Here is a 60,948-nt window from a genome sequence, read left to right on the forward strand (position 1 = left end):
CGGACTGTTTGTGTGTGTGTGTGTGTGTGTGTGTGTGTGTGTGTGTGTGTGTGTGTGTGTGTGTGTGTGTGTGTGTGTGTGTGTGTGTGTGTGTGTGTGTGTGTGTGTGGAGAGAGAGAGAGAGAGAGAGAGAGAGAGAGAGAGAGAGAGAGAGAGAGAGAGAGAGAGAGAGAGAGAGAGAGAGAGAGAGAGAGAGAGTTGTCTCGTGTGGTATGATTGTTAACAAATGTAACACTTCAGCAGAGGTGTTAATTTCCATTCAGGTTTAGTGGCTTGGCGGTTAACGGTGAAGTAGGTTCGAATTTGATTCGCGGGTTGATTTTGGCGACGGTAATGTTATTAGTGTTGTAAGTTACCAGCTGTGTCTGCCTGGTTCAGCTCTGAGATTTTCTCGCATTGCACAGCGCTGTGAAGGAATAATCTCTGAGATTACGTTATGTTCTGCCTCTGGTTAGAAGTGGTGAATGTAGGCTACAGCTCACAGCAACTTAATACTATATAGTGTCTTGCTATTGTTTGATATTTAGTGTTGGCAAATGGCTTTTTGTTGAGTTTCCTCTTAGCAAAATAATAGACACTGACAGTCGTGATGTTCCTTTCAGCTATCCGCTCGTGCTCCAGGAAAGTGAAGAAAAGTAAGTTTGGTATATCCAGCAATCATGTAGCCTAGTGCCCCCCTCCCTGCTGTTGTAAAGCGTTCTGCATGTGACGTGCAGGTTACCTCCCCCCCCAAACACGGACACACACGCATACATACAGATACGTCTCACTTTATTAGATAGATGCTGTGTGTGCATGGCAACACCTTGTGTTATGTCTTATTTCACATCTGCTATGACCTGGTGACCCCCGATTTTACCACCTCAGAACCGGATAAACTGAATCTATGTCTTAAGTCTATTTCCAGCACTCAAAAGACGATTTCTTTATTATATGATAAACTACAAAGCCTGAACTCTCCCTACACAGAAACAATCAGACAGGCATAGGAAAAAGAACTGGGTGGGGAGATATATAGAGACAGCTGGCATGACAGTCTACATTACGCACATACATGCTCTATAAATGCCAGACAATGCTTAATTCAATTCAAAACTCCACAGCATTTTCCCTGAGGTATCATCACATTTTGATAAGTCCAGTGCTGCAGAAGGCACCTTGTTGTATTGTTTGGCCTGCTGTCTATTTCTTCTTTTCAAATGTACAGTCTTGGTTTTAAAAGTTGATGTAACGTATGAGCCTGGGGGAGGTAGATACTCAATCCCTACCACTTCACTCTCAGACAGCGAGCATTATAACAACACGGTGCGGTCGACAGAGCAGTATAATATCAGAGAACTAGATGTAGTGCTCAGTTTTGCCTTTTGTGCATTTATAAATATGTATATATTGTTGTGAAAAACACTTCACAAAAACACAAGCTTTTGGATGATGAGAAGAGTGAGGTAAACACTGTACTGCTCTGTCGCTAACTCCCACTCACACACACTGTCTCTCTTTGTCTCTCACCGACAGCCCAGTGATCCACAAAACATTGTGACAGCCTAGTTCCACTGATGCTGACACAGACGCACGCATGCACGCACAGATGGATGCACGCACGCACGCATGCAATCACTGTCGCTACTTTACAGCGGGATATAGGGAGTCCCTGTCAAGTAGCTTATGTGTACTTGGAGGTATACAATGATCCTGTTAACTCCATGGTAACCCACGGTAACAGTGTGATTATTTCATTCTTGTGTATGTGGATATTGGTGATCCTGAAAGACAAATGCACATAAAGCTGGTATCCTACATGACACAGTCACTATGATTTTTGTGGGTTTTCCTTTGACACTGCTGATTTTAAAACAAATATTATAAAAGGTTCTCTTTAATGTAATGTAAGCCATAATAGCACAACATCAAGCTTTCTTTTGGCTAAAGGTAGACATGAAAATCTTTTTCATTTTGGTTTGGCTGTCGGCTTATAGGGTTACGATCATCAGAAGGCGGATTTGAATATAACCACAGACGACGCTAACTAGTAGTTCAAAGCAGGAGTCTACAAGTTACGCTTTATCTGGGGCAGACAGAACCACTGATTTCATGTCATTACACTCAATTGAAAATGGATGACATGGTTCCTGTCTTCTAACAGTTTTGCAAAAAGCACCTGGATAACAGACCCTGAAAAAGCCATCACTTTTCCCTCCAATCTAAGCGCACCTTGTTACACTAATGGTCGGCTATTTCAGCAGTAATATGCCATTTTACTGGGAGCAGAGACTCATTAGGTTTTAATATATTTCGGTTACTGTGCAGCCTTAGAAATCAACAATGCATCCTTATCTTCAAAATTCAACCTAGGTCCTGCGGGGGCATGCCTTTTTGAATCATGACAAAGCACTTTAACGATTTAATAATAAACAATGAGTTATGCATCGTTTCCAGACACTTCTCATTAGGAAACCGTAGACATCGCATTTGTTATTCTCACTGCCTATCGATCTTGGCTTACAAGATTCACAAAGCCCCAGCACTTGTTGCATCTCACATCCCTGTGAGCTCTGTTGATTCTGCTGTGGCAAAACTGGATGAGATGCTGTGGAACAAAGAGTGGCTGGCTGCTCAAAATCTGATTCTGACAAATTGATTTATCTGTGGACATACATTAACAAAATCAATCCTCTTTCTTTGAGAGCTAATGTGCTCAGTTAGCTCCAGGTATGCAGTTCAGCCTCCAGCGACATTAGGAGCACATCGATACTGCCAGTCTGACTTCAACCCAAGTCCTACAGTAGTCAACACAGTGCCATCTGGTGTCCATGTGGGGCTAGACATAGTAACAATATCTACTAGATCCACATCAAATTGTAACAAAAAGTTAACAATTCACGCGTCACTTCTACACCTCAGGTAATGCACATCAGAACATAATACATGTTCCCCTCACATTCAATTATTTTAACTAATTACTGCAACATATTCAGGCCAATCAGCATTGCATTCATTCAGCAGCCATTACAGAGCTGCGATTCTACAACGCTGCCAACTTTAGAAAGAACTGGCAGAGTGGTAATGTCTAAACTGGGCAGCCATGACTTAAATGGAAATGAGCTCTTGAGTATCCCCATGGTGTTTGAGAGTCCCATTTGCCTCTTCTGCTAAGCACACATACAGTCTGATGTTGCTACTTTACATAATAAAACAACTGACCTCCCAGTCAAACCACCAGCACTCCCAATTTTGTTAACTGGTATGAAAATAGTTAACCTTTCCAAAGTCATTTTCAAATTTACACAACTTTTAGATCTCTCATCCAACATCACTGGCAGAGATAAAAAAAAACAAAAAAACAATTACAGTAATGTATTACCCCAAAATATTCTAATGTTGCCCCACTGCAACAACTATGTAAACGAGATAAGTGGAGAAACTCATTGCACTGATTGTGAGCAGCGAGCGCCCTCTGGTGGCTTAACATTGCACCTGGTAACCAAAAAAAACAACAGACACAACAAGGCTCCGTTTGTGTGTGCACACGTGCGTACTAACCAAGTTGTAGTGAAGTCTCTGTGTGGTAATATCCGTCTTGTTGCTTCTTTTTCAACATGGAACAAAGATCCAGCCGCTCGACTGTCTGGTCTCCAAAAAACCTGAGTGTTGCAGTGAGAGAGCCAAAGTGACAGTGAGAAAGTGCAAGAGGGTGACGCCTCCAGCAGATAGTAAAGGCCGATGTCAGCCAGCACAGCTGCTTGTCAGCAATGATCACTTAAATTAAAAGTGACAACCAAATTAAGCTCCATGGTTCAATATACTTGGCCAATGTGTCCACGGTCATCAAAAAACACACAACAACAAAAAAAACTGGAAACAAAACATTATGCACTGTGGTCTTGAACAATATATAAATCAAAACACCAGTAAGTCACAGAACTGAGTTAGAACTGGATTTGTGCAAACAGTGTAGTAGTTCTTTCCTGTTATATGTTGCCTAAAAATGTCGTGCTTACATCAACAGTAAGCATGCAGTATCGACACAAAACATTACATTACATACAATGAGCCACTGCACATATCGTGGAGTATTGATCATAAAAAGATAATCCTGTACCGGGTTGGCTGAATACATTGTTGTATGAAAAATGAAAACAAGCCCTTACTTGTTTGTATAGTTGGAGTAGAGGGCTGGGTCCACACGTTTTATACCCTGTGAGGTAAAGAAAGGGAAAATACTGTTTATGACATGTTCATCACGCTTTTTAGGACATTCATCTTGACGCACACACACAGACTGAGGGAGGACAAGGATGTCGCACGGCAGACGCCAGTCAGGATATGATGTCATCAGGTGTCAAAGGGGAGAAAAAGATAGATGCTGTCCTTCCTCTGTCTCTCCCCTCCTGACTACCGCTCACCTCTGCTTATCTTTCCATCCTCTCCCCCTTCACCCTCTTATTTATATCTTTATTTATTTCATACCCATTCCATCAATCACTCCACCATTTTCTTTTCTTGTCTTTAATTCCTGGTTAACTTCTCCCCCTAGTCAATCCTAATATAATAGTTCATAAACTTTAAGATCATATACATTAAGTTGTCTTTTTAAAATACCACAGCAGGTAGGGTTTCCCCACTAGTAGTTTTGGCTGAAGCAATAATTTGGCAATTAGCAACTATTGGATGACATTTTACAGCCACTAAGAGGAAGGTGAGGGAAATAAAAAGAGTAACACTGCGGCTGTTAGGCAGTTCTGTCAAAGTCAGTTGTTACAAGAAAGCAAGCTACTTGGGACTGTTTATTAAAGCATAATTACAGTGAGTAATACAATGCAAATCTATGTTGACATTATCCATTAAAAACAAAACCATGCTGTGCCAGTACAACATTATGTTTTTTTTATTTTATTCATTAAAATGTTATTTATTATGCAACTACAACAATTGTTGAAGTTAACATTTCATTTGTATGGTGACTTAATCACCACTTGGTCTTATAGTTAGAAAATCAATTACTTAAAAAGTGGACATGTGTGTATACCTGGGATCGTAGTTTTGATACTCTGGATAGCTTCATAATGGTGAGGTGGGGCTCAAACCCACGATTTCCTTCTTGCAGAAGACCCTGCTCCTCAAAACGGCTCCGCAACAACTCTGCAACACACATACACAATACCAAAAGTTATAGAAGCATGAACATGATACTACCTAATGATTAGGCCAAAGACGAATGTCAGTTATTTTGTCAGTTGACATAATGCAAAACGTTACCATAAACAGACGGCAGAGAGATGGACTGAAGCCCACAACATCATGAGTATACTGTATATCATCTACTTCTTTCTAATTAACCCTTTCCAATCTCTTTAATGGTCTTTGGAAAAGCCAATTATAAAAAGGAAAAAAGTGATGCAAACACACACAAAAAGCGTTTTTCCTATCGTATATCATTTGAACATATAACATGAATAAGCGCACGAACACATACAGTAGACATTCTGCAAGGACAGATGGACAAAGGCACACACACACACACACACACACACACACACACACACACACACACACACACACACACACACACACACACACACACACACACACACACACACACACACACACACACACACACACACACACACACACACACACACACACACACACACACACACACACACACACACACACACACACACACACACACACACACGACTGATTGGTTTGGAGGGAAACCATAGAAGTATTTTTAGAAGAGGAGCTCTACAGAGAGAGAAAGGTTAGTATATAATCAATAACAGTGTTGGAGGGAGCAGACGAGAGGACAGGAGAGTCCGACTTCCATCCTTATCCTGCGATTCCAAGAACTACAATATGGACTTTCTAATTGTGATCTTGTGATCAGAATACACAAACGTGTTGCTGTGTTCTTGCGTATTTCTTTTTTTTTTTTTTTAAATCCTAACTACTGCCATACTTCACCTGAGGCAGTAAAGGCAAAATGTCAATACCCAAACGCCAAGATGAAACGAGAAATTGAGCAAAACGGTTCCTATTAATACTTTCTCAACACGCTTAACATTTGCTGCAGCACACACAACCAGCCGCTTAACTGTTAGGATGGGGTCAACTGTGGAGGGTCTGATCTATTTATGTCTGCTTAGAGGCTCAGATTGATTGAGCCGATCCAAATTTTTACATTTTGACGCTGCACATTATAGGCAAGAAGACACGCCCTCCATCATCACTACCACATCCTTCTCTGGTCTTTTGGTATAAAAAGCTCATCACTACTTCCTTATCTAATGATGAAGATTACACACAAAACCTGATAGCCGAGGTCATTTTGTACAACCTAGGCCCTTGTAGCTCTCTCTCTTTAAAGGATTCATTTACTGCATTTCCTGTTTATATCAAGCGCCCAGATGAAATGCCTTTTGGGATTTGTCTCTGCTTGGCCATCAGTAATATGCCAAATTTAGTATTTGCTCTGATGTGAGCAGTTAATACACAAGCGGCTAGGAAATCCACACGAAAGAATAAGCACCTTGTGGCTCATACACAAATTAATGAGCAAAAAGTCCATAATTTCCTGTCGTGTGAGTGTGCAAACATGCATGTGTCTACTTTTACCAATCACTGTATATTTATTATTAACCAATTATTACTTTGTGTATGTGTGAGTGTCGCAAGGCAAATGGAGCGAGAATCCTCTTAGGAATGTTGGCCTAGTGTTGTTGCCAAAGGCACAACACAAAAACATACACGCAAATGCTTCTGCATACACCCCCACACTTGTACACAGATGCAAAATGACAAATGTAAGATAAATGACGACGCATCACATGCACAACTCCAGATGCTTGCGTGAATACAATATGCAGCTACACACACAGAGAAAAATCAAACAAATACCATACTGTTCAACCAAATCCACTTACACCGTTTTAAGAAAAAGGATGTGGTTGCACTGAATATTAAATCAGTGCAAAGTAGTTGACTATTCAGAACTAGAACTTACATCCATCGACACACAATGTGTTCTTACTGTGTTTTATTTTTAATCAAAACCACATTTTTAAACGCTACATTTGGTGCCCCACTGCAGGGCCTAATGGCAGGTTAGAGAAGTCTACTGTTAAAGCTGCTCCCCAGGTCACTCCACAACAAAAGTCAGGCTTAGATCGCCTATGAACTTTGAATGGGAGAGTTAGCCCACTTAGTTTACCAATAACAATCCCTGGATTATACCCTACGTTCCCAAAAGCTGTCTAACCTCTGATCTCCCATAGCAAAGCCCCCACGACAGCAAGCATCGACCCTGTTAAAGTGTCCTTATGAAAGACAACAAATCCTCCAATCAGCTGCAGGGACCCCAAGTTCAGACATCCCTCCACAGGGACACAAAGGCCACAGAGAAAGTACTGTATCACATTAACACACTGTAATGAAATGTATCTCCTTGTAAAAAAACACAGCACGAGACGCATTTTGGATAAACTACATGATAAAGACAGACAGAAGTGTTGAAGGAGGACAGAAGAAGAAAAGATGACAAAGAGAATGAAAAGCTAAATGTTTGTCACCGACCTGCCAGACTGTCCAGTGTGTGTCTGTGTTGTCCGGGGGTCAGCGCAACAAACACCACCTCCTTCCTGAAATGACTGATCCCTGAGAAGGGCAGCACCAGATCCCTCCCACCCAGCAGCTCAGCCAATGACGGCTCGACCTGAGCCAGAACGGTTGCCGCCCTATAAGGAAATATACACATGAGTAACACACACACACACACACACACACACACACACACACACACCTCTCTTAATCCTCTCTCTCCCTCTCATATTACATAACGAGAGAATCTAGTGATTACTAATGACACAATCTTTTACTTGATGTAGATTATGCATAAGTATCATCACATAACATGATTGGCACGTTCCAGAGCTGCATGAAGTTGGGTCACTTAAAAGCCCTGGTCATGAAATGTTAGAATGAGAACTTCAGAATATGAAATGTACTTATCTGAACCACATATTCAATGTGAGAAATAGTTGTTTTTTGTTTTGTTTATTTTAGTCAACCTAAAATACTCCAAAATGGAGGCATTTTTCCACTCATTGATGACATTGGTTTAGCAATGTCGGCTGTTATATGGGCCATTTGAACAATGTGATGCTTAACTTAAATGGGACCATTCACATGACACATATTTTTGATATTGCAATGGAAAGCGTGTTTAAACGAAACATTTTATTCTGATTAACATCTTATTCTGATTATTAATTGGAATAAAAAGTGCCAGACTTTATTCCACTTTCCTTCTACAGCGTTTTAAGGCTCATATTGGAATCTAAACCTTAAAAAAGTTATATGCTTATCAACAAGTTTTCCTGGAAGTGCTGAGAGGAAGAGATAAGAAGGAAGCAGCATCTAACGTGACGTGCTGGTAATTAGTCATTTCAGAACCCTGCATCCCAAGCAGTAACTTCTGCCTGAAAATGTATTACTATAACAAACATGAAGGAGACCTTGTTTGGTTATCTGATGTTGTGATAATGAATAGCATCACAGAGAATGAATGGGAGATCTTTTGAAAAAATGGTTGTGGCAGTAAACTAATTTGAGGGGTGCTCTGTATGATTGAAGTGCAGTATTTTAGCTTTAGCGCGTGTTAAATCCTGGGAGAGCAATATGGAAAATTGAAAAAAAAGAGATTTTATTTAATTCTATCCTAAATCACATTTTACACATAACGAACAGTGACTGCTGAAATATATAATGTGCAGCACAGGTCTGTGTGTGTACATCAAAAAAGCTGATCAGTATCCATCCGTATTTGTGTGTACATTAGGGGAGGAACAAATCCATATTGCGATATATATGGTCTTCTGCAATTCTTTTTATTGATGCACTAGCACCGGTATTGGAATAGATTTTGTATGAATATTTAAACTTTGAACTGTTCTGCTTTATGGCGGCTCAGCCTTTACCAGTAATTGAGCATTTTTCGTGTCTTGTGTGTTAGGAACAAATTCTATGCAGTGTGGTACACGCCGTTTCATCTCAGCTGGCTTGAAAAATCAGTTTACACTGAAAGCTCTTCATCATGCATGATTTATGCAAATGACAGGAGACATTTTCCTCTTCAGTTAGACAAGTTCAACATACTGTGTGTATGCTGGTTTTGTTTGTATGTTTGTGTTTACGTGTGCATGTGCATCCACTCACAGGTCTACTTGCTCCTGACTGGCGAGATGAGTGACTAATAGCGTGATGTGGAGAGTTGGGACAGGGATCATGGCTTTGGCCAATCGGCTCTCCTGCTGAAGCACCGCCTCTTGGACCGCAATCACAGCTGAACTGATCTGTCATTGGATAAATTCACGGTCAATCAGCAGCAGCCGGCAGATGCCGTCACATACAGTCACTGCTTGTTCTCTCTCGTCCTTCACCACCACTCCTCTCTTTCCGAGAACTAGCTTGGTATGCATGGGGGAAGATTAGAAGGATGAGACGCTGGGGAAACGTCCGCAGTTCAAAATGACACAGATGAGGCGTCAACACATGATGACCATGGGGTAAATCAATGTTTATTCAGAGGAGCTTTTTGGTCAATACTCATTAAGATTTCAGTGTCATCATCCGTCAGGTAATTAAATCTTGAACTTTGTATCTGTCTCCCGGTATAGAGTGAGCTACACTGACCATGACCAAGTGTCAAAGACTACATTTATTATTAATCTGGAAAGAACAGAATAAAGTCTTCTCTACAATCAGAGAGTTAAAAGGGTTTCTGAAATAGTTAAATTTTACTATGTACTATTACTATAGTTAACCCACAAAAGGATCATGCCAGTGGTTTTTGTATTTCTTAAGTCAATGGACTACAAATCTTTATCAATTTACTGCCTACTGTCCAAAGCATATCATAGCTTTAGTCTTTTAAATGCCATTTACAACCTTCCATGAAGCCACAAATGTCCATCTACTTTAGCAGCGTGGAGATGAACTTGCACAGACTTGAAACCTACTGAAGACAATCCATCACATTAAAATTTGATGATAGGTTGAATTTGTTTTGCAACGATTTTGTTATGGAGATCGAAGCACAGATTGTTTTCAGAAGTCTCCTGAGCAGTTGACTGAATTGCAAACAAACATGAATGTTGCAAAAATGATAGTGTGAATTCAGTACCTAATTAGAGATGAAACACTTGAGCATTTAATCGATAACACTGATTGAATGAAAATTAGTTGGCAAAAATCTTGATAGAGAATCTGCAATTTTGTTATAAATGGGATTCAATGTGCACAAACTCCAGCATGATTCCTAAAGTACACAAGTAAGTGAATAGTTCTACAATGTTTTACCTGTGAGTTAGTGATGGGGATGGAGATAAAGTAGTTGGGTCGCTTGGTCTCTTTCTTTTTCTTCTTGTTCTCTGCATCCTCTTCACTGTCCACTCGCCCTTCAATGTCTCCTCTCTTCCTCTTCCTCTTCTGGATTGACTCTGGGCTGGAGACTAGAGAGAAAGGGCAAGCATACGTTACATTACAAAAAGAAGTGAAAGTTATAATTCAAAAAAATCATTCAAAGATTCAATCATTCAAAGATTCAAAAATGTACACACATCCTAGCTCTTTCCATGTAGAGGGGCTGGTCAGAGAAAATGGAAGCTCTGACATGAAATTGTCCGAAGTATCAGCAGAGTTGAGCTGTTTCTTCATCAGTTTCCTCTTCTCCCTCCTCATCTTCCTCTTGTTCTTCTTCTCACTCGATCCTGCTGGAGCTGCCAAGAAAATAAAAAAATTACGATACAGCACGGCGCAAATTGTAAATGTATGAACATGAATACAAAAACACACTCAGGAGAACAGTCATACATAACAGTACATGGTTCAGAAACACAGTAAACCTCCTTACTCGCCACATGTGTCTATTCCTTAAAATATTGATTCACTTAGTTCATTATTTTAATGTAACATATTGCATAAAAACATACATATATAAGTTTAAAACCATTAAAAACAGAGAGTTGTTGTAGTGCTCCGGGCCCAGTCTTGGCGCTGCTATAAGTTTTGCAAGCCACCAGATGTCACTGTATTCGTTTTATTTGAAGGCCTGAACTATTTTTTTTTTAAAGATTTTTTTTGGGGGGCTTTTCCGCCTTTAATTTGACAGGACAAAATAGGTGAGAAAGGGGAGAGAGAGGGGGAAGACATGCAGGAAATCGTCACAGGTCGGATTTGAAAGCTGGACCTCTGCGTCAAGGCATAAACCTCTCAGTATATGTGCGCCTGCTCTACCACTGAACCAAGCTGGCCACGAATCACTTGTTTAACAATGTGGCACTGTGTCTCTCTCAGGCAGTCAGTTGTACTCACCTGACACTGTGGAGGCTCCAGGGTCTTGTTGGACCTCCATGGTGACTGCATCCACCTGACCTGGAATCATCATCTGATTCTTCAACTCCTTATTTTCTGCCCCCACACATTCACCATCACCCTCCTCCTCATCGTCATCATCTGAGGCATTAGCAGTGGTCTCTTTGCCTGATGAGATATCGGCTTGCTGCATATCACAAACGTATAGCTGATAACAGGACTGTTCCTAAAACAGAGAAGAATGATATAAACGGGTCACAGCCATCATCATATTGCACTTTCTGTAAACGTGGTGAGTATAGCATGAGTTCCTTTTCTTTTCAAGACATTCTTTTCATTACCTTAAGTCTGGACCGGTGTGCGGATTGCTTCAGCGCGCTTACGTTACAACAGTGACTGGTTGATTTGGCATGCAGCCTGCGAAATGATAGTTCAGTGAAGGCAACAACCCTCTGTAAACACACGATTTTTGAACACGTCGATCTGATCGGGCTCAACAGGACACGACCGATGAGCATGACACACAGTTAGCTCATCTCACAACTAAGTTTGACTAACTTTAGCTAACGTACAACTGACGTTAATAGCTACCCAGTTGAACCATAGTCGATGAGTTGAACAGACATTTCAGTTAACTATAGCTAAACTAGCCGCAACAGAGAATATTAGTTTACAACTCTCCTCGGGATAGTTACCGATGAGAAACCTCTTGAGAAAGACTTTGCCTTCCTGTAGCTACCTGTTGAAATGAATCAAACAGCCATACTGCAGAACATCTGTTGAGCTAGCTAGCTAACTGTTAGCTAACTGTTGTACAGCTAATTGACAAAAATAACCGGAATGTCATTTATGATAACTTATCATTATGTCGTTGGTGCAAAATTCTCATCGCTGGCAGTCCTTGTCAGAAAAAAATCCAAAAGAATAATTAAAATAACATTTAGCTCCACAGAACGCGCTAACAAGGACTGCAGACTGGAAGCAGCTACTATTTGTAAACAATGTCAATTTTCCGGCATGGTTTTTCAGAGCAAAAGTATTTTTCTCTTTCCAGAATAAAAGCATATCGGTCACTTAATATATTAAAACATTAGCACACAAGTAATTATTAATTAGAGGAATTCAATTAAGTTTTGGTAAATGTGTCTAATAAATTTAACCCACTAGGTTGGACGTTATTTACACAAATTACACACATTTTAACTGTCATTTCTACTGCATATGAAATACTGTCCGTCAAAACATTCCTATTTCACCTTTTTTGACATCTTCAAGCCAAGTTGAATAAGATTGTAGGCCCTCGTCAGCCAAATAGCAAAACAGTCTTATTTACTCATTTCATAATGCATGGTGGTTCTAAAAATCTTTTGGTCCAAATGCTGTGTACAAAAGTGTTTTGACATAAAATCTTCAGTGTAGTGCTGTGAAAATAGGTCTTGCAATACGAGACACTATAGTGAGATGAACTGTGCCTTGATGAACTAAACTTTAGTTTAGTATAAATAATAATAAAAAAGTAAATTTGGAACCAAACTATTACTATATATTACAGTATGTACGTTGAAAAGATACAGGAGCCAAGTTTATGTTGTTTAGTCATATTTATGCCATCCAAAAAAAATATATTGAAAGACTATTAATAAAGGACCACTGACAATATGATAACACCCATACTTGCAGTTTATTGTTACATGTAAGTGTTGGGTATAGTAATCATCACATCTTACATACGCTTCCTGCAACATGATTTTGCAATAAGGTAAAGCAAAAATGCACATTCATGCTTTAATACAAAACAATATCTTAATGTTTATTCTTTATTTTTACATAAATTGTTTAATATCTGTCCTACAGTAGATAAACACAAAGATAATTTGTAAGTTACCTACTTTGTGGCCTTTGCACTCTTTCATCACTTAATGTACATTCAAGTCTTACTAATATACACAAACAACAGTCGCAGCTGTAGAACTGACCACGACATTTGATTATAGAAATCCTGTTTTAAGGTCACATTTTAACTTAGCTACTTTAAACCAAAACTCTCCCTAAAGTCTGATGGTTAACAGCAGCTCAAATACTCGTCAACATTTTTCTTTTCTTTGATCTACAGTATAAAGTCTGACTCATATTTTAAATAAGTCAAAGTTTTTTTAAGTGTTGACTGTTTGCATCAACAGTTACCAAACCACAAGTCACATGATGTAGCTTTAGAAACACAATAGCAGGAAATGGACAGAGAACTCTGTGTTTAGCTACAGTATTTACACCCATGATTAACATGAATACATGACACCATTAGACCACAATCAGTAGCTGATCTTATTTTACCAAGGAGGATAAAATGTTTTCTGCAAACAGTAAATGGTCTAAATCAATATGTTTTTATTGATTTATTTTTGCTGTTGATGTAATCCATTACATATTGTTTTACTTGGGATGTGAACTTCAATATTAACATCATGGATACCGCCCAACACAGCCTATTGCCACAGAGATGTAACACCTTTTAGTCTACTAAAAACACCGCTATTACCATCAGCTTCAGAAGACCTGTTGTTACCACCACCTCTAACAGAAGTACTACAAGCCAAACCACTTGCAGCATCCCCACCCTGAGCATTTCCACTGAAATGTTAACTTTTTGGAACAAAACACTCCAGTAATTTGTTTTGTATCTGGGTAACAGCGGCATCATTTTGTTGATCCTTCAGTAATCCACGCATTGTCTCATGATAGAAAACGTTGACATGCAACACAACGTTAGCGTAGGCTGGCCATGTTCTCATAGATGTTGTGTACTTGACCTCTCGTGTGTGGTGCATCAACACCAGAATGACAGGTGTATCATCTGAGGACACCAAAAGGGAGGAAGGACAATGAGATAGTTAGGATGGAATATTGTAGCTTGGAGCTTAAACAGTAAGGTTCAGTGTGGAAGGCAACTGAGACGACACAAATGTTATATTAATTTCTTTCTTTTTTTTTTACATTGATTACTGAAGATTTTAGATTCTTCAAAGTAGCCACCCTTTGCTTTTTTTATTAATAAGGGGAAAAATTTCCACTAATTAACCCTGACAAAGCACACCTGTGAAGTGAAAACCATTTCAGGTGACTACCTCATGAAGCTCATTGAGAGAACACCAAGAGTTTGCAGAGTTATCAAAAAAGCAATGGGTGGCTACTTGGAAGAATCTAAAATATAAGACATGTTTTCAGTTATTTCACACTTTTTTGTTAAGTACATAATTCCATATGTGTTCATTCATAGTTTTGATGCCTTCAGTGAGAATCTACAATGTAAATAGTCATGAAAATAAAGAAACACATTGAATGAGAAGGTGTGTCCAAACTTTTGGCCTGTACTGTATATTTGTTGTTTAATTGTATGAATACCAAAATGTTCTCTTTTCCCAACATATTGGTGTGTCTTAACTTTGATTATATATGTCAGAAAGAAACTTGTATCTCACAAATTTGTTTCCCTTACCTCTAACATCAGTCATGGCTGCCTCAACATCTGATGCAACGCGTGAACTGATCGGGCAGAAGACAAAAGTGAGCTTGTAATCCTGACTGCTTTCAATGAGCTGAACTTGATCCTGAACTTGATCCCGAACTTTCTCCATCAGCTGTTGATGTGCACCAAAGGTTTTACTGCCAACAATCATCTTGTACTCCAATGTGGCTATAGAGTGAAAAATGGATGTGCAAAATCAGATTTATACATTTACAAGAATTGAGTGAACCTAACAGTTGAATAAAATGATTCTTAAAAAAGAAAAACTCTTGCTATGAGGTTCCTAAAAATCCTGATGAAAAAACTTGATAGAGCTTGATAGATCCGGCAGAGTTTTAAATTTTTTGAGTTATAATAGAATATAAAAGTGAATGACACCGTGTGCACCATTTGACCACGGGGGCCTGACATACCTTTACCAGGCAAAGAGTCTGTAACATAAAATGGCATAAATGTTCTTACTGACTCCAAATCTTTTAGTAAATCATTTCAAAATCAACTTCAAAAGAGACCTTCCTTTTGAGATATAATATAATCTCAAAGTGAATACTACTCATTAAACATGTCATGAGAGTGTGGAGTGGAAGAGAGTGAAATTCAACTTGTCTTCTTTGTAGTCTGACATTAGTTGGGCTATTGTAGTGCTCCACTGGGACATTGGTATCTGAAGTACTTGAACCTGCAAAAGACCCTGTTAGGTGCAATGGCATAATGCAATCACTGACTTTAAATATTATTTAAAAAAAAACATAAAATTGATTAACCAACACCTATATGTGTGAGGGTGGACAGAGGTTTACCCTGCAACCAGAAGGCCACAGTCTGTAATGAGATATTCTAAACTCAAGATTCGCTGACTAGCTTTTTCCAGAGCTTTTGACTGTATCAAACAGCCTTCTTCAGCCAGAAGTACAGGATCTCAGTCTTGTGATGATAACAGCTGGTTGTATGTGTTGAATGGTTAGTGGTGAGTGCTTATTGGCTAGATGTTCTCACTGCAGTGAGTTTTTAGATGGCAACTGAGCAAGTTACATACTGTATGCTGGATAAGGCAATGGGATATGGTTTAAAGCTCCAGAACAAAAAGCTGGTAAGTGAACTCTGAGTTTTGAATATTTTGAAAAAGATGTGGGTTTCCACAGAAGGAATCTCTGGGCTCAAGTTTGATCTCTGCATTTGACACTGTCCTGTTAGTAGTGTCTTGAGGACAGTCAGACACTGTCCTATACACTGTCCTGTTAGTAGTGTTACTATGTGTACATTAAACAACACAAGTGTCCAGATTAAAAATATGTCAAGGCTTTGAGTTTGCTTTGAGTGTGAAGAGAAAAATAAAGTTAGATTTACTTTGAGGACCTTGTGGATGGCCACCAGTTTGGCCAGTATGGAGCATCATTCGACCACTGGTGTCCGAGGTACCTGTACCTGGCAAGTCACATGAAATGGCATCAATGCACTTACTGACTCCAAATCCTACAGTATGTCATTTAAACAATCAACTCCAAAAGTGACATTTTAAGTTATAACTCAACGGCAAACTGAATACTCCTCATTAACATGTCATGAGAGTGTTAAATGGAAAAGAGTGAGATTCACCTTGTGCTCCTTGTGAACGGCCATCAGGCTGGCCACTGGGGAGCTTCACTGGATTACAGGAGACTGGCTCCTGATCTGGCGGATTTTTGCTGAATTCTTCCAGCATATCGATGTGAGCATCAAGGAAACTCTGGACATTGTTTATTTGGGTCTTAATGTCCTTCAGGATATGGAGGTAATCAACCAAGACCCCGTTGTTGGATAGAGCAGCTGGAGAGAGATAGAGAGAGATAGAGAGAGAGAGAGAGAGAGAGAGAGAGAGAGAGAGAGAGAGAGAGAGAGAGAATCAGGTTGGGCATGTGTTAGAATTTACTTCCAAGACCAAATAGCTGTCACATGTGAAAGTGAAAGTAATGCTAGCAAGGCTGTACATACTCCTGAAAGATTCATGTGGGATGAAATCTTTCAGTTCTCTTAGGATCACATCAATTGGCTTCTGAAACAAACATATTATATAACAGCATTATTTCAATTTTGACTTTCCCAATGATATGGTTTGATCCGTGCTATTTATCTCTATTTAAATCTCTCTCCAGTCACATTTCCACCTGTTACAGTAGCTCACCTGTTTTTGTATTATGTCAAAGATGGCCCTTCTCAGTTTGAAATTCTCATGTTTAGGAAACAGTTCGTGCAGTTCCTCTCGAGTCAGTGACTGGATGTCAGCGTCAGTGCGTAAACCTGCCTCTGCAACAACAGACGTGGTGTTGGGTAAGCACTGGGAACATTTTCGGTTTGACACATTTTTAGACAGTTGTTTTTTTAAGTTCCCAGCGCCAATATGACAGCTTAACAGTGACCTGCTTATAAACCTGGAGCCAGGGCTGGACTGGCCATCTGGCATACCGGGCATTTTCCCGGTGGGCCGACGGACTTTTGGGCCGAATCGCCGATATAAATAGGTCTTTTTTTAATTTTTGGCCGGGCCGGCCCATAAAGAACTCACAGCGGCCCATTGGTTAATTTTCTTTATTGGCACTGGCCTGACCCAATGAAATCCAGGAACCCCCTTCCCCACTCCGGGCCGCAAATTTACGAATCCCACTATGGCCACGCCTCCCGGCCCTGAGACGTGAGCTGTAATAGTTAGGCTGGAAGTTTAGCATTCACGTTATAATGGACAAACGACCACCAAGTGCAAGGGAGGTGCAGAGAAATTAGAGGAGAAAAAGATTAATAATCTACAGGCGGATTCCTCAAAAATTTCGGACATGTTTGGGTCTGTAGTAGCTGCTTCAACATCAGCATTACCTGAAGTAGAGGAGGAGAGGTGGCTGGCTATAGAAGCAGAAACAACATCATGACAGGGAAGAAGGCGAGGAGGAGGCGAGTGAGGAAAAGATGGAAGAGAGAGTAGATGACGATGTGGTAAGGAGTAAGCAAATTAACACAGACTCTCAGGAAGGGAGGGAGGCTGTGTGTGCGCGTGTGTGTGTGTGTGTGTTCGTGCGCGCGAGTGTGTCACGTCATAACGACAACAAGCAGTTTGGCTGTAACATTAAAGTTAGTGGCTGTCAGGTAACCTAACAGCTTAAGCTTACATTGAAAATGCTAGCGGTTGGCCTGTTGGGTAGCTGAAAAGTCTGTGGATCTATAAAATCAGTGATGATACAAGCATCAGTGTTCCTTGAATAGCTTAATTAGCTTCTCTTGTATTGGTGCTCTTTTCCAGGGCATATACTACTCTCAGCTTTACTGTAGCTTTTAGGAAGGGTTATAGTTATGGTTATTGTATTTAGCAGACACTTGTGTCCAAAGCGACAAAATATGAATCTTACAATAGTTAAAATTAACAGTAAACTGTTTTTAAAGTTGCTAAGCCAATATTAAGCAAAATAGTAATAATAAAAATAATGACAATACAATATCAAATATCAATAATAAAAAATTATAAAAATACCATAAATATACAAATCATAACTCTAAGAATGAATGAATTATTTAAGTGTAAGATCAACAGATAAGTCTTGAGTCCCCTCTTGAAGGATCCAAAATGAACGCTGAACACTAGGCAACTCATTTAATGGAACGCACGCATATTTTAAGAGGACTGTCTGCAGGGAATTTGTCTGACCAATCACGGTGGGTGTGGGCCGCCTGGCCCAAAAATGCCAGGGCCGATTTTTTGTCCCAGTCCAGCCCTGCCTGGAGCCACATACTGTAACGGTGTTGATGGCTTAATCACCCTCTCCAAAACTGCTTACTTACTTTCCAACACTTGAGCGGCTGCTTTGTTGCTGCGCCTTATTTCAGCCAATAATCGTGACATGACTTCTCCTGTAGAAAAAGGCACAGTTATGGACATTAACATGGACAGATGGACTTCAATATATATACTGCACTGTGTATATCTCGTTGTTGTTGGCTTGACCTGCCGTGTGAAAGATTTGGAACAAACCTGCTGTGTGGACAAGCTGAGCTCGAAGATGGAGGAAGGAAAGAGAAAGAGATCTTTGATCTGATCGAACACAAGATAGATGATTGAAGTCAATAATTTGGTAAATTAGTGTCCGCCGTTGCTGCAGTTATAGCTGTCAAGTACCTAACCGAAATAAAACAAAAACCTTCGAGACCGTATTTCCGCTTTACTTTCGTAAATCCAGTAGTCTACGTTTACAGACAACAGAAAGTGAAACTTAAAGAAAGAGTTGTTTAATCACGAGGTGACGTAAAGGGCTCTTCAAACGATCATTGGTCGCTGGAGCAGATCTGGTTGTGACACATCTGTCTCTTAGATAAAAAAAAAAGAAAAGAAAAAAAATGTATTTATTTATCTATTACATAGGCCTATATAAACTACATTTTCCATCACATATCTTAGATTAAAAAAAAGAAAAGAAAAAAAAGAAGAAAACGCTTTTTATTATGTATTTATTTATCTATTAGATAGGCCTATATAAACTATATTTTCCATCATATAGCTTATGCATGTGCTTGCAGGTCCATAAACACAGACTCATGACAAACCATGAACTATAATGCTTATCATCTATGTCAAACTTTATTTATAGCAGAATAAGTGTTTATTTTGGCTGCCAGATGCGACCAAGTTTTAGTTTAGTTCAGTTCCTTTGACCTCCAGGATGCTGCTAAATGGAGCATGCGGTTTGTCATTATAGATCCTTCCAGCTGTGCGTCACATCCTAAAAAGTCAAGACTGTGGCGTCATGTTTCAGTACCACAGCATGTTCAAGCCAGCAGGGAGCAGCACTGTACAGCTTTTATCACCACACTGCAACATCTTACTGTAACTTACTGTAATTCATACCACTTCAGTTACATGAACACATTCTACATTTGGTAACATGATCTTCTCTGTTCTGTATCTATCAATAGTTTGGATGCCACAGGATATCAGCAGTAAGACGTTATCTGAAGTTAGAATCAGAGGACAAAACTCAGTTTCATTTAATTCAATTAAATCCGGCAGCTGTGTATTATGGATATAGATACTCTCAGCTCATTAAACATTACTCTGCTTTTAAAGGGTTAATGAGGACGAGAGGATGTGGTTGGGTATCAGGCCTATTAAAGCTCACCACAACTCCAACTGCTGCTATGCACAATATCATTATGATTTGAATTTAAAAAAATCAAATTCAAAATCAAGAACTTTCTTTTGCTGCATAGTCACGAATAAAGCAGACAGGTATTTGGTATGTGGAACAAAAGTTACAATCTAAGCATGTTGCCTTCTCCACAATCTGTGTGTGTGTGTGTGTGTGTGTGTGTGTGTGTGTGTGTGTGTGTGTGTGTGTGTGTGTGTGTGTGTGTGTGTGTGTGTGTGTGTGTGTGTGTGTGTGTGTGTGTGTGACACAAACACAAAGAACACGGTAGTTCAGTTTGGCTTTACACAACGTTCTCCCCTCAGACAAGCTGAAATATAGAGAAAAGTATACTGTGTGTTTGCCTGTGGTGTCCAGTGTCATTCAGCAGTTTGTCTGCAGGTGTTGGAAGCTGAGTCTAGTCTGGGAGCAGAAACTGTTGGCAGACACTGACAGTAGGTGAAGTGCTTTTCTTTGCCGTGTGCCTTTTTGCAGAGGGCGAGACAGCTCCTGGTGGATCTGCTTAGTCTCCTTCATGTATGATGATGGAAGAAAAGACAGTTTTGTGCGGCTCTGACTGTGTAACATAGCACTCTCTGTGTAATGACATGCAAAGTCGGTTGGAGACAGTGAACATGTGCGACTTATCCTTCAACAGCTTAAGAGAGGCAGCCGAGATGGGTTTGATATGACAGTCGTGTTGCAATCGTTTGAAGCCAGTTCAGTGGAATCTTTGAACATTAATCATGTCAATAGAGGGATTAAAGCTTTATTTGCAATGTTTACAGCTAAAGTGTTTCAATATTTTCAGGCTTTTTGGCTTTAATAAATAAATACAAAGTTACATAACCGTAACTTATAACTGTTGGTTTAGTGGTCTTCACCATTTTTTTTACAAGCAGTGACTAACATCAGCCAGAAGATGGTAATCACATATCAGAAGTCCATCTGTTTGATTTGGAAAATGCAGGGATCTTAATAAAGGAGTTTCAGGAAGTGATTTGGCCTCCAGCCTGATCTTTAGATCATGCCAGCTCTGCAGTGCAGCGTTAAGGACAGAGCCAACAGTTACCACAAGCAGATGTCTCCGTCCTACTTGCTGATCTCATTTTATCAAGATTATATTTAACATGGTTGATTCTGAGTAAGAGGCTAAAGATTTATTCATGGAGCAAAGTCCTTCACAATAAAAGCATTCAGAACAAAATATCAAGCCGGCAGGATAGTTACAAACATTATAGCAACAAAATTATACAAAGCTAAGAGTCATCTGAATAGGATAATATAACAGTGAGAAGTAAACTATTGCAAGATTTATAATAACAGAGCACTTTTCCAAACCCAAGTTACAAAGTGCTTCACACATTACAATCAACAAATAATAAAACAAAAATCATAAGTAAAGACAGTAACCCAATTCCAGCAAGATAAAAGAAATAAAAAGACAAATTGGGTCAACTAAAAAAACTTCAAAGTCAGTATAAGTTCCTTGATAAAAGTTTGATTTAAGAAGAAAAGAGTGTCTGCAACAAAAGACGTCTGTCTGAGAATCTCAATGTAGAGATGTGAATAGTTCTAAAAGGTCAGAAATAAAGGTGAGGCCACGAAGAGCTTTAACAGCAATAAATAAGATCTTAAAATCAATTCTTCTTGACAACATTGAAAGCCAGTGCAAGGAGGCTACAACAGGTGTGATGTGGTCACGTTTTGCATCTGGATGGGTTTCGATTCAGACCGTTAAAAAGTCAGTTGCCATAATCAAAGTGTGAGGAGAAAAAAGCATTAGGATGGTCTCTGGGTCTTTAAAACTTCAGATGGATTGGATATTTTTATATAAATATAAGATGATAAAAACAAGATTGAACAAGCTTTGTCGTACGCTGCTCAAAACTTAAATTACCATCAACAAAACACCAAGATGTGGGGCAAAGATAGTAACGTACGATCATCATTTTAACTATTCAGAAATGCACTCAGTGACCTCACCATATAGTGCCTGATTAACATTGTACAGACTCGTATTCTGTCAAATCTGCCATGACTCTCATGAGGTGACATAAACAGTGACATACAGAGAGCAGATTCGCTGGCAAAACTCTGTTTGTTCAGTTAATATCAAAACCTCTGCTTGCATCATCTGTTCTACTGTGCAGAGTTGGTTTTGGATGCTGGAACACAAATGTAAATACCAAGCAAAATTGACATTGGCAGAAATGTTTGTGGATGAGCTTAGAATCCGACAGTATGATCAGAGGACTCCTGTGTAGTTTGGATTGAGTCATGATAACAAGATGATATACATTTTGAAGCCCCTTGTGTGCACTTCAGTAACTCTACTCGGCAGCAGTGAAGTGAAAACAGCAGTATGGAGGCAAACAATGTAACAGGTGTGGGTGTTTGTCCGTAGCATTCCCTGAGATGACAAAGTAGAGTAGTCAAATGTTTATAATATTCCTTCAGGGAGGTGGAAACAAGTTGCAGGATAGCAAAACAACAAACAACTAAAGAAATACAAGTCCAAAAGATAATTAAAAATGTGAATAACGTTGCCATTCCTCTACAGTTATGCAAATTAGAGATTACCTTGCGATTTCACCACCCAGCTGCCAAAACAAGATGAAATACTATCAACAATTACAGAAATCAATTCCTCTTCCTGTGTGTGCATACTGGAAATGTTGACCTTTGGATGTTTTACCCAAGGAATGGAAAGACAAAGTCAAGTGGAGAAGAAGAAAAAGAAGAAGAAGAAATGGGAACAAATTAGGTCCTTTGATATGAACGGCAGTGAGATAAGGAAAGATGAGACGCTGCTGCTGTAAAACAGGGAACCAATGATGCAACGCATGCTCCTTCACACCAGGAGTCTCATCTTTCCCTCTTAACTCGCTCAATTATCGCAAAATGTGATTTTCTCTCATCGAGGCACAAGCAACATGTTAGATTAAAAGTCAGGGCTTTGTAGACACAAATTCACTCACAAACACACACACACACACACATACTTGCTCACAGTTACAGACATTGCCCTCAGTTATTATGCATTCATAAATCAAAAGGTTGTGACGGGAATTAATCTAAAACGATGGCGAGTGTAAGTCACCGGATGCAAATATGACAGCTTTATTAGAAAACTAGATTGCTTGAATTTGTCTGAATTAATGTGACACTTTTTTTGATTAAATAGCAACCCCCTCCCCTCGCTAACTGAGTAGGGGCTGAAGGATGGATCAGGCAACAGCATAGAAACAGTGGGCTTTCAATCTCATTTCATTTTTTTGTTTACACACTACACAATGCAGCAATACCTTTTTAAGTATGTTTAATTATGCATTCTTTATGTGATCCTAACACATTGAGAATAAGTGCTTTGAGCTTATTGCTAACATCAGAATGTCATTGTGACCATTTTACTGTAGCATGTTACAGTAGCCTGCTAACATTTGCTAATTAGCACCAGACACAAAAGCCTACAGCAGAGGCTGACGGGAATTTCACTAGTTCTGCAGGTATTTAGTCATAAACCAAAGTATTGGACACATTGAAAATATAATATAATATAAAATATAAAGTAGACCTGATGACAGCGCTAGAGGAAACATCAAAGGGTCACTAACCTTTTCCTTAAAGATAAGTTTTGTTTTATTTCCGTATAAATCACTTACATTTTGAACAATTTGTAAAATGGAAATTTCACACTGAAAGCCTGCTGACAGTAAATGCAGGCTTTGCGGTTTTTATTTTCTTCTATTTGAAGCACTTCTGCACCTGGTTGGTTGAACAGAAAACATCAAACTGCTCAGTCTGTAGCTCTGCCAACAGTATTTCTCGCTCGCCCTGCAGCATTCGTCACCTGCTCTCATGAGGAGTTAGGAGAAACAGTCACACACATTTCTCTTGATTGAAGTCACCAGGAAAGGAAGGGAAGGAGGGGAAGAAGAGTTAAATGACTTCAGTCTTACCCAAGGGGGTAAACGAACCTCCACAAAGCGTACCTCCTATGGAGCCATTTTGATGCTATCAAGCCATCACCTGCCATTAGCATTCCATTGACTGCCATCCATTTTTGCGTCACTTTGACAGCGAATAACTTTACATCTGATGCGTTTAAAGACTCTATTTGTCCATTGTTTATTTCTAAAGAAACACGACAATGTATAAAAGGCTCCATTACCTTGTATCTCACGTTATGGCTCCGTAGCTGACATTGTTGTAAAAATAGGCTAACGATTGTGTCATAACCGCACGACCTTCTGTTGCATAATAGACACATTACCGTACAGTACAGGAGAAGCTTGCAGGCAGTTTCAACTTATTCATTAGCTGTTTAAGTTTAATTACTAATGTTAACTAGCATTTTAGTTAGCAATAATTAGCCTGTGCCTATGTTATCTCCTTACATATACATATATGCTCTCCGTCTCTGCAAGATTGGGAATGATTGAGATTTCTCTTGGCACAACTACCAGAACACCTCCAACTTTCAGACAGGTTGTTCACGTGACATATACGTCTTCAAGCTCAGTTGGAGGCTGCGCAGTAACGCTCAGCCATCACTGAAAAATGCTTCTAATAGACTTCACTGCTCTCGCTTTGTCCATTAATTGTACTGTCTAGGTCTTACCTCCTTTCAGTGCACAATCCCCTCATGCCAATGCACTTGGGTAAAATATAAGAGGGAGGTAGCAGAGAGGATAAAAATATATATATTTAAGGAGATGTAAGTCAAAGGTGTTATATGATATATGTAAGTCAAAGGTGTTATATAATATGTATTGAAGACACATGCAGGTTTGGTTTGGTTTGGTTTGGTTTATGATGGAAAATAGGGAGTCACTCTGCTGATCTGACCGGAGTAAAGTTATAGTTCCACCTTTAAGAGGAGGAGGAGGAGGTAGAGGGGAGTGGAGGGTGAGCGATAACCAGCCTGCCGCAGGGAGAGAAAAGCTAAGTGGCAGCTAACGACAGAATGCAGATCACAGGCCGACGTGCGCTACTACACTGTGGCCTGGAGGTTTGAGCAACAGAGTTTTGTATTCAATGCAAACAGCCTTGTGAAGCCAGTGAAGAGACTGCAGGATGTGTGTGTGTGTGTGTGTGTGTGTGTGTGTGTGTGTGTGTGTGTGTGTGTGTGTGTGTGTGTGTGTGTGTGTGTGTGTGTGTGTGTGTGTGTGTGTGTGTGTGTTGTGTGTGGAGTGCGTGTGTGTGTTGTGTTGTGTGTGTGTCGGGAATTCTGGATGTAAGGGCTAAAGAGTGCTTTGGGAGTCGAGCCAGGAGGGATGTTGCAGCAGCCCAGGCGGGATGACTAAAGCATGAAAGGAGCGTTGGGTAGAGTCCCTTGCGATGGGAAAGGGTGGGGGTGTGATACAGTGGATGGTGTAGACTGCAAACCTGCAGCCGCACATCTACGATAAACTATGGTACGTACATCTTTAGAACAAAAATCAGTCTGTGTGCTGGTCGAAAACATCCATGAAACAACCACCAACATACAACCGCCTTCTGTATTTGTCTCATATTTTCTATGGCTTAGCTGCAGCCTTCAGAACATTGAAATGCCTCGCTGGTGAATAAAATCCTTCTGCTTTGGAAAAATCCAGCGTTTGTGGAAATACTGAATATTTCAGCTGTGCACTTTTTGACGCCATATTGGAGCCACAGCATGAGCCACATCTTCATTTATTTCAATTAAAGGAAAATTAAAAGCAGCATTAGAGTTACAAGTCTATGTGTGGCTGCCACTTATCGTACTGTAGTAGATGTAGGATGGTTACAAAAACATCTAAAATGTTAATAAAAATTAAATAATGTCTCTCTCTTTGCAGTCTCAAATGGTGTGGGAGCTTCTATTGCTTTGAGTATTGGTGCTGTGAGAGAGTGTGTTTGTGTGTGTGTGTGTGTGTGTGTGTGTGTGTGTGTGTGTGTGTGTGTGTGTGTGTGTGTGTGTGTGTGTGTGTGTGTCCATTCCCACACTGCCATCTTCACAGCACAAGACATGCTTCTTAAAGAAAATACACAACATCAAGCGGTAGTGAGATTTGCTTTGTGTGTGTGAATGTAAGTCGCTGTGTTTGTGTTTGTGCTCATGCGTTTGAATTCAGTGTGTGCCTTTACATGTCTGTAGGGGTGTTTGTTGGTGCATGCACATATGTGTCGGGGTGTATCCATATTGTGTCTTTGCACGTGTCTGTGTGGGTTGTTGTGTGTGATAGTCATGGGAGTGTGATCCTTTTGATCATGACAGCGGCATGGAGAAACAGATTACCTTTCACAGCTGCTGTGGCTGAAAAAGCGCTCTCTCAGGTTGACAAACCTCACCAGTAAATTTAATATCCTTCTCATTTCACAGACAAACACTGGGAGTTGTATGGGGAGCTGAATTGAATTTGTTTGTGACTATAATGCTAAATAATTTGACAATATCTGTCTTATTATTCCATTTTTTGAAAATAGAGAATACAGTGCTGTGGGCTTTGTTGTGTTCTGAAGAAAAAAAATTGCCACTACGTTAAATTCAGCTGAGAGAAGATTAAAATGGATCCCCAAACTATTGACATAGCACAAGGATTTCTGGCAGCGAAAAATAAACTACAAGGATGCTGATTATATGATACTACCAGGCAATGTCAATCCCTTCAAATTAAAATAACCACAGAAACATATGGAACAAACACTTTTTTGAAAATGCTTTATTTTGCATAATATGCAGCAGAGTCTGTGGTTTGATAGATTGTTGTACTGAGTAATATTCAGTTTAGCTCATTGTATTAAGTGATTTAGAGTTATATTCAATGCTTTCCCATTCTGTGCTGTGATTTACTAGAACGTTGTTTCTGATGGTGGAATATATGACCCTTCCTCTCTTGTGTCACAGCATGGGCAAAATCAATTGCACAAAAGAACCATGGGAATTTACACTTACATTAATATTAAAATTGAATTTGGGATTTCAAGAATGATATATACGGTTTTAATATGTTTGTGCAATAATCTGGTAAAGGCCATATCCAATTCTGGAAAGCTCTTAGATTCCTGCTGGGTAAGAAATAACAGTAGCAGAGGTGTGCTACTGTAACATTGGCCAGCTTGTAGGCTCCTGCAAACTCATGATCCAGTCAAATGTTGGCTTTTGTGCTTGGTGTTTGATTTCTGTGTTATATTACGGTTTCAGGAATGATTAATGATGGGGATCTGAAGATGCGTGTACAGCACAGTAAACAGCTTATTGTGATTATGATTATTAGTCAGCGGGATCATGAGAGACATGGAGTGCTGTAAACACCGTCTGTAAACACACTCTGGACTTTTGGCAACATGAAACTCATCATGGAGTGAGTGTAATCAAAGGTTGGTGGCACTGCTGATCCTGAAATCTGTTTTGGATTTATGGCACGCCCGGGATGGAAGATATCAGACGTTAAAAAGGCTGCTGTCTCAAAACATAACTAGAGACCTGTGTGGTTTCATATGTCCTGTATGTAAAATTGTTTAGTTTTTTTCAAGAATGAAAAAGGAGGAGGTATGCTGCTGATGCTGTTTAAGATGTTCCCCTTACTGACAAATACTGACACTTTTTGAGTGACAGCTGCATTTTGCCAATATGCACTGCACACTATTAATATGGCTTTTACTGTAGCTGCAGTCTCATCAGCTTGTGTGATCTTCTAATCAGAACGCTGGTTCTTATCCTCAGATGTTTTGGATCAACTCATGTTGTACTTGAGCATGGTGTGTGTGTGTGTGTGTGTGTGTGTGTGTGTGTGTGTGTGTGTGTGTGTGTGTGTGTGTGTGTGTGTGTGTGTGTGTGTGTGTGTGTGTGTGTGTGTGCGCGCGTGTGCGCATGTGCCATACCCCTCCTGAGGTAGTTCAGTTGTATGTAATGCACCTAGCCTGAAGGCCAGGGTTGCCAGGTTGTGTAAATAAATTAAAGCAACAAATTATGTTTAAAAGCTTCTCCCTCAGGCCAGGGAAAACTAAGATCCATTATTCATGGCTTTTACTGCCGGGAATCTAAAGGCAGGTGTGTGTGTTTGTGTGTGTGTGTGTGTGTGTGTGTGTGTGTGTGTGTGTGTGTGTGTGTGTGTGTGTGTGTGTGTGTGTGTGTGTGTGTGTGTGTGTGTGTGTGTGTGTGTGTGTGTGTGTGTGTGTGTGTATATATATATATGTGTGTGCCAGTATTTTTTTTCAATTATTCAAAGATTAACCACCCTTACCCCATCACATTATCTTGTTTAAGGAAACTGAATACCAATTACATTTTGATACCACTAATGGAAACCATAACAAGTTTCTTCGTGGCATAAGTGGAGAGATTCTCGTGCGAGAAACATTTGAAAGCTGACACAGCAGTTTTCCCTTTCATCAGCAATCACCTTTCAGTAAACAAAGGAAGACAGCATGCGGGGGGGGAGAGTAGAAATTATTTCTAGCAGAATATCTTTTAAAGCTTCGAGAAACCAATAATTTCTGTTAAATCTTATTTTAAGATTTTTCTTAAGGTTAAATGCTATTTGAGATGAAACGCTCTGCAGAGGAGAGCTGCAGCAATCTTTTCTAGGTCAGCTGAGTTATAATTCTGGCAGCAAGTCAGTACGAGGATCTCGCCCAGCATGTAGTTAGTACATCTCCAACAGGAACCTTCTTTACACATGACCACACCATCCTGGCTCTCCTCTTCTCCACTGTGAGTCACTCTACTGCTGTAGATTCAATATTGAAATGAAAATATTCATATGTAAACCATCTCGTGCTCACAAGAAACCAATCTGAGTACCAGTTGGAATGGCTGCCGAGGAGAAGGTATTCATCTTCCTCAAACAGCAACGAAATGTACCTGATAGTGTCTTCAACAAACTTAAAGCTTTAGGGCGTAACTTTTTGATATTAATGAACGTCCGTTACATTCAAGCCATTGCCAAATGAGTTGCTACAAAGGTAATTAAGACTATCAGCTCCACACAACTCCGTCTGTATTTCTCAGTTTGTCTTTGTTCAGAAGATTGTGTCGTCCGGTGTCTTTCCCGCGCAGAAACTCGAGTGAAGATAATTACCTCTCCTGAAGAGTCCATCATGTTTTTTAATCCTCCGTGTCCTCCTTAGCTGCTAGCAACTGCATCGAGAAGGGGTTGGGGGCGTGTGCGCGATCACGTAAGGCTTGTATCATGTGGAGGCGCCGACAGTGTTGTTGTCAGTACTTATAATTCCTCATGGGGGCAACAGACACTGCGCACTCTAGCTTTAAGATGATGAGGCAGCTATCGGCTGCTAACCGATTTATGCTGTGAACGTGAAATATTAGCCACATAACGTTAACAGTACTTTGTTAGTATCATTTTGCTAGCCTTAGATTGGTTTCTCGTGAGCATGAGATACCTTCGCATGCTCACAAGTATGTTGTGCGCAACAGAAAATTAAAAACAATTCCCCATGTCTCTTCAGGGGCTCCGTAGTAGGCTATATTTCCTAAGCTTCTACTCGAAAAGAATACTTCTACATTTTGGGAAACATGTTTATTTGCATTTTTTGCCAAGAGTAAGTTGAGGAGATCAATTCCACTCTTGTGTCTATCAGGTACATATGAAGCTAACTGTTACACAGGAAGTCTGGCTCTCTCTGCAGGTGACAAAATCTGCGGTCCAGCACCTCCAAACACATTACAACCTATTTGTTTAATCTGTGTGAAGTGTAAAAAGGCTGCAAGACTCCAGGAAGTTAATAGGCTAGCTGTTTCTCACTGCCCACAGTGTTTGTGCTAAACTAAGCTAAGCTAAGCGGCAGCTGGCAGTGGCTTCATACAGTAGCTACACGAGAGTGCTGTCAAGTGGTATCATTCTTCTCATTTAACTGTCTGCAAGCTATTCTTAGTGATAGAATAGTGATTATTGCAGTAGTCTCAACAAATGCAATATGGTTCCCCATGTTACATCCTTTGTTTAATTTTGTTTATGGTATCAAACCACACAATTTAATTAAAAATAATTCATAGTTTTGTGCTAAATCATCTCCTGGATGCTGCTCAGCTCCCAAACAACCCATTACCTGGTGAAAGCGGCGTTCATTTGCCGTTCATTTACTTAAACATTGATGAGACGGTGTGTATTGGAGAGGATGCTCTTTGGTTTGACAAATCTTGGCCCTTCACTAACATCTCCACTGAGAAGCATAACCTGAACAGTCATGGAGATTTTCTGCTACACTGATATGTTCACTAAAATGTGGTTAAAATCCATTCAAGCTGTGATAAAGTTATGATTTCATTATGATTTCATTACACCTGAAACACATTCCCAGAATAGTGATTGCAAGCCGCCTCATTTTAATTGAACGTGAAGGTTTCCTATTTACATTTTGTAAATTATACAAATGTTTGCATTTAAGGCTGCAGACAAAGATAAGGATGATCAGGAATGAAGAGGCTGATGCAGAAATATATTTGTTTAGGAAATTACGACAATTTGCTACGGTTATCATCCCTTTTTATTCCAGTACAATCATACTGTCTGCGTGGATATAAAACATATGACCAGTTGACTAGCATTAAACAAACTACCCAAAAGATGTAGAATTACAACAGTGAAGTACTGCTTGCATGCTAATACATCAATAATAATGATTCAATAATATAATAATATAACATCAAGATGGAGCATTCTGAGGTTACAGTATGTGAGGTTATCCAGTGGTGTTGATGTATCTTGGTGGTGATCTCATGCTCAGGCTTAAAGTCCATTTTTATATGTTCTCACCTCCTTTATTTAGTTCTGTTTTCTTTAAACTACATTTCACTGTCCTCTTTATCTCAAAAGGAATTATGAATTTGCAGTTCTGTGTTTTTTCTCTGTCGCCCACCGTCCTCTTCTTCTAATGTTCTAGCTCCCTGCTCTCTGAGGCCGGAGGGGGTCACTGCAGGGGAGTTGATCCTCATCTCCTCCTGGCATAACCGTTTTTTTTGTTCTTTATCTATGCATTTGTCTTTCTTCCCAGAAGGTTCTTGCTGTTGCTGTACCTCATCACTTGCCTGGTGTCAACTTGGGAGCTTGTTATTCATTGGTCATCTCCAATTCAGACCACCTCGTGTGCAGACAGATAGAAAGACTGGAACGGGACAGAGGGAGGACGGGAAATGAAGGGATGCCGCAGTGTGTGCTAAAGGGCCCGCATGGAAAAGCCTAGCTCAAAAATGATGTGTCATGTGTATGTACGTATGTGTCTTATTCAGGGACAAACATGTATTAACAATTGACATTTTAGGGTGAAGACTTGTTTAATTTATGATTATGGTTTAGGGTTTGGTTAAGGTTAGAGTTAAGTCTCAAGGGGATGAATTTAGTCTTTTAAAGGAAGAATAACAATGTGTGTGTGTGTGTGTGTGTGTGTATTTGTGATTTTATGTGTTTGTATGTTTGGTAGTTTACAGTATATGCAAATGCATATGCATAAAAAAACAAAAAAATCCATTCACTCTTACTGTTAAGCTGAATGTTCAATGCAGTGTATGTACTGGCAAAATGTAGTGAAAGGACCAGACAAGACAAAAAGTGTAACTGTGTACAAAGTGTTACATTAATGAATAATATTGTTATTAAAATAATTAAAAATGGTGTGTAAAAAGAAAAAAATTATTATTACTGATTCTAAATAATTCAATTCAATTTTATTCATAGTATCAAATCATAACAAGAGTTATCTTGAGACACTTTACAGATAGAGTAGGTCTAGACCATACTAGAATTTAATAATAATACAAATAATGATTATGTTTCTTTTGAACTAATTTACCATTGGGAAAATCAGAAACTAGGTGGGGAAAATGGAGCATGGGGAGAATATAGAATTAAATGTGTGAAGAAAATGAGTGTAAAAATAAAATGAGCCTGGGAAAGATTAAAAAAATACAAAAAATAAGACTGAAATCAATCAAGCTTCAATTTATTTTCTTAACTGATTAGTAAAGAAAGAAAGATAAACATAAAGATGTATCTTTATTTTTTTAATCATCTAACTAACAATAGAATTTACTTATCTTTTACATTTCTTTTGATATTGTGTTAGTTTCAGGGCTCCGCAGTAGTGCAGGATGCAGCTCGTTAACAGTATATAGAACGATGAGGAACATTGTAATGTGCATTATTATCACACTGTTGATTTAAAAGATAAGTACTCTTTTTTTTTTTTTTTAAGAAAATCCCGAAACCGTGTGCAGAAAACAGATATGATTAAAGACCATAATGGTGTTACACTCAGATAGAAACCAAAGCTACGTTTTTAAATGGTCAGTTTTTATTGATCACATTCCAGTTAGCAACGACAGACATAAAGAAACATAACTGTGACAAACTGTACATTCTCTTCCTCCTCCAGTTCTTTACATCCTCCCTTCCACTTAAGTCAGACACTCCTCTCTTTTGGCTCTCTCTTCCTTTTTCCGGCTCTTCATACAGTACTCGTCAATTATTGTCCTTCCTCCACGCTCCTCTTGTTCAGAGCTCCTCGGAGTGGAAAGCTGAAGTTCAGAAAAGAGAACGACGTGTGCATCAGGCCCAGTTATTGCAGGTGTGAATATTAAACCCCAAACCTGTAGGAAGCAATAACTATTAAGCTGCCCGCGTAACATAATTATCTTTTCTTCTGTCTTTCTGCTGTTGTTTTGACCTTGTACCTCTGTAAGTTTCTTCTGTTTAAAATAACTGTGGCTAACATATATTTCTGCTACTCAATCTGAATAAGAGCTATTAGGTGTTGTTGAAGTATTGTGAACTACATTAGCGCTCCAGTTCAAGTTTTCACTACAGTTAATTAGCAGTATTTTTAATGGGCCGTTGGTTCTGATAATTGAATGAAGAAGATGAGACTGGAAGTTTATTTTTATGCCTAATATATTTCCACAATTAAGCGGGTTAAAAGGGCGTCACATTCATTATAACTGTTAGTCAGTGAGTGATTACGTTCTGACAGCTCCATCATCTATCTGCACGGCCTGGATTATAATGATGGGCATATCATTTGCTTTTCAATACATTTCCATGCTGTTTAACAGTCCTAATTCAGAATATTAAAGTGTTTCATGCATTATTTGTCTCGAATAAGATGTCAGGGAGATAAGCGTCTTATTCACAATGAATCGTCTTTGTCATGAAATGGTTAATTAGTATGAGGGGATGTTTTCTTACATGTGATGGTTTCAGTTAGCTGGTGAATACCTTCCTCCTCCTCATCAGGAGCTACCAAACTGGCTGCAAAAGTCCATATCATCTCCAACCAATCGGTGCTCTCCTGAGCCGTGACATCAACTGGGACTCCAGCAGGGCTTGATTTTATTGGACGAAAACCACCTTAAATGAATAAAGAAATAGAACAATATATCAGAAAACAAAAAACAAATATATTGTAAAGCAGATGATAGTGGGATATAATGAAATATTTAGATAGAAGATATTTTAATGAGTAAAATTGAACTCGAGAAAGTAAACGTGAACTATGTGCTTGCCTTTAACCTTCAAACCTCTCTTAGCGATGGCAGACGGAGGAGGGAGACCTGAGGGCGAGAGACACATGACGTTTTCAGAGACATCATGATGGGAAGTGTAGAGTACAGCTTGAAGAGAGACAAAGAAAAAGATGCAAAGAGGGAAAAGACACACAGGCGAGAGAATCCATAAAGATAGATACAGTCACACAGAAGAACAATCTTTATATTTTCAATCATTCGCACTCACCTACAGCTTTAGATGTATTGTTTTGCTGCTATGAGCAAACATGATAAAAAAAGGAATAAAAAAACATCACACACAAAACACACTCCAATTTACAGAACATGTTAGAACTTACTGTATCTCTCGATGAGGCGGAGGACATGCTGGATGAGAACACGGCAAGAAACGGCAACAACTCAACCAAGTTTTCAGCAGCATTTATATATAACTTCAGTAGTCTGAAATTGCAACCTATTTCTAATAACACACACCCTTTGTAAAGGTTTATAAGTTGGAAATAATACCTTTATTAATGATTAATTAAAAAATGCAAATGCTTTATAAATCAGTTATAAGACAGTATTAAGAATGGATTTGGGGTTGCCAGGTTCGTGTTCTTCCTCCCCCAGCAGCTATACCAATTATTACAATTTAAAATTCAGACTTAATGGCTAATCATACAAATGTATTCATTAACTTAATAACTTTTATAATTACAAATGCTTTGTTGTTGAAACCTGTAATGCTGATTGATGACTTAGAACACCATTAACAACTGCAGACTCAATGCTGTCTTCAAAAGTTAACCTTAACAATTAAATAATAACTTGACAATGAATGTCTAACCAGGCATGGAGATTTTTAAAACAAACCCAAACATTCTTCCTTTTTAATGGTTTATGACCGATCTTTACAGCATTAATAAATGCTTTATTAATTAGTAATACAGCTGTCAACTACAACTTGTGAATCCTTTATAAAGGGAAACAGTGGGTAAGGTCAGGGTTCAACGGTTAAAGGTTCTGTAGGTAGGATTGCGAAGATCCAGGACTTAGCCAAAGAATTCGAACATCAACAACTTCTCAGTCCCTCCCCCCTTTCCACTAAAGCCCAAAACGGTCTCCTAAGCCCCCCCCCTACAAGGGAGAATGAATGCGTGTGCATGAGCAGTGATTGACACGCAGTTAGACACCCCCCCCCCCGGCCCTAATTGGTGCATCTGAACAGGGAGCTGTGGATTTTTGCAAATCGCACTACAGGCTATAAGTTAGTAATAGTAAATTACCTATTTCACGTAGTTCTACTGGAACATAGGGGCAGTTTTAGCAAATAGGACAGAAAGTTAGTTTTATAAGTCTTACCTACTGCACCTTTAAGGAGGCATTTCAAAGCCAAGCTCCACAATTATATCTAAAACTATTATGATTATTTAATTTTTCTACATGGACACTTCTTTGCTATTCACATCGGCTTTGTCCCAGCGGCTGCTCTCATTAATCTATCTTTTTTATATTCCCTCTCCCAGGTGGAAGACACTTTGTGCCTGTTTGTTGCCCAATGTGGAGGAGTCGTATAAATGATCCTCATAAACAGCTGATTAATGCACTGACATTTCTTTTGATTGGCACTCCAGACAGAGACACCAGGAATAGAAGGCCAGCATTTCCCCCCCTGCTAACTCTCTGTTGTCCTTTCATTGCCGTTACTTATTCATTCAGTCTCTCTTCCGCTTTACCTTTCTACCTTCTGTCCTCTTTTGTTTATCCCTCTTATTCATGTATCTTCTTCTCTCTTCTTTCTAAAAAAATCTATTTTCTGTCTCAGTCTTATTCCATGATTTCATCCTGTGTCTCTTTTTCGTCTGCCTACTTCTCTCTACCTTTTATTTTTGTGCAGTTTAGCAGCCACATCAAAATGATAAAACACAAAGAAAATAAATTAAATATACACATTGTGCCACAGAGATAAAAACAAAAAAACCCAGGGGGCTTCTGAAAAACCTCTCAGAAGAAAAGAGCATAAAGTAGCTGGAAGAGATGCATCTGAGCTGGATAAGAAAAGCTAAATGATGCAGAGTTTTGTTTGATTGTTTTGGAGTAAATAAAAACTGGATGGTTGTAACATTTCCATCTGTCTCAATCTAAGTAAGTTCCCATTTTAGAATAATCACATACATTATGTAAGAAGTTGCCTCATGCCTCTCTGTCAGATAAAGAAGGAACAGGAGTTTGATGAGATGACCGATTAAACTGATTTAATTGGCCTAGTGTGTGTGTCTCTGTCTCACCATTTCTATTCTTTTCTGATGCTATGTTGTCTATTCTCTTTCCCTCTCCACACACACACACACACACACACACACACACACACACACACACACACACACACACACACGCACACACACAAGCTCTTTCACAACAGGGAGAATTGTACTTCTTCTTTATTGTCCAAGAATGTCTCCTTGCTGTTTCATTTACACACACTGGCCTTTATTGAAATGTCATGATGGGAGTAAAGCCTTGTGATTAAAAATGCAGCCCAGCATTTTGTCATTGTCAACTTGCATATTTGCTTCAGAAAATGGAAGATAACTACAATGTATAGGGGACGCGTTGCTTTTTGTGGGCATTTACTCCTCAGCTCAGCACTATCCTTAGCCCTGGGAGAAACGTTTCTTACTCTTACGGTTGATATCTCTGCATGAAATAAATAATGTCATTGAGGGTCTCAATCCCAACAGGCCAACAGATTTATGTCGTCATTAGACACAATAGTCGTAACCCACTACCTATGTCTATTTCAAGCCTGTGTATCACACAGCTTCTTAGTCATGTAGAAGGTAGAGGAAACACAGATGTAGCCTATACATGCAATTTCCCACTAGTAACGCAGACACACGTTTTGAGTTGTCATGCACCTAAAGACAGGGATGGAGAATACACAGACTGCTGACAAATTAAAGGAAAACCTGAATAAATGAGTGCAACGGAACAGTCACACAGATGCCAATTTACCTATGGGAGATTTTTGAGGAATATGATGTCAGACAGCACTCTCTTTTTTCCTTTAATATGCCATCCATCTGTAGCTGAGAGGCTTATAAACAGTTTGCATTTCAACAGCAGGCAAGAACAAACATGTCACTAACTAAGTTAACAAAAGTTTTACATCAGGAAACAATGCTCAAAGGGTAAATCATCTCTGAACACTTAAGCTAGCACAGCGGGTAAGCTAGCCACATATATTCCTAAAATCAAGCCGTCTTGACAGTGCTAACCTTTGACAGAACGGAGAGCTGGAGAGTCCAAAATCGAGAAAGCTATCGTAGCTTATTAACTGTGTTGCACCACTGAGTTTAATTAAACCCTCCTTTATCGTAGCATTGCTCCACAAAAGGGAAAAGGTTTGCAGATGGTTATGAGACAGCAGTCAAAAGGTACAAAATACATCTACTGAGCTAATGAGCTAGCTACTCGGGGTGGGAATCTCATGGCACCTCACGATTCGATTCTGATTCAGAGGCTAACGATTTGATTCTAAACTGATTATCGATGCATCTCGATGCAACAATTTCCATGTATGATTTTTAAAAATATACATATAAATCTGAGTTTGCTACTCAGTTTGCTAATCACTTCCTAGACAAAGCAGCTAGACAAAGTTTAGATTTTGACATATATTTGTCACACACAAGTTTGAATGAAGTTTTAATGAAATGTCTACTGAGGTTTTTGTTTTGTAGTCATTCCATGCTTAAGCCTTAAACATGCTTGTGAAAGTCCCCTTCTCTCCCAGTAATCTTCCATGTCAGAGGCTCAGTCATGTTTAAAGGTGGAGAATTGGCTTCTCAGAACATGAAGGTGTCAGATGTAATGTGATAAAGTAGATGAACAGCCTATATGTGTTTTGCCTAAAATCATTATGTATGTCTTATTAGATCATGTGTATATATACAAAATTAAATTTATTTTTTATTTTGGCCATTTTTGTGTGTTTTTTTTCTGCACTCTTGCCTACAATCTAAGTTGTTGTCCATTACCCCATCCTCTTTCAGTCACTCTGTTTTATTATTTGTACTTGTCTGGAGACAGTAACTTTTAAATAAAAGTCAACACATTCAAAATATATATATTTTTAAATCGATTATTAACTTATCTGAATCAAGAATCGAATCGTTCTAGAGAGAATCGCGATGCATCTAAGAATCGATTATTTTTCCCACCCCTACTTGTAAGTAACGGGACAGTAGTGTAAGGTAGCAAGTTGACAGCTGGTGGAAAACATGTGCTGATGATACGTTTCAACCAATAGAGAGCGCCAGGCTATATGTGCTGCTTTAGTGTTGATTTACCCTTTAAAATGTTACAAACAGAGGCTCGTGTTTGAAATACTGGACACATACTAGACAAGGATCATGTATAACTTTATCATCCCTGGTCTGGGGCAAGCAACGCTGTAGTACAAGCAAGCAGTCAAACTGTTAGTGGTTTTGCTGTTGTTGTTTTTACCAGAAGATAAACACACGGGGTCGTCACAGTATGATGTGTACTCTTTGGATGGGATGGCAGGTGATGGACAGCATGAGGATGGAGAAGAGGTGAAGGGTGGGGTTGAAGAAAGGAGGAGAGTGAGGAGAGGAGTTAAAGATGGATGTGTTGGATGTGTGAGGCAGGACTATCCTTACACGGTAGGATAGTCCAAATAGCCTACATGTTGATGTGTAGTAGTGGTGGGGGTGATAAGGAGCAGTAGAATTGATAGAGAGGTCATTATCACAGTAAATTAACCACACACTGGAATTCACAAAAATCATCAATGATTTCCTGTTGTGTGGTTGGAAGATCGGAGGCAGTTTGACCTTTGTGTGTTCGGTCTGTTAAGATCACTACATGTTAATGCTTTACTATTATGCTTATGTGACTATAAGCTAATGCTTTATTTTACAAGTCGATTTTTCTGAAACATTTTCCTATCATTTCCAACAAACAAAGCAATAGAATTTGTTACTAAGTATAGAGAAAGTAGGGATGTCCCTGAAAAAAGCTTAATTTATATAACAATATACTGTATATTCATTCATTATTGAAAACCTCTTTTTCCCCATACTTTAAATGTTCAATGCTTGCCTGTAGACAAATTTCACATTTTCTATCTGACACGCCAGCAAATAATTGTGTCTATAGCGATTGAACGCTGTCTAGATTCTTCTAGATTTATTGCCGAATAGTCTACATCAACGACATTTTATGTACGGTTATTGTTCCGGTGCCGCCGGAGGTTCCTCCCAGGGGTGTCACACACTGGGGGTGGAAATAGGTACCCAGGGCTCTCATGTGAGGAGAGAACCTTTCTAGAGGGCCCAGAATTGTGTGCTACGCCCCAGGTTTTGCCAGATGTCCCTCATTTTAGGTCGGATGTCCCTCACCTTCCGCTTTCTTTATTTTGGCATTCTAAACTCCGGTTGATTTGGGAAACATCCTCTGAGCTAGAACTGACAATCAACTTTTGCTTTAGGTGTAAAGTCGCCTAAATAAAAAAAATAGTTAGGTTTCATTTCTTTGGCTAATTAGCGTCCCAGATTTTGTGCTGCTGAACAAAATGCATGCTGAAGAGTGCGGCACGTTTGTTCTCTCTTGATTTCTCCTGTTGTGCTGCAATCAGACGTTTCTCTTTATCTCAAGATATAAATGAATGGGTGAGCAGAGCCTTGTAAGCCTGATCACAATGCCAGCGAGTAGGCAGTCTTAAGCAGAACGGAAAATGTTTGAAGGAGATCTTGACTGCTGCATTTACTTTAATCAATCAGTAACATAGTTGCGTTCTCAGGGAAATGTATCTTCTGTTATCTCATGACAACGAAGGAATTAAGTGTGATCACAGAAAACGAAACTTGATCACTCAAGACAATTAACTTATGGGCTGGAGATAAGATTAGAAATATATGACGAAACAAAGCTGCTCTCATTTTTGTAGTGCAGCAGGCAATGTATGTCATTTTAAAGTAGTACATGTCAACCAGAGAAATCATAACTTTAAATTAGATAACTACATTTTTTTATTAAATGATGACTGATAACTCCCTGTGACTGTGTTATTAGTATGCATGTTAACAACAGGAAGTGCCCTTTCAATCCATTCTACCAGTGATGACATTGAAAATGGGAGTGAGGGAGTGGATAGACCTCAGTATGTACACAGCTGTATTTCTACACTTGTACATAAACTATCAACTGGTGGGCTAATTTTAGAGTCTAGGTGAAGATGTGAGTGTGATAACTCTAAAAACAGTGTGTCATTTTTAATTCATCCGTCTGTCAAGTGAAGGAAAACACACAACACACCACTTTAAATACAACCAGCACCACCATGTTATTATTAACATGTGCTGAAAGGAAAAATAAGATGCCGTGTGTTTCCCCTAACTCGACACACGTACGTTGAAAATGACGACCTTCATTAGAGCACGTCCACTTTTGAAGTCTGCTTCAAAAATGCCTGAAAGGTTGTTGAAAAATGCTCAGATGCAATATGGATGTTTAATATATGATACTTGAAGAATGGGTATAAATGAGTTGAAGGAAAGTGTCATTAGGTATAATAAAACATAACAAGCACATTACAATCACATTATGATGGAATTATAATCATCGTTGAATGGTAAAATTGATAGCAAACCTTCATTTGAAATGTAAAGAATCTATAAAAAGATTAAAAAGACAATAAAAACTGAAATAATCAACAATGAGTCGTTACCTGTCAGAGTTTTATAGTCGAGCAAATCAAAAAGAACAATGGCGACTCCCGACCATGTGATGACCAGAGCCACAACCAGCAGCCAGGCCATCGGTGAACTAAAGGTCAAAATGACATCATCCAAAAATGTCTTCTGATTGGTCTGAGCTGGAGGGACCGCCTCCCTGCCGTTGGCTTGACTGCTCATTGGTGAAGAGAGCTGAGGACAGGAAGAGGGGTCGGGGCAGAGAGAGAGAGGGAGACAGAGGGAGAGAAAGAGAGAAGAGAGAGAGAGAGAGAGAGAGAGAGAGGGAGAGAGAGAGAGAGAGAGAGGGAAGTTTGAAACAGCAGGACTCGACTACGAAAAAGAAAGGAAGATAATGAAGAGAGCAAGGAAGAGGGACATAAAGAAAAGTGGGTTACACTTTACTTGAAGGTATCTACATAAGAGTGACATGACACTGTCATGAACGTGTCATAAATATTATAAACAAGTCATAAACGTTTATGACATAACGCTTATGTCATTAAAGGTCCCATGGCATGAAAAATGTCACTTTATGAGTTTTTTTAACATTAATATGGGTTCCCCCAGCCTCCCCCAGTGGCTAGAAATGGTGATAGGTGTAAACCGAGCCCTGGGTATCCTGCTCTGCCTTTGAGAAAATGAAAGCTCAGATGGGCCGATCTGGAAGTGTTTTATAGTCGAGCAAATCAAAAAGAACAATGTCGACTCCCGACCATGTGATGACCAGAGCCACAACCAGCAGCCAGGCCATCGGTGAACTAAAGGTCAAAGGTTACCTCCCCTTTCTCTGCTTTGCCCGCCCAGAGATTTTGGCCCGCCCATGAGAGCGAGACATCATGGCTTTCAAACGAGCAAAGTGGCAGTTGGTCAAGACCACACCCCCACCCTCTACCTTGCCCCCCCCTCTCTCCTCCTCAATAGCTACAGACACAGAAATGGCACATACTAAGGAAAGCTCATTGTGGGACTGGCTCTAGTGGCTGTAATTCTGCTCCAAGGCTGAATTTTGGGAAAGAGACTTAGTCAGATACAGTATTAGGGGACCACTAAGGTCTATATAAAAGCATCCAAAGAGCACCATCTCATGGGACCTTTAAGTGTCATTCGGTTTTTGTCATGACAAGTTAGGGTTAGGGTCATGACAGTGTCATGTCACTCTTATGTAGATACCTTCAAGTAAAGTGTTACCGAAAATTGTCTGCTTTCCAACCACATTAAAAAATGCCAAAAGAAAATGCAAGAATAGATTGAGTTGAAACCCCAAAATAGTCTGTGTCTGCTAATAAAGTGAGATGACATAACACAAATATTAGCTAATAACATAGCTAAAAGCTAATTTAAGCAAATTAGAGTAATGGGATTCGAATTATAAATTGCTGTTTTGATTAACATTTTTGAAGTCACAATTTAGTATTTCACTAAAGTGTGATTTGAAAGAGAATAACAAAAAGCCCAAACCTCTGTGCCCAGAATGCTTCTTTTGATCACCATTTTTTTTTTCAGTTAGGCTCTCTGTTATAAACTTCTAGTCTCCAAGTCCAAAATTGGGGGAGCACCCCTTTAAACATGCATTCACAGATTTTTTGGGTCATCAGGGGGCAGCAACAAAAAAGCTGGAAACACAACTTTGACATATTATCACCTTTAAACTTGATATGGCGAACTTAGACATCTAGCACATGAAGAGCAACCAATCAGCATTCAGTTTTTTGCTGAAAGCAGCTGCCTGCTGCGGTGGGAGCTAACCAAAACAGTTATGTTGCCAACCTGAAAACCAAAGCAATGATTGGAGCGACACTAAAAAGGCTACATAGAGCTGACAGGAAATGTACAGTCGGTGGATCATTTTCTGTTTTTTTGTCACTATGACTGTTCTCTGAGTTCTGTAATGTCTCTAAGTTTTCCAAGTTCTCTAAAAAATTGCCAATCTCACTATTAAAATTGTCTTTAGCATTAAAACAAACCTGAAAAAAAAATTCAAAATAAATGAGAGAAATTGTGGGGTTGGAAGGTCTACTTTGCCGTGAGGTCTTTGGTATGAAAACACAAGGTTACAGCCAATGGTGGTATTGATACTAATGTCCTGATATTGATATCTTCCCACCAGATTCACCACTAAACCCAATTTGTGTAACTGTAATCTGTGCTTAATATGAGTAGCATCTACAGTATAAATGTAGTACAACAGTACAACATGCCTGTCTGTTGCACTCATCTTAGCATGTCTTTTTGATTAATGCACACAGCAGCAGCTGTGCTCAGTGAATAATTCAAGTATATTTTTATTTATGTGAGGATGAGGATGAGAGAGAGAGAGACAGACAGAGATACCCGAGGTGATGAGGAGATTAATTTCCATCTCACTTTGAAAAATCTGCTCCACAAGACAAATTACTTCTCCAAAGAAAGTTTTCATCATTGTATGGCGACGGGGCCGTGTGCCATAACATGATTATGTGCCTGCGTTAGGTTGTTTGTGTTCATTATACGGCCTGAGATGATTTATTTTTCCTTCTGTTTCTCTGCCTGCCTCACACACAGCGTATCTGCAACTACAAAGTGATAGCTACACTGTTGTGGAGATTTGAATTCAAATAGGAACTGATATATATGCCCTTCTCCATATTATTAATGAGGCCCTGAAGGATGCAGAGCCACGTGAGTCCTGTGTGCTCTGTGCTGGTCCAGCTGAGGCATTTAACACCAGTCATTATGACAATCTCGTTGACACAATTAGGTGGCGGTTTGGCCTCTAATGGTTCTCATCTTCACTGTCAATTAATAGCCGAGTGTAGATTGGTGACAATGTCCCCCTCGTTCCTCATTATACTTATACAGACTTACTCTCAATGCTTCAATGAGTAAATTGCCCATATTATAGCCTATTATGTAGCCTGTGCACTCAAACCCAGGCGGTGTACTCGACTGCACAAGACTATTAAACCGTGAATGCAGCAAGTATAAGAGCTAGATGCAAAAAGCAAGAGTACTTTGGCTTGGCTGGACTAACCCGTTAGAGGGCCCGATGGCAAAACGTCGATGTTGGGCCCCTATTAACCCTTGTATTGTCCTTGGGTCAAATTTGACCCGTTTTCAAAGTTTTTTTAATACAGAAATATGGGTTTCCTTTGAACCAAATTGCCCCAAAATAACATGGATGGTTCTGTAAGTTCTTCAGGTAAAATCAATGATTACCTTCATAAAATGTTTGGTCTTCTATTAAATTTTGTAGCGTTTGAAAAAAAAAAATGTTTTAATGGTTTCAAAACAATATCCTGGCAAAACTTTGACATATACCAGTCAGTGATTAGCCATTGAACATTTTCTGATTTTAACTATTAGTCCAAATCATTTATAATTTAGGTTTATAAAATTAGGTATAATTTCATATAAATGAGTTTTGTTGACCATAAATTTCAAGAATAAGTGTAAAACTTGTGGTAAGAAGTTAGTCTTAGTGTTGCATTTAAGTGACAAAAAGGTTTAAAAAAGGTCTCAAAAGCATCTGGAAACAAACAACAAAAACGTCAAAAAACTGTGTTAATTTTCAATTTTGGAGGGTTAACAAGGGTTAAACCCTCCATCAACCCACAACCAGTCCTCTGTGCATGTATACCTCCAAGTTCCCATCAATGATGGAGCATGGATCAGACTAAACATGGCAGCTAAATTATATGCCCTGAGACTAGTACTGTACTCCAGAATAGTCGACTATTCAAATATTTGACCATCAAAACTATTATTCGACACGGGCGCATTATTGTTGCATGATGGTTCATCTGTGGTTTTAATTTGGTGCAGTAATGATGTACTGGCAATGTCTCAGATATGCATGTAATTACATCAGATATGCAGCAGTGGACGGTGTGGGTAAACAAGTCATAGTTGTTCTGTGTGACTGAAGACACTGCAGTGCAGGCGGTAAAGCAGCGGACATTTTCTTGAGCGCTAATCAGGAGTGCAAATTGGGGTTAGCTGTAGCGACAGTGAGTAACTGTCAGTTTATCAGGGACACACAGACGTTGGATTTTTTCTCTTTTTGCACTTTCATTATGGCATTTCATTGTGGTGAATAGTCTAACTTTTCTAATTTTTTTATAGCCTATTTTCTTATATGATGTGTCCTTATGACAGCTTGTTCCACTGTGTGTCAGCCACTATTGATGTTTTTCAATAAACAAATAACATTCATAAACTTCATGAAATCTGTGGACTTTTGGGGAGTAGTGGATGACTACTAAACTACCCTATTCGTTAATGGCCTAATGAGCACAATATAAACTAAAATAATAAAGTCTTACAACAAGATTTTGACATAGGGCCCCCTGACAAGACAGAAACACAAGATTAGTTAATAAATTGAAATTATCAGATTGAGTTGATAGCTGATACATTTTTGGCATCACTCTGCCTTCTTCAGATCGCAAGTAATATTAAGTGATATAGCTGATATTCAGTAATGGATGCCTCTAAACTTTTCTCTGCTCATTTTTGACAAGACTTCACTGTTACAATACTTTCATAAAGTTGGGGGGAGGTGAGAGAGAGAGAGAGAGAGAGAGAGAGAGAGAGGAGAGAGAGAGAGAGAGAGAGAGAGAAAGAATGGTCAAAATGAATGCAGCGATGTTTGAAATATGTAAACATTTAGTCCTCTAGTGTCCCACAATGCAATGCAAAGAGTAAACTCACTCAAAAAAAGTGCCTCTTATTTGTAGAGTTTGCTTAATTGGCAGAAGCCTTCCAGTTTGATTGATGGCACATGTATTGCATCACTTTCTGTTAGTTTTTGATTTCTTGTATACGAACTGCAAAAAATCTATCCATCGACTGTACAATGTGATCCAGGATGGTTGTATATTGAGAACAATTGATGTCTTTTGATTCAGCAGGTTGTCTCAGGCTGACCTTTCTATTGCTGCATTCAGATAAACTACAAAATCAATTTAACATAATTCTGCCCACGCACACTCGAATGTGCATTCGAGTCAAGAAAGCTAACCATTGATCTGGTGAACAACAGCAGGCGAGTGTCATTTCAGAAGTAGAGCTGAGTGAGTGTGTGTGTGTGTGTGTGTGTGTGTGTGTGTGTGTGTGTGTGTGTGTGTGTGTGTGTGTGTGTGTGTGTGTGTGTGTGTGTGTGTGTGTGTGTGTGTGTGTGTGCTGAGCATTGATCTAGTGAAGGCCTGGCAACGGCTGGTCAGGCCGACACATTGATCCACAGCAGGTAAAACAGTCACGATGTTCCAATGACAGAAGGTCGGAGCACAGTCTGAATGTCATACAGCAGAGCGAAGAGGAAAAAGCTGCTATCATCCACTTCGCCACTATTCTCCAAAGCATCAAATTACAGTATAGTTCTCTTCCATAGCCCATGTTTTATAGTAACTGTCGTAGCTTGAGTCACAGTCTGCAAACATTTCCCCTTCGCAGTACGTATTTATTTGTCCTGATGACCCAAACCACCTGTTGTTAAGTGCTTAGCTGATCTTCACACACACACACACACACACACACACACACACAAAAAAACACACACACACACACACACACACACACACACACACACACACACACACACACACACACACACACACACACACACACACACACACACACACACACCACAAGGACACCAACTGCTGCTGCTGCCTCCTCCACACCAAAGGAATGAACAGAATTAGAACGATGTGGGCGCAGGCTACTATCTGGTGTTTAAGGGCAAATGAATGGCGACAAAAGCAGTGTGGAGCGTGTGAGTCATTCAACACATCCTTATACCTAAACGACATCACAGGTTGATTCCCAAAAACGCCACATATGACTGTTCTATTTACTGCCGCACATCTTTTTTCTTCTTCTTTCGTTTCCTGTTACGACCCTTTAGATTTATCTTGAGACCCTGTTAAGGGCCCTGACCCCTAGGTTGGGAACCACTGTGAACTACAAACTGTATATACTGTAGAGTAATGAAAGGAGCTCCACCTCGAGCAGCTACAACAGTGAAATACTTTTGATACTTTTAAGGTCCCATGGCATGAAAATTTCCCTTTATGAAGTTTTTTAACATTAATATGAGTTCCCCCAGCCTGCCTATGGTCCCCCAGTGGCTAGAAATGGCGATAGGTGTAAACCGAGCCCTGGGTATCCTGCTCTGCCTTTGAGAAAATGAAAACTCAGATGGGCCGATCTGGAATCTTGCTCCTTATGAGGTCATAAGGAGCAAGGTTACCTCCCCTTTCTCTGCTTTGCCCGGCCACAGAATTTGGCCCACCCATGAGAGAGAGACATCATGGCTTTCAAACGAGCAAAGTGGCAGTTGGTCAAGGCCACACCCCGACCCTCCACCTTGCCCCCCCTCTTCCTCCTCAATAGCTACAGACACAGAAATGGCACATCCTAAGGAAAGCTCATTGTGGGACTGGCTCTAGTGGCTGTAATTCTGCACCAAGGCTGAATTTCGTGAAAGAGACTTCAGATACAGTATTAGGGGACCACTAAGGTCTATATAAAAGCATCCAAAGAGCACCATGTCATGGGACCTTTAAGTACATTTTGCTTACAGTACCTATATACTTCTCCCAAAGTAGAATTCTGACTGCAAGATTTTTTACTTTTTTTTGTATTTTTGCATTGTTGTATTGGTACTTTTTCTTGATGATAAAAATACTTCATTACTTGAGATTACAATATCAGCTGGCATTAAATTAAAAGCAATGAAGCAGGTTTTTTTGTAACAGAATAAGCGGATAAAAGAAATCTTAGCTTATGCGCACAGATAATGAAAGCAGGGAATTACATGCCAACCATGTCTCTTCCTTACATTTGAAAAATTACATATGGCCCTGTCAGAAGAGTAAAAAAAGAGAGAAAACAGGTAATCGATCATCAAAAGATCACATCAAAGCGAGTTTTTTTTTCAAATGCAATTGTTCCCAACCTGGGGGATCCCAAGACACACCTGAGAGATCCGAGGATGATACAAGGGAAAAGAAAGAAAAAATATAACATTTCTTTCTCATGAAATACTGAATACTTTCAACTCTTCAAGCCTCTACAAATCCCTCACTTGAAACAATTAGGCTAGTGTTTGATTGGACGGCTCATAAATCATGCCCACGTGCCCTAATCTGTGTTAAGGAAGCACAAGTACTGCACAGGTCAGGTTGGAAGCCACCGGTTTAACAGGTGCGTACGAGAATGAAGAGTGAGTTCCAGACAAGAGTCTATGAGCAAAAATGTTCAACTGATCATTTAAAAATGTTTTATCTCATGTGCACACTTGATATGCTTGTAGTCATAACAAAAAATACATATCTGCAAGTGGCAATATAAGGATACAGTGTGGCATTTAATGGATTAATATGTTGTTTAACATGGTTTTCCCACATAAAAGTTTTTAAAAACTCTGAAAAGGGGCTGGAAGCACTATTACTACTTATAATAGAAACATTGGAGAGATTCAGCCATACCTGTTTGAGTCTCACGGCAGGTTCAGAGAGGAGGCGGAAGCACTGAGAAGCTTTCTGGACCTATGTTAACCATGTTAACCAATTGGGCCTTTCATCGTGATCTGCAGCGATAGTTTCAGCATCCTGTCTGAACCCGCTGAAACAGCTACAATAACACTGTGTTGCCAGTTTATTTATTCTACAAAGTAAAAAAAAAAAAATCACAACGTAAGGATACATTAATGAGACTTAAAGGGGAACTCTGCAGAGTTTTTTAGCTTAATTTACCTTAACTGAACAGCTTCGGAGTCACTGGAATGGTTATATGACATTTTTCGAGTTGAATGGTGGTCGTCTCGCTCCCCCCTAGCGCCTGTGAGCGGAAAAACCGCGATGTAACGAATTGCTTCACGACACTGCACACATACGCCCATTCAGGAACCGGCTAACAAAGTAGCGATGGAGTTTTTCACACTATCTTCGTGGCTGAGCCGGCAAAAATGAAAGCATTGTCGGAGGAACAAAGAAAGAGGAAACGGCAGACTGACCGAGCAAGGAGTCAGACACAAGTAAACATAGGAGCTGCCAAATATCTATTCCGAAGCTGTAGGGGGAGCTCTATAGAGAAACTTGCACGCTAACAGCGAAGAAATGGCCTAAACTGCATAGCGCCCCTTTAAGTAATGTGTACAGCAAACCCAAGGGAGATAAAGCAAGACATTGTAGCTAACATGTAGATTATAACACAAATGTTCATTAGTTTTGATTTATTTGACCATAACATTAAAAGTCCTTAAACACCATTAAAGTTTTCCACCTTATAAAGTTTGGCAGTATATCCTTAGCAGCTAACCTTTAGTAGATATTTTAAATGGGAATAAGAAGGAATAACTATGTAGACCTCCAGCATGCAGTATCAGATCATTATTAGAAAGTTCAGCCAGAGCGACATGGATTTTTACAGTACCTTGGGCTTTGAGTTTGCTGGATGTTTAGTGATAACCTTCAGTCCTTCAAAGACTCTGGAAATGCACCGTTACCATAGAAACGTGCATGTAACTCCTTCGTTAAATCCTCTTTGGCCCCAGTTGATTGTGAGAAAAAGACGATTGAGGGAAAACGCTCAAACCCGCCAGCAGAAAGCATACAGCGATTGTAGTTAAGCTGGATCACAGCAGGTCTAAAAATACACTAAAACCTTCCCCACAGGAGAAAACGGAAGGAAAGCCAGAAAACAGCTCTTTGGATTGTTTATTGTTCTTGTTAATTTCAAAGTTCTTCTTGAAGGAATCAGTTTGTGTCCAAGAGTCAAAGTTTCTGATCAGTTTCTAGCTGGTTAACTGCTAGACAGTAAAACAGAAAGAGAGAGAGACAGAGAAGGGGTTGACATACTGAGAGTCACCCTGCCCCCTCTGAAAGTCCAAAATAGAGAGATAGTGGAAGTGAAAAGAGGGGGGAAGACAGTGGAGCGGAAGAAAACAGGGGGTATAGGAGCAAAAGGATCAAGGAAAAGGAGGAAGCGAAAAGAACAAAGTGAAGAGGAAAGGGTCTAAAAGTCTCCTGTGCCGTGTGTATGTGTGTCTCGGAAACACAGAGTTTATTAATCATGTGTTTAATGATGGAGGCAGCCAGAGGCAGCTAACAGCTGATGTTACATCAGTGTTCCTCCTCTGAGAGGCCCATTATTGCCTTCCTGACCTCACCTATACCGGACCTGTCCACTGCAAAGATATCAAGTTAATTCCCTTACACCTCTAAAGTGACTGAAGAAGTGCTATCATTGATTTAGTTTCATTGATTATATGCTTTAGTATGATGGTGGGTCCTCCAACAACAACAACAGCACCAGTTACACAACGGGAGACCAAACTTATTCACTTTGTGCCTTCGACAACAACTTTAAAAATGAAGTACTCAGAACATTAGACTTTTGAATCTCCCAACCATCCTTCCAACTATTCACTTTCTCCAGGGGAAACATATTTCCTCCTAATATTTACACCTTTTCAAACAGAGGTCAAAGTGAAGAGTAAATAAAGCAATAAATATCTAGTCGAGCCCCATTCGAGTTCTTAAGTCCTGTCAAAACCTGTTTTTGATGCCCAGTTTAAACGAGGGTTTGTGTGCAGTGGGAAGAAGTAACCTGACCCCCAGTCTTGCCCTGGGAGCCTGCGCTGCAGAGGCTATAATTAGAGATACAGATAGCAGCTGGTGTTAACATTAGACTGGACTGCTTTATATGTAGGGCGCACAGAGGGGGCTGAGGGCTGGAGGACATAACGCAACACAAATTAACACACACACCCACGCGCGCACACACGCAAGCACACACACACGCAGATGCAACACATAAAATTCAGGTCCTAAATTCTGTAAGACCATATACAATTAAAAGTTAGGGACTGTTGGAAAATTACTGGGTTGGGGAGGGGGCTGAACTTCACATTTCACTTTTTTTTTAAACCAAGACCCGACCAAGCATTATTAGTGTAATATTTTCTTTGGATCCTCTCCAGAAAAGTTTTGACTACCTCGCCTTTAGCCAAATATATCTGTCACATGTGTCCCACATTTCTGTCTCCTTTCTTTTCTTGGCTCAGCCACCCAATAAATGTTTACTGTTAGACACATTTAGATTTTTAGTTATTTATCTGTCATTTCATTTTTTTTTTGTCAGATAGACACACACACACACACAAACACACACACACACACACACAATGTGTATACCCAAGAGATATGTTCTAATGAAGCAAACCATCCAAAGTAACTGATGAAACTAACAGCAATCAACAAGAACACTCATGTCTCTGTGTGTGTGTGTGTGTGTGTGTGTGTGTGTGTGTGTGTGTGTGTGTGTGTGTGTGTGTGTGTGTGTGTGTGTGTGTGTGTGTGTGTGTGTGTGTGTGTAAAAATAATGTTTTTTTAAAAGTAAACGACAGCAGTCTTCCCCATAACGACAGATTGGGTTGTCTATTCTCCAAAAGTATGAGTAAAGTACAAGAACCTTGAATTTGTACTTAAAGACAGTACTTGTAAATGTACTTAGTTACATTCCACTGTTGTTTACAGCTTACTCTATAATCTACAAGAGAAGACAAAAACGATCTCATTACTGTAAGTGAGACTTTGTCGTGTTCCTGTAGACCATTATATTATTATTATCACATATCGTTGAACAATCGTCACCAGATAATTAATCGTATGCCATATTTATTCTTTACTGTAAAAAATACACATCTATAGTGCCTCTTCTGTCTTCATGCATTTAGGTCTTAGAAAAGCACAGGTGTAACTAATGATATTAACAATGGCTCTGCTCCATTTAAAGGCTCTGCTCAGGTGTTTTCACTTATTCTGGTTTATTAGAGCTCCGCTCAGCTTGAAGTTTAGAATGGTATAATTTCACTTGCACTTCAATTGCTTTCAACTATTACATGTCAACTGACATGATGCATTGTGATCTCATGGTAACCTAACAGCAGTTGTGGAAGAAGTATTCATATCCTTTACTTAAGTAAAAGTACAAATACCACACTGTAAAAAATACTCTGTTACAAGTAAAAGTACTCGAATCGATCAAAACAGTTCTGTCAATCAACTAAATGCTTAATCATCTAATCATTTCAGCTGGACTTGTAGGCCGTTATATTGTTGGGTAGTTTAATTTATAATAAAAAATTGTATTTAATAAACTATATGTGTTTTGTGTGCAAAAATCTAAATTTTTAAGTAACTAGTAACTAAAGCTGTCAGATGAATGTAGTGGAGTAAAATGTACAATATTTCTCTCTGAAATGTAGTGGAGTAGAAGTAGAAAGTGGCATGAAAAGAAAAGACTCTTATACTAATTACTGTACTTATGTACCTTAAATTTGTTCTTAAGTACAGTACTTGAGTAAATGTACGCATTGTTATATCCCACCACTGCCTAACAGGTAAGCTGTTGCACAGAGACTCCAAGTTCATACAGTGAAATCATCAGAATGCGTCCAAGCTGAACATGTTTAACATCAGCAAAAGTCCAAATCTTGTTTCTTCTGGATGATCACTTTTTTAGGGTGTGTCAAGTAGATTATTACAGGCAGTTTTCAGTTTTGCTGCTTGAATGCAATGCCATCTGCATGATCTGCTAATCACCTAAGTAAATGAAACAAAAGGCAACAGATAGGCCTAAGCCTATTACAGTAAGTTACCATAGATACTGTAGTTGCCTCACTGCAAAGAAATGTCTATTTTTATGCATGGACAGGAATTTCAGTGTTTCGTGAACCAACACTTTAACACACGCACACACTCACACACATACACACACACACATAAATAAAAAGTTTTTGGGTATAGGTATAGGAACTACTTTCTAGTAGTTTCTAAACTGTACAAGTGTGGTATGTGTAAACCATCGGTACCCCATAAATCCCAATTTAACTCCTGTATGCACCATAATCACTTGGTTGCAATGACACCCCAAGGTACTAGCTTAGTGACAAAATGCAACTTCCTGGTGTTTTCTAATGAAGCTCAGCGCAAATTCTTTCAGGAAGACTTCTATGACTGCAATAACCACTATCTCTCCCTAATTCTATTCAGCTGTTAAGAGGCGTGCACTCTTCAGTAAACAAATCAGAATTGGCAACGAAATCATGATCCAATCACAGAATGACATGTTGCTTTAAATGTCCCTCATTTCATGTATTCATGTTATTCATTGTTCATATTATGCTCATCTATAATAAATATTTGTATATCTGCAACAAAGTCTTTCCTGATTGAATGAACCCTACAGTCTGCGGACACAAGTCAGAAGGCATACTTGTTCTAGAGGGTTCCACACCACATGGCAGGTTTGTAGAAAAGTAGAAAAATCGATTATCTGACTTACTGGTAACTAATAAAAAAGCTTTTAGTGGACATAACACTAATTGGAGTCTTAAAGGTGTGACTTAAGGCCCAGACACACTGACCAGACGGCCGACCCTCAGCAGAAAAGGCAGTTGGACTGATCATTCTCCCCGAGTTGGTCAAAAAAGTGCCTCGGAACACACCAAAGCGACGTCTCCATAACAGCAGGCGGCGCTAATCTGTTTTGTCGCCCAAAAATGAAAACCGGCAGCTGATTGGACGAATGCGTCACGTGGGTCTGGTTTCTCCGGAAATTCAAAAACAGACTGTCATGGTGGCTTGTTCAGAATACAATCTCATATTGTACTAAAATAGTTCACCGAAACGTGTTTCTGAAAACATTTTAAGCGAGAAATAGGCCATGCAGTTGCTGAATCTGTCTTCATTTCAGTTCGACAAAGGTCAGTTTAAAAGATTTTCGTCAGATTTTGAGAGACTCTAGTCACGCTCATTATGCTCCCCGTTTCCGGGTTAGCACTCTACCAATCAGATGGATCATGTGAGTCCGACTGCCGGCAGTGATCGCCCCGCCGATTATACATGTCAAATCGGCTAAAATGAAGGCCAACGGCCCCTCGGACGGACGACGGCACGGAACACACGGAACAGACTCGAGTCACTGACCTCGCCAGACTGTCCAACAGCCGATTATCGGCTCGGTGTGTCTCGGCTTTTAAGGTCATGCCAGTAGTGACATACTAGAATTTGTAAAGTTAACATGAAAACCTTTACGTTTGCTGAAAGGCATGAAGGAAGTCAGAAGTTGCGGCTACACAATGCAGAGCCTTACGTGTTTGGGTCTACATGTGAATTGAAGCGCTGCTGGAAGTGCAGCAGTTCTTGTTGTTGGAGCAACGTTTTGGTCCTGATCAGATCCAGCTGTGTCTCCCAGCTGCCACAGGTGTGTGCCTGTGCTTGTTCACTGTCCATGGTGCTGAACAGGCGGGCACGGATAGCTCTGCCGCTGTCTGAGGTTCTGAACCTTAGCCAGGGCCCGAGGAGCTGTGAAGTTCTCTGGGCTGAGGATTTCAAAGAGCCAAATATATCCTTTCATTTTGAAAGTGATGCTCTGAAGTTGAGTCTCATGCAACCGTTAAAAATCTCACAGCAGGAGGTTTTTGTGTGTTAACTCTTCAAAATGTATCTCTCTGTAAAAACAACACCCACAAACACACACACACAAACACACACACACTCATGGCGTAGCATCGATGCTACGCTGGGCTTTTAAGGAGTATACAGACAGAACAGTTTTCACACATTTTGAGGTTTCTGGCAGGCCCAAATCTAAAAAGCCTATTTTACATTTGTGTTGGCACTTCATGCTGTTTCTAATGCCAGATTTAACAAACATATTTGGCTGTGACCAACTCCACCACTGACTGCAAAAGACTAAAAAAAAAAAAAAAAAAAATGTCTGCGTAGCTTTCAATTAGAAATGTATTTTGGGTCCACAGGCTGGCTCATGCTCTGTGTGCTCCGTGTTAGTAATGCTGCCACAGGGCCACAGCAACCTGTTTTGGACGTGCAGACAACTACAGGCCTTGAACCAGCAGAGAACGGCGATAATGGCACAGAGTCTATGATTTAAACAGAAGTGAAGAACACAACAGTCACACATCTACCATACATTTCTGTCTCTCTCTCTCTGCTTCGTAATTACTGTCTGACTCCTTCACCTGCCTCCTGTTTTGTCTCCCTTTTTTCTCTCACCTTGTAGCTTTCCCCCTCCTCCACACTTCTCTTTGCTTCTCTTACTTTATGTCCTCCTTTCACCCTCACCTCTTGGTCCACTCTATTTCCCTCTTTCTTTCCCTTAACCTCCTTTACTTTCTTTATCCAACCTGTTCTAGTTTCACTTCCTCCCTCTCCTTCCCTTCTGCTCCAGAAATTGCTTTCTTTACGTCTCCCTTCCTTTTCTCTTTTCACCTCCCGCACTTACCTATCTCTATCGCTGTGTCTCAATTTGCGTACTTCTGTACTCACACTTGCTATTTTAAGTGGAGAATGCTTGTCACACTGACAAGTATGGCAATATAATGGCAATGGTATGGAGTATGGAATGCTGGACACTTCTCACCCTCTGTGGTCGCCATCTTTGCTACGTAGATTAAGGGAAAGGACCACTGAAATTGTGGTGGTGGCTGAGGAATACTTTGGCAGACAACAATAGGTGGCGGTAATGCCCCGCCCAGAAGAGGGTCAAGATGAGGTTTATGGCCATGTACAGTTTAAAGCAACACTATGCTGTCAAAATTCAAAAGTGTACTACATGGAAGTGTACTAACAGAAATATCCGGATTGTGACACAGCATATCTCTCTATACCACACACTGTCCCACTGTGTTTCTTTCCCTCTCTAAACACACACATACGTGCGCATGCACGCACGCACGAGCGCACGCACACACACACACACACACACACACACACACACACACACACACACACACACACACACACACACACAGCTCTTCTTATTAAATTAGTAATAATGTCACCATCCTCCCTCCCAGGAGGCCAGTGTTATTGACTTCATTATGCAAATGTAAACCAGCCCACAGCTATACTACTGATGGGATAAGACACACACACATACACACACACACACACACACACACACACACACTGTGCTGGCCAGGAAAGATTTCTTGCTGTTTCAGATAATTATGTCAACCAGTGGAGTTGATGTGTGTATTAGCATGAAATCTGCTAAATCCAATGGGCCTGGGGCTTTTTATATCTGTCATTGAGTGACAATGTGTTAGTATAGAATACAATACAATAGAACAGTACAGAAAATGAAAGCCCACAATGTAAAATTTGTATCTGAATCTGTCACACATTTGTACTGCTCAAGGTATAAAAAAAAAGAAGAAATTTATAGTAGATTTTTTGAAAACTCTCTGTACCTCAGCATCCTGTAATCGAAGACTTAGTGGTTTGATATGTCTTAGTGTCCTTGAGCAAGACACTGAACTTGGAATTGCTCCCGATGTGTGTATGCGGGGGGAAAAGTCAATTTAGCAATGTCTGCTAATGAACGTTTCATTTTAACATATTCATTTCTATTATATCAGACTTAAGAGTGTAAAGAGACAGAACTGTTTTCAAAGATTCCTTTCTCACATTTTTAGATTTTCTTGGCTCCCCAAATATAAAAAGCCTATTTTACATTTGTGTTGGCTCTTCATTTTGTTTTCAATGCCAGCTTTAACAAACGTATTTGGCTGTGAACAACTCTTCACAAACAGACTGATGGCAATGCACGTCAGGTGGATGTATCCAGTACCTACCTGAATGGCCCAGAGTGCCTTCTGCAGTGATTTTGGCTTTGTGGCTCAGTCAGGAAGTAATTTTCTTCTCATTTTGACTCTGATCTGCCGCTCATGCAGTTTTTTCCCATCACACTGGTACTCACTAGTCACAGTCGCCAAACCACGCTGTGTCTTGATAGAAGTTCACAGACCTGGAAACAAAGTACTGGAGAGTGTACAGTAAACAAACATGCGCACACACACACACACACACACACACACACACACACACACACACACACACACACTTGGAAACACAGTATTGGCAGAGGCAGGCCAGACAGATGGAAAGACAGCAGAGAGCAGGGAGGAAGTGGAAATTAAAGTCACAGTGTCAGGATGAACATTAGAGCTCAGGGTAAATGTACACTGACTGACTGAGGTCAGTTATCATTTTAACATTATTATGTAATTTATGCTATATTTAGCCTATTGAGATAGCCTTTAACTTAATTTCTCTCTCTTGATTTGACTGTTTTTTGTTGTTATGTTTTAAGCAATTTTTTTATTGTTGCATAAAAGTCTGTTAAGTGCAATATCAATACGTAAGATCTGGTCTGAACTACATTTTGACAAATTGTAGGGTATGCTAGCATTGCCATTGTTAGCTTGTTAGAATGCTGGGATTATGCCTCTCTTAGCGTCATAGAGCAGCTAACATGGCTGTAGACTCTTAGTCTTGTTAACGATGTTACAAAAAAAGCTTGTATAGGTCATTCATAGGTAAAAAGAGAGCAAGACAGTTTGAGTCTAATAAGCTAATAAAAGTTGGTAAGAGTGACATTAATACCAAAGCTGAATACAAATACAAAACACAGTGCGTTTAAACTGAGAGCAGAGTGTTGGTTTCAATTGGTGATTTCTTTTTTTTTTTTTACAGAGATTAAAGTGTAACAAACTCACAACCCAGTCTCACGTCAGTTCGTGATGGCATTACGAAATTAAATCTATTAGAACGTGATACCCTCACGTTATTTTGAAGATTTACGTGTTGGGGTCACGTTTTTTATACTAATGTATTTCAATGAGAAGCATCTTACGTAATCACAGCACGAAACTTTCTGCCAGTCGGGCTGCAGCAGAGAAGCTGGATACAGCTTTGATATTATTGGTATTTTTCGCCCAATAACCGCTGTTTTAATCTTAGTCTATTTCGGCCAGGGAAGCTGGATTGCTTTGTTGTTTATTGATATTTTTAAAACTATAACGCTACATCTTTCAACATGTATTTAGCTGTTATCATGGTATAACCGAATACTATTATTAAAATAATACTATACTATTATTAAAATAAAGAAATGCATATATGCATTTCTTTATTTTAATAATAGTATTTCGGTCTTATTGCCGGTAAATATTACAGTAAATAAGACAGAACAGTAGGTTACGATATGAGCGAGCTGGGCGCAGCATTCAAAGCCGATGTCCCACGATGCACGCGGGCATTCATTCACAGAATCAGACAGCGATCAGCGGGTCTTTAACGCCTGTATCACTTCAATTTACGTTAGGGATCATGTAGAGCGTTGTTATAGCGACTACAACAACGGCAGGTGATCAGGACCCCGACGTCACTTCTTTCAGCGATCGATTGATAGCTCTCCTCCAGAGGGACAGAACTGCGTCCATGGCAACGCTATGCTATGCATGGCAACGTTGTGTTATACTTAGCAACGGTCTGTTATCAAGAAAATAAAAGACCGTATTCTACATTAGATTCGCAAGCATGTTAATATAATATATAATCGTGGTTTTGTCACCAGAAAATTGCTGTTTGTCTTTTGAGTTTAAAAATGGCGAGGGGGTGAAAAGATAAAAATACATAATATTCGTAATATTGATGTTTTTGTCTAACGTTGTATTTGAGGAGTTAAACAATAAACATAGCAATAATAATAAAATACAGTTTCATGTATTTGTCTCATGTACTGTTTGCTCACGCCCGGGCGGGCGGCATCAATCTGAAATGGAACGAAGCCCACTCACGGCGCAACGGCAGAAACAGGAGCCGAACACGTCCGCCCACCCACCCCGGAAGAACTACAAGTGCTCAAGCTTTGTAACAGATTATGGGGGGCGGCTATAGTGGGAGTTGTAGTTTTTAAATATATTGGTATATTTCTCATATGTAGAAGTTGGTAGTGTAGAATTTTGGATACACCCTGGGGTTTTTGGGATGGGGAACACACTGGTGTCATCAGATTTTAAAAATCGAATCGTTAAACAGGTGAAAATAGCTTATTACCATATTTTACAGTGCTTACAGTGGGTAAACTTTGGTGACCATATCTACATGATAGCTGAGGTCCAGAGCTTTTTATGTGTGTTGCACCTTCTGTTGCTAAATGACATCAGCTGAAGACTCCTGTAGTGGCGTAGTAATTACCACTTCGGCAGATAGAAAAGATTGCTGCACGTAAAAAATAAAACAAATTGCTGCACGTTGTAAGCGTGAGAATTTATACAATAAAAATACCAATAATGAAAAAATTGTATTTTATGCTAAGCACTTTGATTTGCCTTGTCGCAGAAAAATACTAGGCCTATATAAACAAACTACAGTTAAGTGTTTAGAACTACAGCCTAATGGCTTGTTTGACTAATGGGCATTTGTTTTGACTTGTAGGCTATGTTGTGAAAAACAAAAAATAAAACTACTTACAAAGAGAAGCATTTTTCATTTTATTTTCCATGCATAGTTATTTAAAAACGCAATTTTCTAAATTTGCAGTTGATGAATGTTAATAGCAAAGACTAAAGGGGAAAAACAACATAAGGATATTTATGTATGGGACTTAATTTGATTTAAATCACACTGTATTATTAGTTGTTTTAAAGAATTTATGGTAGGCCTATCATTAATTATTATATTCAGAAGATGATCCTGATATCAATCAGCATGGTTACAGTACAGCTTGTAGCTATAACCTCTGTAGCCTTTACTGAGACTACCTTTTCAAAATTAAGAAGGGGCTAGTTTTAGGAAGCATTTTAAGCAGATTTTTGCTGAGGTTTTTGTTCACAGAGATGTATATAGCTTTGTATGGGTACGTGTACACAAACGTGTTTTGGCATTTTTGGCACACTTCTGCCTCAGCCTACTGCACACAGACACAAGTACATATTCTGCTAAAATAGAGACCAGAATGTGGTGCCAAACCAACAATCTCATTCAACCATTTCACAAAATGAGGAGTTGGTCGTGACATGGGTCAGAGGGTATCAGAGGTCATAAATGATGAACCAATCAATGGGCTCTGCTCCTACAGGCACCATGGTGTGTATATGGACAACACCTTTGGCTGGAAGGCCCGTGTTGAAAGTGTGTCTTATCATTTAGAGCAGACACTCACAGTGAATCAGATGGTTTATGTTATACAAGGCTGCATTACAGAGCATTTTAATATGTCAGCAATATCTAAAAACATCTAATTTAAAGCTTACTTGTAAGGGGAGCACAGAGAATATGGTCTGATCAATCTTTATTCTCCATGCCAAGTAGCTCTATCCTCTGACAGAAGAAATGGGTACCCTAATGTAAACTAAATAATTCTAAACTATAGCCCTAATTTGGACCTACCTCAATTCAAAGTTAAAATAATGTTGCTTGAGGCTGCAGGGGAATAGCTTCATGATATGATGCGGTTGTGTGTTGCTCACTGTTTGTGAAAGATGAGCAATAGATTGTGGCTGTGTGATGTGCTTCAATCTGACTCCATATCACTTTTTTTATCATAAGTATGTCATCTGTATGCTGATAAAATAATATGTCAAGTGTTATTTTTGAAGCATTTTAACTCAAGGCAAACATCCCTCTGGGGATAATAAAGTATTGCTTGCAAAATGGTCCCTATGATATGTGAAAATTAAAACCTTGTCGTAGGACTATAGCAAACACATCGTTGGAAAGGTCTCAGCCTGGACAGTAACATATGTCAGTCTGAAGAGGATACATTATTCCTGCTTTGAAATATTGACATCTGAACCTTGAACCCAGTACATCTTTGAAGGCTTGTCATTTAGCAACAGAAGGTGCTACACACCTAAAACCAGCTGTTCTAGAAAGCTCTGGACCTCAGCTATCATGTAGATATGGTCACCAAAGTTTACCCACTGTAAGCACTGTCAAATATGGTAATAAGCTATTTTCACCTGTTTAACGATTCGATTTTTACAACCTGATGACACCAGTGTGTTCCCCATCCCAAATAAACCCAGGGTGTATCCAAAATTCTACACTACCAACTTCTACATATGAGAAATATACCAATATATTTAAAAACTACAACTCCCACTATAGCCGCGGCCCATAATCTGTTACAAAGCTTGAGCACTTGTAGTTCTTCCGGGGTGGGTGGGCGGACGTGTTCGGCTCCTGTTTCTGCCGTCTGCCGTGAGTGGGCTTCGTTCCATTTCAGATTGATGCCGCCCGCCGGCCGGCTGAGCAAACAGTACATGAGACAAATACATGAAACTGTATTTTATTATTATTGCTATGTTTATTGTTTAACTCCTCAAATACAACGTTAGACAAAAACATCAATATTACGAATATTATGTATTTTTATCTTTTCTACCCGCCGAGCGGTAATTACGACGTCACTTCCGGAGTCTTCAGCTGATTTTTTTAAACGGTGCATAAGTTACTGGAACATAACTGAGCAACACGTTGTTGCTGGTGACAAAACCACTGATTATATATATTATATTTATTACATGGCTTGCTTGAATTCTAATGTAGAATACGGTCTTTTATTTTCTTGATAACAGACCGTTGCTAAGTATAACACAACGTTGCCATGCATAGCATAGCGTTGCCATGGACGCAGTTCTGTTCCCTCTGGAGGAGAGCTATCAATCGATCCGCTGAAAGAAGATTGGCGTCGGGGTCCTGATCACCCTGCCGTTGTTGTAGTCGCTATAACAACGCTCTACATGATCCCTAACGTACATTGAAGTGATACAGGCGTTAAAGACCCGCTGATCGCTGTCTGATTCTGTGAATGAATGCCCGC

General features: G+C 39.6%; 3 protein-coding genes across 5 annotated transcripts in view; all 3 read right to left on the reverse strand.

The window, feature by feature from the left end:
• The window catches only part of LOC120546332 (A-kinase anchor protein 7-like), a 41,675-nt gene extending 29,312 nt beyond the window's left edge, over positions 1 to 12,363 (reverse strand). The window contains exons 1-9 of one of the 2 annotated variants that reach the window (XM_039781213.1): positions 11,712 to 12,363; positions 11,371 to 11,596; positions 10,617 to 10,775; positions 10,357 to 10,508; positions 9,214 to 9,350; positions 7,573 to 7,733; positions 5,027 to 5,139; positions 4,149 to 4,195; positions 3,541 to 3,641 (exon numbers count right to left, since the gene is read on the reverse strand). In XM_039781213.1, coding sequence (XP_039637147.1) covers positions 3,541 to 3,641; positions 4,149 to 4,195; positions 5,027 to 5,139; positions 7,573 to 7,733; positions 9,214 to 9,350; positions 10,357 to 10,508; positions 10,617 to 10,775; positions 11,371 to 11,596; positions 11,712 to 11,888 — 1,273 coding nt within the window. In that variant the 5' untranslated portion in view covers positions 11,889 to 12,363. The remainder of the gene's footprint in view (positions 1 to 3,540; positions 3,642 to 4,148; positions 4,196 to 5,026; positions 5,140 to 7,572; positions 7,734 to 9,213; positions 9,351 to 10,356; positions 10,509 to 10,616; positions 10,776 to 11,370; positions 11,597 to 11,711) is intronic. The other variant, XM_039781212.1, reaches the window with a different exon arrangement.
• A 669-nt stretch (positions 12,364 to 13,032) lies between these two features.
• LOC120547308 lies at positions 13,033 to 19,139 on the reverse strand. Of its 2 annotated transcripts, none has more exons than XM_039782859.1 (8): positions 18,888 to 19,139; positions 18,698 to 18,766; positions 17,055 to 17,176; positions 16,865 to 16,925; positions 16,490 to 16,699; positions 16,241 to 16,312; positions 14,864 to 15,061; positions 13,033 to 14,221 (listed from the first exon to the last, which is right to left on the reverse strand). In XM_039782859.1, exons 2-8 carry the CDS (start codon positions 18,756 to 18,758, stop codon positions 14,007 to 14,009), a joined length of 939 nt encoding a protein of 312 aa, XP_039638793.1. In that variant the 5' UTR covers positions 18,759 to 18,766; positions 18,888 to 19,139; the 3' UTR covers positions 13,033 to 14,006. The 2 variants fall into 2 exon arrangements, with proteins under 2 accessions (XP_039638793.1, XP_039638792.1); XM_039782858.1 differs by having other exon boundaries at positions 16,241 to 16,318; positions 18,888 to 19,138.
• Positions 19,140 to 32,291: 13,152 nt separating this feature from the next.
• On the reverse strand, positions 32,292 to 55,934 carry LOC120547182 (triadin-like). Its single transcript, XM_039782657.1, has 6 exons — positions 55,913 to 55,934; positions 40,260 to 40,458; positions 38,015 to 38,056; positions 33,521 to 33,568; positions 33,204 to 33,365; positions 32,292 to 32,536 (listed from the first exon to the last, which is right to left on the reverse strand). Exons 2-6 carry the CDS (start codon positions 40,444 to 40,446, stop codon positions 32,514 to 32,516), a joined length of 462 nt encoding a protein of 153 aa, XP_039638591.1. The 5' UTR covers positions 40,447 to 40,458; positions 55,913 to 55,934; the 3' UTR covers positions 32,292 to 32,513.
• Positions 55,935 to 60,948: the final 5,014 nt, after the last annotated feature.

Source organism: Perca fluviatilis, chromosome 18 (genome assembly GCF_010015445.1).
Source record: "Perca fluviatilis chromosome 18, GENO_Pfluv_1.0, whole genome shotgun sequence".
NCBI classification, from domain to species: domain Eukaryota; kingdom Metazoa; phylum Chordata; class Actinopteri; order Perciformes; family Percidae; genus Perca; species Perca fluviatilis.

Bases quoted from the DNA above. Each gene is read 5' to 3' on its own strand.
- LOC120547308 (XM_039782858.1), bottom strand. From the start codon at position 18,758: ATGTCACGATTATTGGCTGAAATAAGGCGCAGCAACAAAGCAGCCGCT. The intron at 16,700-16,864 runs GTATGTACAGCC...ATCTCTCTCCAG, and splicing joins CCCACATGAATCTTTCAGGA to CTGCTCTATCCAACAACGGG. The intron at 14,222-14,863 runs GTAAGGGAAACA...TGGTGTCCTCAG, and splicing joins AGCCATGACTGATGTTAGAG to ATGATACACCTGTCATTCTG.
- LOC120547182 (XM_039782657.1), bottom strand. From the start codon at position 40,446: ATGAGCAGTCAAGCCAACGGCAGGGAGGCGGTCCCTCCAGCTCAGACC. The intron at 38,057-40,259 runs GTAACGACTCAT...TCCCATCCAAAG, and splicing joins CGACTATAAAACTCTGACAG to AGTACACATCATACTGTGAC. The intron at 33,569-38,014 runs GTAAAAACAACA...TCTCGCCCTCAG, and splicing joins CCCCGTGTGTTTATCTTCTG to GTCTCCCTCCTCCGTCTGCC.